This window comes from Petromyzon marinus, chromosome 59 (genome assembly GCF_048934315.1).
Source record: "Petromyzon marinus isolate PM22_M1 ecotype Great Lakes invasive population chromosome 59, UKy_Petmar_22M1.pri1.0, whole genome shotgun sequence".
Classification (NCBI taxonomy): domain Eukaryota; kingdom Metazoa; phylum Chordata; class Hyperoartia; order Petromyzontiformes; family Petromyzontidae; genus Petromyzon; species Petromyzon marinus.
Window position 1 is genome coordinate 18,652,463 of NC_133725.1, and position 71,903 is coordinate 18,724,365.

The 71,903-nt window shown below is 50.0% G+C and overlaps 1 protein-coding gene and 1 long non-coding RNA gene across 5 annotated transcripts; both read right to left on the reverse strand.

Annotated features, from left to right (window-relative positions):
• Positions 1 to 16,990: 16,990 nt before the first annotated feature.
• Positions 16,991 to 26,239, reverse strand: LOC142905920 (U3 small nucleolar ribonucleoprotein IMP4-like). Of its 3 annotated transcripts, XR_012929939.1 has the most exons (7): positions 24,704 to 26,215; positions 23,156 to 23,257; positions 22,772 to 22,852; positions 21,741 to 21,850; positions 20,409 to 20,532; positions 18,871 to 18,941; positions 16,991 to 18,437 (listed from the first exon to the last, which is right to left on the reverse strand). XR_012929939.1 is itself a non-coding variant. In XM_076053157.1 (5 exons), the coding sequence occupies exons 4-5, from the start codon at positions 21,789 to 21,791 to the stop codon at positions 20,359 to 20,361; spliced, it is 225 nt and encodes a 74-aa protein (XP_075909272.1). In that variant the 5' UTR covers positions 21,792 to 21,850; positions 22,591 to 22,713; positions 23,156 to 23,257; positions 24,704 to 26,239; the 3' UTR covers positions 19,649 to 20,358. The 3 variants fall into 3 exon arrangements, 2 of the variants coding, with proteins under 2 accessions (XP_075909272.1, XP_075909271.1); XM_076053157.1 differs by lacking the exons at positions 16,991 to 18,437; positions 18,871 to 18,941; positions 22,772 to 22,852 and adding an exon at positions 22,591 to 22,713 and having other exon boundaries at positions 19,649 to 20,532; positions 24,704 to 26,239; XM_076053156.1 differs by lacking the exons at positions 16,991 to 18,437; positions 18,871 to 18,941 and having other exon boundaries at positions 19,649 to 20,532; positions 24,704 to 26,239.
• A 22,647-nt stretch (positions 26,240 to 48,886) lies between these two features.
• On the reverse strand, positions 48,887 to 58,818 carry LOC142905921 (uncharacterized). 2 transcript variants are annotated; one of them, XR_012929941.1, is made up of 8 exons: positions 58,606 to 58,818; positions 57,294 to 57,480; positions 55,729 to 55,830; positions 55,345 to 55,425; positions 54,330 to 54,439; positions 52,951 to 53,074; positions 51,413 to 51,483; positions 48,887 to 50,979 (listed from the first exon to the last, which is right to left on the reverse strand). It is a non-coding gene; the product is annotated as an uncharacterized LOC142905921 (long non-coding RNA). The 2 variants fall into 2 exon arrangements; XR_012929940.1 differs by having other exon boundaries at positions 57,294 to 58,813.
• Positions 58,819 to 71,903: the final 13,085 nt, after the last annotated feature.

The window sequence follows — 71,903 nt, forward strand, 5'->3', positions numbered from 1 at the left end:
CAAGTTGTCAAGTGGGCAAATGAGCCAACTAATTTGGTTCATCGACAAACCAACGACCTGAACCTACACTGAACTATGACTCTGAATATTGGTCGTGAACATGCACGAACAATATTAAGATTGTTGTTAGCAGAATCAGCACAGCATTTAAGGAGATGACACTGACACTGTGTTGGTGTTGTTTCTGCTTTTGTCTCTCTCACAGGGAGAGCCTTTATGATGTGATGAGAGAATCGGGGTTCCGGTTGGACATGGAAATGGTGAAAAGTTATACCAGGGGAATCCTCATGTTCCTGTCCCACATCTCTTCCAGGAACATAGTTCACGCGGACATCAAGCCAGTGAGTGGACACAGCATTCAGTATGATTTTGTTGCAGAGGCGTATTGTTAGTAGGGAATCGTTCCACGGAGAAAACCGGCCACATTAGTCACAAGGTCTATGCGTTCGCTGTTTCCATCTAACTGGAAGGAGGCAGGGTCATTGTACCCCTGGTGAAGATAATGCGGTATGAATTAAACTGTAGTGTAGAGTCGTGTCGGTATTGGGGACTCACCATAGACAAAACCGGCAACGTTGATCACAGCGTTGCCCCAGTCCTTCGGAGACAGAAACTGGAGCAAATAAAGACTATTTCCTAAGTGTGCCAAACGTGTATTTTGACCTGACAGCTGCCCGTTGTCGGCTTCCACACTGCGAATGGAAAACTTCCGAAGACAAACGCGCGGTGGATAGCGTCATGGAATACGCGAGCTCTCATGTGTAGCTTTTGGTCCGTAACCCGTTAAAGGGCACTCTTGCAGCTGTGAGCTCAATGCACTCTCCTGTCAGAGGAACCATGATCAGTTGTCAATAGAGCTGCCCTCCTTTACTTCGATGGTCCCTTAGAGTGCTTTGAACATGAGCCTCAAATCAAATCTCTTTTCTAGATGCAATTGAAAGGGGCAACCCCCAGTAATAGCTGTCAACAAACATCAAATGTTGCACTTGACTGACGCTCGTTGACGGCACTACGCCTCGTCTAGTTCCCCTGTTTAGCGTAGGTGGTGGTACGTGATCGTTCCACTGCTGGCTGAATGTTATCGGCATAACCTCTGCATTTGAATTCATTCTGCCCCTTCTCCTGCAGGAAAATGTTCTCATCAAGGACACCGTGACCGGCACTGTGAGGGTCACGGACTTTGGCACGAGCTTTTTTGTGGAAAGTCAACGTGAGTGACCTCTCCTGGGTGTGTGAGCGTCTGCGTGTGGGTGTTTGTCTGATTGTGTATATGTGTGAGTATCTGCGTGTCTGTACATGTGACTGTTCATGTGTGTGATGAAGATGCTGTTTAAGAAACAGTGAGTACACAAACACATATATGTGTTGTTCTTGTGATTGGTGTGCAGCTATGAATGTTGGTGGGACTCTGGAATACTCGGCTCCGGAGCTGCACTTGGGCTACAGCTTGACCTGTGGCGTAGACATGTGGGCGCTGGGTTGCACGGTGGCGGAGTTGGCGACGGGCAGGCAATTATTTCAGTCCGACAGTGACAAAGATTACCTCCCGCGCTGCATTGAGGTATTTCCCACTGGGCGTCCATCCGCTCGTGATGCCCCTCTCTTTCCTTGGAGTCGTGGGTTTTGGGGGTGGCAGGAGGGGAGGTGGCCACTTAGTGATCTGGCGAATAGCGGCCGTCGTATGTTGTGTATGAGTGTACACGTGTCCATCTTGTACGTGTGAGGGGAGCAGTAGTGTAGCGGTTAGCATGCTGCGCTCATGGCCCACACTAGTGATGATTATCTGAACCGGTCCTGAGGCTCCCTTAGTTAGACTCAGCCTTAAATGAGTACCTAGTGCAGTGTGTAAAATACCTGGGTCAATGTGGCCCACCACCCCCTGTCTCTGTGTGCCATAATGCTTGCCCTCAACAAGCGCTGCTGCTGTTGTTACGCTATACTAACATCACTTGCCCCTACAGTCAGCCGAGGATACACGGGTGACCTTTGTCTTTGTCTCAACCATGTGCAGATTCTGGGAATGCCTCCGCGATACATGGTGAATTCAGCTCCCGACAGAAGGCAGTTTTTTGGTGAGTTAAAGGGTGGTGCGAGTGACGGACCGGATTCAGTTTTAAGAAGAGGCCTGCGGCTGTTGTTATTTTTTTGGTGGGAGGGGGGGGGGGGGGGAATGGCCTCTTTTTATTTTAAATTCCTTTGGTGAGTGGGTGGGTAAGTCGGTGTGTGGGCAAGTAGGTTGTAGGGTAAGTGGGCGAATTGGTCAGTGGGTAAGCGGGTGGGCGGGTGAGTGGGGGGGGTGGTTCGGTGATTGGGTAGGTGGGTAGGTGAGTGAGTGATTGTGTAGGTGGAAGAGTGGGTGGGTGGGTGAGTAGGTTGATGGATGGGTCGGTAAGTGGGTAAGTAGGTGACGTGGTGGTTGGTGACTGCATCTGTCCCGCTGTGCATGGCTCCCGCAGACCGTCAAGGGAAGATGTTGTGCCCAGGCAAGGAAAGGGTACCGGGGAGCTTCCCACTTGAAAGTGTGCTCAAAAGCCACGACCCGGCGTTTGTGGAATTCGTCAGCTTCTGTCTGCGGTAAGACACACCCACCACCCCCTCCCAATGAGGATCCCCCCCCTCCAATTGATCGGCGATCACTCTCCACCGATCGCCAGGAAAATGTGGAGCTGAGTGGGACTGCCGATGTGCAGTACCACCGGTGTCAAGATCGCCCTCTGTGGAGGATGGGGAGGTCCGTGCAAGATGCTGCTGGCCAATGCGATGCTCGGGGCATTTTTAGTCTACTGGGCATCAGAGGATTGCCACTGTTCCTGCTGCTTCCGCTGCTGCCGTGCATTCCTGACCTTGTAGGAGAAGGGAAGCAACTTCAATGCTCTCACCACGCTTCTCTCACTACGTGTGGCGCGTGTGTCTCCCACGCGTCTCTCAACAGATGGGTTCCGGATTCTCGTATGACGCCAGCACAGGCGCTGGATCACAGCTGGCTCCGGACCGCGGCCACCAGCACCACCAGCAATGCCACCACCACTGCTACTCCTGGCCGTGTCCAGTGCTTTGGAGCTGCTGAACGACGGTAACCCACATTCTGCTGACCAATTTTCAAGGCAGTCCATAGAGAGGTGTGGGGCCCAGGGCAAGTCACAACTCCCACATGGAGAAAGTGGCCCAAGTATGGGCATCAAACCCAGGTCCCTCTTTGGCTGTGAGTTCCAGCCCTGCCGCCCACAAACTAACACACGGAGAGTTCAAATCTCACCTGTACATTCGGTTATATACGGATGTATTTTTATAATTGCTTTCTGGGTGAGGACAAATAATGAAGTGGCCATATCTTTGCCATGTAGGTAACCCTTCATCCACTGTGACATCGCCAGCTCCCCCCCTCCCCCCCGATGGTGGGGGAGGGGATGGCTGCGATCTCTGCTATAGCAGTAAGTTGGAACAATGTCGTGCACATATCTTCACAGAGCGGAGCCGGCGCTGCCCCCATTCTCTTTGCTCGCCTGGGCCTCTGATTGGAGGCTGAAGGTTGTGGAGGAAGAGGAAACCCAGGTGGAGGAGCTGGTGTTGCAGGAGGAAGAGACCCTGGTGGAGGAGCTGGTGGTGCAAGAGGAGGAGACTCTGGTGGAAGAGCTGGTGGTGCAGGAGGAGGAGACCTTGGTTGAGGAGCTGGTTTTGCAGGAGGAGGAGGCCTTGGTGGAGGAGCTGGTGGTGCAGGAGGAGGAGACTCTGGTGGAGGAGCTGGTGGTGCAGGAGGAGGAGACCTTGGTGGAGGAGCTGGTTTTGCAGGAGGAGGAGACCTTGGTGGAGGAGCTGGTTTTGCAGGAGGAGGGGACCTTAGTGGAGGAGCTGGTTTTGCCAGAGGAGGAGACTCTGGTGGAGGAGCTGGTGGTGCAGGAGGAGGACACCCTGGTGGAGGAGATCGTTGTGGAAGAGATGGTGGTGGAGGAGAAGGAGAAAACAAGGAAAGAGGATCAAGTGATGGTGATGCAGGAGAAGAGGAAGCCAGGGGGCCTGGCCCGCATGGGGAGAGTCATCCGCTCACTCCTCCGACGCGTGCTGCTGTGTGGTGGCCGGTCCACCGCACAGTAGAGATGGTGGTGGTCTTTGATCGGTCTGATCCATGACCACTATCACCACACCTACCACACACACCCTGTACCCACCCACCCCGTGACACCCACCACACTCCACACACACCCTGCACCCACCCACCCCGTGACACCCACCATCCACCACACTCCACACACACACCCTGTACCCACCCACCCCATGACACCTGCCACACTCCACACACACCCTGCACCTACCCACACTGTGACACCCACCACCCACCACACTCCACACACACCCTGCACCCACCCACCCCGTGACACCCACCATCCACCACACTCCACACACACACCCTGCACCCACCCACCCCGTGACACCCGCCACCCACCACACTCCACACACACACCCTGCACCCACCCACCCCGTGGCACCAACCACCCATCACACACCACACACACCCTGCACCCATCCACCCCGTGACACCCACCATCCAACACATTCCACACACACCCTGCACCCACCCACCCCGTGACACCCATCACCCACCACACACCCTGCACCCACCCACCCCGTGACACCCACCACACTCCACACACCCTGCACCCACCCACACCGTTACACCCACCACACACCACACTCCACACACCCTGCACCCACCCACCCCGTGACACCCACCACACTCCACACACCACACACCCTGCACCCACCCACCCCGTGACACCCGCCACCCACCACACTCCACACACACACCCTGCACCCACCCACCCCGTGGCACCAACCACCCATCACACACCACTCACACCCTGCACCCATCCACCCCGTGACACCCACCATCCACCACATTCCACACACACCCTGCACCCACCCACCCCGTGACACCCATCACCCACCACACACCCTGCACCCACCCACCCCGTGACACCCACCACACTCCACACACCCTGTACCCACCCACGCCGTGACACCCACCACACACCACACTCCAAACACCCTGCACCCACCCACTCCGTGACACCCACCACACTCCACACACCACACACCCTGCAACCACCCACCCCGTGACACCCACCACACACCACACACCCTGCACCCACCCACCCCCTTGACACCCACCACCCACCACAATCCACTCACACCCTGCACCCACCCACCCTGTGACACCCAACACACTCCACACACCCTGCACTCACCCACCCCATGACACCCACCACTCACCACACACCCTGCATCCACCCACCCCGTGACACCCACCACACTCCACACACCCTGCACCCACCCACACCGTTACACCCACCACACACCACACTCCACACACCCTGCACCCACCCACCCCGTGACACCCACCACACTCCACACACCACACACCCTGCACCCACCCACCCCGTGACACCCGCCACCCACCACACTCCACACACACACCCTGCACCCACCCACCCCGTGGCACCAACCACCCATCACACACCACTCACACCCTGCACCCATCCACCCCGTGACACCCATCACCCACCACACACCCTGCACCCACCCACCCCGTGACACCCACCACACTCCACACACCCTGTACCCACCCACGCCGTGACACCCACCACACACCACACTCCAAACACCCTGCACCCACCCACCCCGTGACACCCACCACACTCCACACACCACACACCCTGCAACCACCCACCCCGTGACACCCACCACACACCACACACCCTGCACCCACCCACCCCCTTGACACCCACCACCCACCACAATCCACTCACACCCTGCACCCACCCACCCTGTGACACCCAACACACTCCACACACCCTGCACTCACCCACCCCATGACACCCACCACTCACCACACACCCTGCAACCACCCACCCCGTGGCACCCATCACCCACCACACACCCTGTACCCACCCACCCCATGACACCCACCACCCACCACACTCCACACACACCCTGCACCCACCCACCCCGTGACACCCATCACCCACCACATACCCTGCACCCACCCACCCCGTGACACGCACCACCCACCACACTCCACACACCCTGAACCCACTCACCCTGTGACACCAACCACACTCCACACACACCCTGCACCCACCCCGTGACACCCACCAGCCACCACACTCCACACACCCCCTGCACCCACCCACTCCGTGACACTCACCACCCACCACACTCCACACACACCCTGCACCCACCTACCCCGTGACAACCACCACACACCACACTCCACACAAAGGGTTAAGGGTTTTGAGGGTTACGTGTTTAAAGGATTAGGGGTGGAGAGATCTAGGGGTTTATAGAATTATGGTTTTAACAGTAAAGGGGTATAGAGTGTTAGGGGGTTTGGGATTTTTTGTTGTATTTGGGTTATGGTTTCAAAAGGTGAGGAGTTTAGATGGATAGGGTTTTATGGGTAAATCGGTTTAAAGGGTTAGGGATTTAGAGGATTATAAGTTAAGGGTTTAGAGGTTTACAGGGTGATGGGTTTAGGGGTTTAGAGGGTTAGGTATTTAGAGGGTGTGTGGTTTAGAGGTTTAGGGGTTTAGAGGCTGAGGGTTTTAAGGGTAAAATGTTTTAGAGGTTTAGCGGTTTAGAAGGTGATTAGCTTAGAGGGTTAGGGCTTTAGAGGGGTACAGTTTAGAAGGTTATGGGTTTATAGGGTTATAATTGTAAGGAGTTTGGTGTCCTGAGGTTTAGACGGTTTATGGGTTTCGATTGTTAAAGGGTTAGTGGTTTAGAGGGCTTGGAGTTTATAAGGTTACGTGTTAAGGGTTTAGAGGTTTTTTTAGGGGATAAGCGTCTTCGATGTTTTGGGGGTTTCTAGGGTTATGGTGTTTAGGGGTTGAGCGTTTTAGGGGTTGAGGATTTTAAGGGTTAGGGGTTTAGAGGGTTGGTGTTTAGAGGGTTAGGGGTGCAGAGATCTAGGGCTTTTGAGAATTCGGATTTTAACGGTAAAGGGGTTTAGAGTGTTAGGGGGTTTGGGGTTTCAGGGTATTTGGGTTCTGGTTTCAAAGGGCGAGGAGTTTAGAAAGGATTTGATTTAATGGGTAAAGGCGTTTAGAGGGTTTGGGATTTAGAGGATTATAAGTTGAGCCGTTTAGAGGTTTACAGGGTTATGGGTTTAGGGGTTTAGAGGTTTAGGGGGTTAGAGGGTGAAGGTTTTAAGGATAAAGGGGTTTAGAGTGTTATGGGTTTCGAGAAGTAGCTGTTTAATGGGTTTATGGGTTTCGATTGTTATAGGTTAAGTGGTTTAGAGGGTTAGGAGCTTAGAAGTTTTGGGGTGTTTCGGGGATAAGGGGTTTCGTGGTTTATAGACTTCGAGGGTTTAGGGGTTGAGAGTGTTAGCGCTTGAGGGGATTCAAGGGTTAGGGGTTTAGAGGGTTAGGGTTTTAAGGTTAAAGGGCTTTATAGTGTTAGGTGTTTAGAGGATTGGGCTATTAGTGGTGTAGGAGTTTAGAGGGTGAGGGGTTTAGCAGGTTAGGTGCCGAGAGGGTTACGGTTTTAGGGGTTGCGGAGTTTAGAGGGTTTGGTGTTTAGACAGTTAGAGTTTTGGGGGTTTATGGGTGGGGTTTTCGAGGGAGAGGTTTTTAGACAGTTAGGGTTTTAAGGGTAAGGTCGTTTAGAGGATTAGGTGTTTAGAATGTTAGAGTTTAGAAGATTTTGGGGTAAAGAGGGTTGGGGGTTTAGAGAGTTAGGTGTTTAGAGATGTATGGGTTTCGATTGTTAGAGGTTGAATGGTTTAGATGGTTAGGAGTTTAGGAGGTTATAATTGTATGTGTTTAGGGGTTTAGAGGTATGGGGGTTTTGAGGGTTAGGGGTTTATAGGGTAATGGGGTTTAGCGGTTTAGAGGGTTATGGGTTTTGGGATTTGGGAGTTTAGAGGGTTTAACACCAAGACTTTGACAACTAATATTATCCATACTAAAGGTGTTTTGGATTTCTCTCCAACACTTAATGGCACTTTTTTATTGTCATGACAAACTTTACTAATTGGCTGTGTCGGGTGGTGTCTGGTTTAACGACACATTTATATTTACACGATCTAACCCGAAAATATATTTATTATGCGTTTAGAGGGTTAGGGGCTTAGAGTGTTATGTGTTTAGAGGGTTAGCGTTTTAGGGGTATAGGTGTTTTAAGGGTTAGGTGTCTTGAGGGTTAGTTCTTTAGAGGGTATGGGTGTTAAATGTAGATTTGAAGTTTTCGTGACTGCAGGGATCCATACTCTTTGGTTCTTTCGGTAAAGTCACATAGGTAGAAATAAAATAAAACAAATCGCGACGTTTTGATCGCAACACAAGCGATCTTCATCAGGTGGGACAACCACAGCAAGAAATGCTGAAGTCGGCGGGAGAGCTGCCATGGCAAGAGGTTATATAGTTAAGAGAGGGGGGAAGAGGCAAGGGGACAGAGAGAAAAGGGGGGGGGTGTGGGGTAGGAAAAGGGGGGGGGGCACGTAAGCGTTAGGGGAAGAGGACGTTAGGCTGGTGGGGGGACATGGGCGGGGCAGCAGTAAAACCGGCAGGTAATGATGGAAACAACAACACAAGTTAAGGCATTACCTGGTTGATAACATCCTTCCAGTGATTGTTTAATTTGTATCCATCTTCTCGGTTGAAGTTTTGTCTATACCCTGGAGTCTACAAACTGAGTTGTAACTTCGGCCGCAGTTACGTTGGAGAAATAAAACGACACGTCTCGGACCGTGTTCGCGAACACAAGGCTGATCTGAAACATGGCAGAACCAATACCTCTGCCGTAGTGGCCATTGTTATAACGCTGTAGGCTCGCATGATATTGTTATTTTCCGAGGCCAAGGACAAAACTTCAATCGAGAAGATGGATACAAATTAAACAATCACTGGAAGGATGTTATCAACCAGGTAATGCCTTAACTTGTGTTGTTGTTTCCATCATTACCTGCCGATTACTGCTAGCCCCGCCCACGTCCCCCCACCCCAGCCTCACGTCCTCTTCTCCTAGCGCTCACGCGGCCCCCCTTCCTCTCCCTACCCCACACCCTCCCCTCTCTCTCTCCCCCCTTGCCTCCTCCCCCATCTCATACCTGTATAACCTCTTGCCATGGCAGCTCTCCCGCCGACTTCAGCATTTTCTTGCTGTGGTTGTCCCACCTAAAAATATCACTTATGTTGCGATCGAAACGTCGTGATTTGTTTAATTTTATTTAATTTATACCTACGTGACTTTACTGAAAGAACCAAAGAGTATGGATTCCTGCAGTCACGAAAGCTTCAAATAAAGATTAAAATAGTTTAGTTTAATTTGTTTATTTTTGAACAGTTTGTCTTTCCTGTCATTTTTTGTATTTTTTTAGTTATGTTCTGACCTGCCCGATTGGACAGCTGTGAAAACAGATCTTTGTAGCTCATCGATTTCATCCAGTGTAAATAAATATTCAGATTTAAATTTTATTGACCTCTGTGCGAGTCTATGGATTTCTGAGTTTGTGGGCCTCTGTGAGTGTATGGGTCTCTGTCTGAGTCTATGGATCCCTGTGTCAGTATATAGGGTCGCCGTATGAGTCTGAGTGTCTGAAGGAATGTATGGGTCCCTGTTGGAGTCTATGGGTTTCTGGTTCTGGGTCTGAGTGGGAATCTATGGTTCTCTGAGTATGGTTGTTTGTGCGAGTCTTAAGTGCACAAACTGAACTTAAAAAGGGCATTGAGGGGTGCGGAATCCAAGTTGACTATTAAGCTCCCCGCAGTGCAAGCCAGCTCTCTAGTCGTGTCATCATACAGCCCCTGTAATTCTTTATAATAATAATTAGACTCACTCCAGGAAAGCCACGCTGAGTCATAGTAAGGTCCTGAATTTGTTTTTTATTGTAAGATCTTTTCAATCAATGAATAACGAATGCTTACACAAGTGGGGGGAAACCGGAGCACCCGGAGAAAACAAACGTATGTGGAAGGGGCAGCAGGCAGCATTTTAAACCGTACAGGTGACGATGATCCCACTTGCTATAATGCCTTCTCCTGGCCAGTCAGATGCTTTCTCCTGGCCAGCCAGGAGAAGGCACCTCAATGTTCACGGGAAGGGGGTTTCACAATATTTACTGTGTGATCCACCAACCCTTGCTGCCTTCTACAGTGCTGGATCGCAGGCTTGCGTCACCACCTTCTGGCGAGTATTTGTAGTTATTATTTAAAGCTATATAGCACTCACAAGAACGACTCAAGAGGCACGAGGAGCCACAGACATGCAGGAAGGAAGCCACGTGGTGAGCCAGCACCAACGATTGTCTAGGCTCTACGGTACTCTATGTATGGAGGCATTATTGGCTAATTAATAACGAGTGTTTGTACAAGTGGGGGAAATCGGAGCACCCAGAGAAAAGCCACGTGTGTGAAGGGCAGCATTTTAAACCGTACAGGTGACGATGGCGATGAGTCCACTTGCTGTACTGCCTTCTCCTGGCGAGGCAGGTTATGCACCTCGACGCCCACGGGAAGAGGATTTCACAACATCATTGTGCGGTGATTTACGAACCCTCGCTGCCTTCCCCAGTGCTGGATTTGAGACGTGCACCACTAACACCAGGCGAATGATAACAACAACAACAATAACTATACTTATTACTTGGTAGCAACAGGCGAAAGAAAACAACAGGCAAATTATAACAGTCCAATTAAAACAGGCGAATGATAACAGGCAAATGAAAACAGGCGAATGATAACAGGCGAATGATAACAACAGGCGTATGTTTAGAACAGGCGAGTAATAACAACAACAATTATTATTTACACTTAGAACTTGATAACAACAATATTTATACTTATAATGTGATCAAGCAGGCCTCAGAGGTGCGAGGAACCACAGACAATCAGGAAGGAAGCCACTTGGTAAGCTGGCACCAACGATTGCCCAAGCTCTGTGACCCTATTGATACGTTTTTATCGACCAGATAGGGAGCGTTACGTGTGGGGGGGAAACCGCCCCCTTCGGTGCCTCCATGGTCCAATAGCTGGTCTTCTTGGCGCCACGGTCCCGAGCCCCCTAAAAGTTCCTCATGGAGCAAATCAACGGGTGGGCCATTGCCTTGTCAGGGCTCATTCATTGCTCCGGATCCCACCTGAAAATGCCAGGCGCAGATCCCCACATCATTAAAGCCACGGGTGCATTTATCCCAGATATAAACAATTGCAAACTATTTGACTATTTTTTTTTACTTTAACCAGGCAAGGCCCACTGAGCTATACAGCTCTCTTTCAGAAGCGGCCACACAATTACAGCTCAACAAATTGGCTTATTACGTGGACATTAGTAGCCAAATACTCTAAACATGTGTTAATAAATGTGGAGGGAAAACCCGGAGGATCCGGAGAAAAATACACGCGACCACGGGGAGATAACATACAAACTCCAAATACAAAGGTGTCAGGGTAAGGATTTAATACACGACCTCCTGTATACCCTACAAAATAGTTAACATCTCGCCACTGTGGCGCCCAATTATGATCACATGACATAGCAAAACGAATGTCGCGGTGCATAGCAATAATTCAATTGGGCAATTACTGAGCGTTCATAAACGTGAGGGGATACAGGAGTACCCAGAGAAAACCCACTCGTGCAAGGGGGCAACCCTCTATCCCATGCAGACAGAGATGGTGCTTATCCCACTTGCTGTACTGCCTTCTCCTGGCCAGCTAGGATATGCCACCTCAACACCCACTACACCATGAACTTTGTGAACCGAGTTCAATGATAGCGATGGTGTCACCATCGCTATCATTGAAGACCTGGTTCATCAAGGACTGCATACTGATGTACCCCCCCTGGTGAGACATTGCTTAACCAACACTTACTTCACCTGGAATGGAACTTTCAACAAACAAACTGAGGGCACCCCAATGGTCTCCCCCCTATCTCCGGTTGTAGCCAACGTATTCATGGAAAAATTTGAAACTGACGCCATCCAGACTGCCACTCTACGCCCGACCTTATGGAAGAGGTACGTTGATGACACCTTTGTCATCTGGCCACATGGCCAGCCTGCTCTAGACCAATTCCGCGACCACATCAATTCCATACACCCAGCCATCAGATTTACCATGGAGGTCGAAAAAGATGGCAAACTACCCTTTTTGGATGTCTTAATTAAAAGAAGACATGATGGTTCAATGAGCCACTCTGTCTACAGGAAAGCTACCCATACAGATGCTTACTTGAAACCGGATTCCCACCACCATCCATCCCAAAAAAACTCCCTCATCAAGACTCTATACCATAGAGCCCAATGCATTTCCGACCAGGAACACATTACCAGTGAACTCAAGCACGTACACCAGGCTCTCAGGGCTAATGACTACTCCGACTACACAATCCGCAAAGCCATCACTCCAGTCATGAAGAAGGATCCTCTTGTGGAGCCACTCAAAACCATCACCTTACCCTACATTGCAGGGGTCACTAAAAAGATCTCCAAAATCCTGGACAAACACAAGATCCAGGTCCGATTCAACACAGTACATAAAATCCGTGATTTAGTTCCATCTGTAAAAGTTGCTGTTCCAGACATACAGTACCCGGGCGTTTACAAACTAAAGTGCCTCTGTGGTAGTAGCTACATTGGAGAAACCAAAAGACATATCTCGGACCGCATCCGCGAACACAAAGCAGACTTGAAACACGGTAGGACGAACTCCTCTGCCGTGGCAGATCACTGTTATAATTCAGTGGGCTCACATGACATTGACTTCTCCAAGACGGAGGTTCTTTGCAAACCAACCGGCTACCATGAGAGATTCGTTCATGAGGCCATTCACATATACAAGCACAGAGACAATTTCAACCAAGAAGATGGATTCAGGCTTAGTAACCACTGGAAAGATGTTTTAAATCATTTCTGTTCTTAATTAATTGTATTTTTACGATGACCTTCAGACCGCAGCTCTTTCGCCAGCATTGCCTCTTAATACCTCTCATACCATGGTTAATGGTATAGTTTTACAATATGGAGCATACTAGGGCCTCGCAGCTGTCTCTCTCCCCCTCCTCTGTTCCGACCATGGACGAACTCGTCCGTCTGAACGGGACCCGTAGCTATCCGTGGGGCTGAAATTTGAGGGTAAGAATCCACCCATTTTTTCGCCATATAGCATTGTGATATATAACGACTTATTGTTGGTAGCTTAGCTGATTGGAGAATATAGAGTTTATTGATAACATGAAGGTAATTTATATTTTAGTTTTTATTGGTTCACTATATAGTACTGTGAATAGCTCAGATGTGTAGTCATTTCTGTGACCAGTCACTAGCTAATCACTCAGTTGTTTCAATGCTGGATTCGCCTAGTTATTTCAATGCTAAATTCTCCTGTTTGATTTGTACTAAGGGCCTCGGTGAATGTGTATGCTCTGACTTTAACGTAGCTATTTCTGCAGCAGGTACAAGCTAACCACTCAGCTATCTCAATGCTAAATTCTATGCTAATTCCATTGTCAAGATGTGTATGCCTTAACTTAGCTATTTCAATGCTAAATTCTATGCTAATCCCTTTAACAATGGGTGCCTCTGCGGGTGTGTATGCTTTAACTTTTAACATAGCTATTTCTGTGACCAGTCACAAGCTAATCATTCAGCCATTTCAATGCTAAAATCTATGCTAATTCATTTGTCAAGGCGCTTTGTTCCTCTCACACAGCTTAAAGGCCGTATCTGAACGTGGCTCTTTCACTCCAGCGCTGTCCTACCAGACAGTCTCGCTCCCTTCACCTGATGAAGGCCGCTTGTGTTGTGGCCAAAACGTCGTGAGAATATTATTGTGTTATTTTATTTTATCAATTTATTATTTTATTATCATTCTACGTGACTTTACCGAAAGAACCAAAGAAGATGAATCATTGCAGTCACGAAAGCTTTAAATCGAAACTCTAAACATGTGTTAATAAATGTGGAGGGAAAACCCGGAGGATCCGGAGAAAAATACACGCGACCACGGGGAGATAACATACAAACTCCAAATACAAAGGTGTCAGGGTAAGGATTTAATACACGACCTCCTGTATACCCTACAAAATAGTTAACATCTCGCCACCGTGGCGCCCAATTCTGATCACATGACATAGCAAAACGAACGTCGCGGTGCATAGCAATAATTCAATTGGGCAATTACTGAGCGTTCATAAACGTGAGGGGATACAGGAGTACCCAGAGAAAACCCACTCGTGCAAGGGGGCAACCCTCTATCCCATGCAGGCAGAGATGGTGCTTATCCCCCTTGCTGTACTGCCTTCTCCTGGCCAGCCAGGATATGCCACCTCAACACCCACTACACCATGAACTTTGTGAACCGAGTTTAAATTTCTGGCCACGGCGAACATCAGTGGCTATCTCCCTCTTCCTCTCTCGTCCCTGCTATTATCTCCCTCTTCTTCCCGCGTCCCTCCCACTATCTACCTCTCCAATCCGTCCCACCATCTTCCTCCCTCGTCCCTCCCACCATCTCCCACTTCCTCCCCAGTACCTTCCACTATCTCCCTCTTCCTCCCACTTGGCTCTACTATCTCCCTCTTCTCCCGTCCCTCGCACCATCTCCATTTTCTTCCCCCATCCTTCCCACTATCTCCCTCTGCATCTCCAATCCCTCGCACTCTCTCCCTCTTCCTTCCCCTTCCTTCCCACTATCACCTTCTTACTCTAACCGATCTGCCTAATCCTCCCAAATCACTCCCACTATCTCCCTCTACTTCCCCAGTCGCTCCAACTATCTCCCTCTTCATTCCCCTTTCCTGCCACTATCTCCCTCTTCCACCCCCTTCCCTCCCACTATCTCCCTCTTCCTCTCCCGTCCCCCCCGCTATCTCCTTCTTTCTCTCCCATCCCTCCCACTTTCTTCCTCCCCCGTCCCTCCCACTATCTTCTCATCCTCCCCCATCCATCCCACGATCTTCCTCATCCTCTCCCGTACCTTCCGCACCTTCCTTATTTAACACCATCAGGTTCACAGACTCGCCCTCGCTTCTCCCAAGTCAAATAGCCTAGCTTAGACACAACCCTCACCATGTTACACTGACGGCATCGACCGAGACAGCCAACAACTATCCGGCCGCCCAATTATCTAGTGAAGACGGCAGCGACCAAGTCGGCAAAGACAGTGCCAACGAGACGACTCCACTTCCCAGAACCTGCAACCACGAGCTCTCGCTCTCCGCTGCTTTTATCCGACTCGGCGCGGCCTGGCTCCGCCCTGGCCGCGCCTCCCTTCTCCAACCCACGAGCGGGTTCCAGGGTCTTCCAGACAGGGTCTCTGTGATCCTTGCCCCAGTGCCTCCGCCCTGCTGACAAACACGCGTGAGGCTCACTGGCGTGTGTACTCCCCGTCCACCGCAGTTGCCGCTGCTGGACAACAACTATTACTCTACAGTTGTACTGCCCTTCTGTACCGTGCCCCCGAGCCATCAACACGGACTCACAGCATCAACACAGACTCACATGATCAACACAGACTCCCACGATCAACACTCACAGCATCAATACGGACTCACACCATCAACACGGAAACACAGGGTCAGTGAGCGAGATGGCGGATGAGTGCATACATGATGTGAGTGGTGGTGAGTTCAAGTTGAGCACCCAGTTTTAAATCTCATTTACTCCCACCACCCTACACACCCTACATACAACAGTCGGAAGTAAATGCCTACACACCCTACATACAATCGTCAGTAGTAGGAGTGGGGAGAAGAGGGCATCAGTGGGGGCGAGGCATGAAGCGTTGAGAAGCCCTCAGATACTCCATAAAACCCCGAGTTTCATGGAGTATAATTTTCAGCATTGCAGTTCCATTTTTTTTACGTTAACAAATGTCTCGCGATATATTACACCGTATAGGTAACTAGATTGGGCGAGGGATGGTCTTTTTTGTTGAACAATCAATAAAGCTACGGTGTCGTACTGTGCCCGTATCCGTGTACGGTACTGTGCACTAAAGGAAGAAAAATCGAGCGGCTGAACCTCACTGCCTCCTTACCGGAGGGTGTAAACATCAAGTGACCTGAAAACTGCGATGGGACGTGAAAGACAACATGGAGAGACGAGGGCGCCACGTGTGTTCTTCCATGCCAGCAGCAGCATCATCGCAGGCAATGAGGTTCAAATGGGCACAGGAACTTTGAGGTGGACCCACGAGTGGTCGAGCCACAGGGGCGCGCAATCGGCGACCTCTATACGCTTGGCGCAATCCGCATCGTCATTTCACGGAGCCCTTGTCCGCTCGACGAGTGCGACGACGCCGTCCCACCGTCATTCGGCGCCTCGTGGTGACATCACAACAGCAAAGCGACAGATGTTGATTATTCATTTCTTGAGGCAATTCGAGGGCCCGGTTACATCACGTTGTGATACACGCACACACCGTCAACATATACTACACCGGTCATAAAAAAAGCAGGGGATAGAAAGGTGGGGGAGCGGACCCGACCACAGGTATTGTTTAAAAGACGTCAAGCGGACCGGTGGTTCTAAATGCAAGTCCATGCAAACACCAACATCCGAACGATTGTACCAATAAATCCTGAACCTTCTGGAAGATTTCAGCTCCTGCTGGTTTGGATCAGGGTGATGTTGGGGCAAATTCCATTAATTGGGAAAGGTGGCAATCTTGTGGGAATGTCCTCGCCAGAGAAGAAACTTGTCGCTTCCATGTTTTATTTTTATCCAACGTCCCATTAGCGAGATCCAGAGCGTGACGGACTCATATGGAGTCGGCCTCCTGTAATTTTTCTGGTCTCATTCTCACCACAGGTGAAAGCAGAGCCACACATCAACGTGCCAATGGGGCCACGGTTGAAGTGGTGGGGCCACGGTTGAAGTGGCGGTGGCCACGGGTCATGTGGCCTCGATGTATTTTCCATGTTGAAGGCCGATTGCCCCAAACATTGCCCGTCATATGCAGTGTCACTGAATAACGTGTGAAACATACTGTAGCATATACAAAATTTTATTTTCTTCATACATTAAATACAATAAACACAATAAACATGAAATGCATATAGGACATTTATAACTCTCTCAATGACCAAACTTGTATTTTATGAACACACTTATACAAGCAAAATATGACAAAAGTGTTCCAGATTACAGTTTCAATTGAGACTGAAATCCGGAATCATTACCCCCTACTGACAGACTAATAATACCCGCTCGCAGGCCAAGTGCTGATTCACCTTGGGGCCTCGACTGGTATAGAGGTCGTGGGTTAAATCCCGACGCCTGTATATCTGGAGTTTGCATGTTCTCCCCGTGACCGCGTGGATTTTTCTCTGGGTCCTTCGGTTTTTCCCTCCACATTTAGAAACATGCGTTTAAAAGTATTTGGCTGCTATATATTTCTGCGTGACAAGCCACTTTATAGCACTTTCATTTGTGGCCCGGTCGTTCCTGAAAGAGAGCTATACAGCTGAGTGGGCCTTACCTGGTAAAATAAAAATAGATTAGTTTTGTTAGTTTATTTTGTGCCACAGGGGGACAGCTACAGGGGGGGGGGGGTGCCCATTAAAATGGTCGAGATGAGATGCAACTTAAGGCGCTTGTGACTTCCCAAAAATATTATTTATGGCAGGTTTTCACATCTAAACATCCCGGGTGGCATTGAAGCCAAGAGCTCCCACCCTAGGTGAGTAGCTACGAGAGCGGTGCTGTGCACGGCGACACGCCACTTTCTCCATCTGCCTGACTTGGTATTTTCTTTTTTGTTACTTAAATAAATGTTAATGTTTCGTTTTGTGTACGCGTGTATGTACACCGTTTGGGGAGCGGTGGTGCAGCAGTTAGCGCACTACGAACTCAGCCATCTGAGTACGTGGTGTGGGGTGTGTATAACATCGCAAAACTGGGGAGGACAAAGGCAGCCAGACGTGGGGCTGGCCACACAACCACTTCTGTGCCATGCCGGCCATCATAGGTGCTACCCGTTAACAGCACTTGCCCCAGCAATCTGTTAACGGCGATACGGAGTACCTTTGTCTTTTTGTGCAATTGTGTGCTTCTGTGTGCGACGCATGCGACGATGTGCATGTTTGTGTTTGATAAATGTACATCCGCAATGTGTGTGTGACGCGTATGATGCGCGTGTGTGACGACGGTTGGAACAGCGATTCACGCACTGCCCTATCCACGCGGCGACCTCTCCTCAACGTCTCGAGCCTCGGCGGAGAGCGCCGCGAGGTTCGACTCCAACTCCGGCTTTCCAGGGACAAACCCCCCCCCCAATGCCCCTCCCCCCAGGCCCATGGGGGGGGGGAAGTCGCTCCCCTCCCTCACTCCACGCTCAGGAACTTCCTCTTCTTCGCCGTGTTCATGTACGGTCGCCAAGGCCACTCCACCTCGGCGGTGGCCGCGTTGTCCAGCGTGCCCAGTTTAATCTCATAGACTGCGCGACACACAAAAGCAAAGATCCCCCCCATGCAGCCTTTAACAGACGGCGTGGGAAAAGCGCTGTTCGTGTGTTAGCATGTAGGAAAGCCAGCACGGCACACCAAGGGGTGGGTGTGGGTGGCCAGCATTACGTCCGATCATCTTTGAATTTACACATCGCATCCGGGGTGGGGGAATGCGAGTCGGGTCACGGTACAGCGAATGCGACCAGAGCAGCGACCCCACCGACTCAAGTTCCGATCCGCTCTACAAGTCACCCGCGGGCCACCTAGCCCGAGGCTAGACTCTTACATTCAGCCCATCATCCTCTCAGGGGTCGATAAAATTTACAACCACTTCGTAGGGAAGTCCACAAGGAATGTGGAATTTCCACCGCCTTTGCAGGGGTGTAAAGTGGAGACGAGTAACAATGTGTCAGGCAGACTTACGCTCCATCTCGAATCACGGTCCCACCTCCTTCAACTCGATGTCCTTGCCGTCGCGCTTGTAGACGTTGTGCCTGTTGGGAGGGGGGAAGGGGGGCACAGAAGTCACGGGAGGGGTCGCGGCAAGTCACACGGACGGCGCTGGACTCTCATTACGTGTCCTCGCAGACGTTTGCCAGTTAGAGGCCAGCGGCCACCCTGTTTAAAACTGCGGATGCATTAACAAATGAACAACATTACGCGCCTTCAGCTTCAGAGATGGCGTTAAATAAAAACTCTGTGCTGTTGCTCGAAAACTAAAGTAAAACGAAACTATTTTTATTTTACCACTGAGCTATGTAGCTCTTTTTCACATAAAAATGTATAGCAGCAAAATACTCGAAATTCAAGTTTCTAAATGTGTAGGGAAAAACCCAGAGGACCCGGAGAAAAATCAAAGTGACCAGGAGGAGAACATGCAAACTCCGAATATACAGGCGGACACACAGCACCTGGCCCAAAAGTCTGCTCACTCTTTCCCATTCCGAGACATCTGCAAGTTGCCGGGTGGTAGGTGTCACGTTCACCGCTGAATCTCGGTACGCGCGAGCGGCTCGGCGTTAATTTTATTTATAGAGGCGTAGCGCTGCTGTTTTTAAAAGGCGTTGCCCTCACCGCAGAGAACCGTAGTGACACGACCGGCACTCTATGGAACAAAACTGTGCCACACGCCCTCCCGCATAGTCTTATGGGAGCAAAAGGTATGTCTTCAGGTCAGAAGACGTACTTGAGTTTTTCTTACGGTTCCGTTTCGACGACGTATATGTACATCATGGAAATGAGAAAGGGTTATAGCCTATACGAGGGACCTTTGTGCTTTGGGGATGGGGGAGGAAGATGTGGGTGAGACTGGCACGGTGCCCGCACGCACCCTCTTTCCGAGTCGCGACGTGAAGTTGTGCATCACGAGGTGTGGGAATGCCTCGGACATCATGTCCACGTCCGGATGTCGTGCCGCATCACCACGCTCGAGAGTGTCAAGTACACCGTGGTATCGTACCACGTGTCACATGAACAGCATGCCGGAAAGTTAGACACACCACAGGTGTCACACAGACTGTACTGGAGAGTTAAACAGACTGCCCTTCCATCTGCGGCATCATACCACATCACACCACATACACAGTTAAAACACCACAATTCCATGTCTGCAGCGTCATACTACACACCGCACATCGTACGCACAGCTAAATACACCTCCATCCCCGTCTGTTGCACCGCATCACACACGTCACACCATGCATCACACCGGGGAGCGGGAGCGGAGTGGCTATCTCATTACACTACAAATCCGGTGACCTGACTTCGATTTCCGGTGTGTCCAAGCATCGACAGTGGGGAGACAAAAGGGGCCAGATGCGGTAATGACCACACCACCCACCCCGCCGTGTGCCCTGCCGGCCTTCGTAGGTCGCTCGACAAACAGCACTTGCCCTGACAGCCTGTTAAAGGCTACACGGGGGAGCTTTGTCGACTGCGGTGCGTGCGCGTGCCTGGCATACCGCGGTGCTCATGCAGGACGATGAAGTCGTTGACGGCGTTGGCGCAGCACGCCCACACCAGCGCCTGCAGCTTGTGGCCTCCGTGGTTCATCGGCTGAGCGTTCGGCAGGATCAGCTTCATCTCCTGCGGTGGTGGTGGGAGGGTGGTGGTGGTGTGGTAACATGACAGCAAGCGGTCACACGCCGAGTCCGCTCTTCCCACCGGCGTCCGTCCCGGCCACGCTGCTTTCGCCCCCCCCACTTCCCCGCCCCCCCACTGTATCCGACTCGGGTTGTGTTGTTTGTTTTTTCCATTGCGGAAGCCGAGCCGAGCCGTGCCGGTATACGGGGTCGCCAAACCCCGTGTTGGCACAACTGGGATGCACCATTGGAAAAACTTTACTATTTTTATTTTACCAGGTAAGGCCCACTGAGCTATGCAGCTCTTTTCCAGAAGCGACCTGGCCACAAATCATAGCTCAACTAAGTGGCTGATTCTAAATGCGGAGGGAAAAACCGGAGGACCTGGAGAGAAATCCACGCGACTCCTCGGAAAGAGGCACGCAACTCCAAATATACAGCAGGCATCAGGGTCAGGATTGAACCTGCGACCTCCTGTATACCAGGTGAGGGAGTTAACATCTCGCCACAGTGGCGCCCCCAATGGTACATCTTTCCGTGACCACCGACCGTGCGTAGTGCTACAGTAGATACATTTTCGATGAATGGAAGGGATCGGTCATCGCGAAAAGGCGGACTGAATCGCGAGGAATGAAGTTGACAAAAGCTGCATGCACCAAACCAAAGTGTCCAACGCTCCACCACTTACGACCCCCCCCCCCACCACACAGCCTCCACCTTTCATCAACAACCAGATTTCTTCTGGTTAACTCAACGGATGCGAGTTGTCTCACACTGCACAAGCCCGATGATTGGTCGACACGACTCGTGTGAGGTGCAAGGAACTGATTCTAAAGCCGATAGAGAACACGTGTGTGTGTGCGGTAATTTAGCAGTTAGCATGCTGCCCCACAAACCTAGTGACCCGAGGTTTATTTCCGTTCATGGCCAACACCAGTGGCGATTATCTGAACTGGTCCTGGGCCTCCCCTAGATCAACTCAGCCTCAAACGAGTACCTAGTGCGGTGTTTAAACATCATTACCAGAGAGATAAAGGTGGCCAGTTGTGGTGCTAGCCACCTACACCCTCGCAAACAGCACCTGTCCCAAAAACCTGTTAAGGCTATATGGGGGACCTCTGTCTTTGCGCGCTTGTACACATGCAATACACGAGGACCCACATTCCTCGTGTGACCCCAAACCCTGTAGCCCCTGCGACCCCGTGCCCGCACCTTGATGAACTGCTTGAGGAGGGAGCTGGGGTCGCGTGAGGTCGTCGCCATGATGTGTGGGTCCTTCACGCCGGCTCAGCGGTACTCGTCATCCATGTGGCTGCTCACTCCTACTGACACGGGGGGGGGGGGGGGGGGTGGATATAAAGAGGTGGTAGATGGGGCAGGGGGGACGGAGAGGGTAGGTTATCATTTGCCATACTTCACCGTGCAGGTGAGTGCAGGTGTGTGTGTGGGTGGATGGAAGGAGCGACCAGGAATGGTTGAGAATATCACTCTGCAATGATCGCGTTGATTTTGTGTAGCGAGCTGAGCAATAATGAGACCTGGATGAGTCCCAATTGCAAGAGTGGGTGGGTGATATGGCAGGTGAGTGGGTAAATTGAGTAAAATGATGAGTGAGTGAATGAGTGCGTCAGTGCATGTTAAACCTCTTTGTTACAGCACGTAGCCAACCGTGGTAATCGGAAGTGTGACAAACTAACCACAAAAAGTAGTTCTCAAGAAATGAGTTTGTCAATCTAGACGATGATTTAAAAGTGCAAAGCTCCAGTGGCTTCCTAATATTGTAAGGAAGACCGCTCCAGAAGGAAGACTGCTCCAGAAGTACACGTGATGTGGTGACCACGGCCTTCATTTGACATTCCACCAAAATTTACGCCAGCCACCACACACACACACACACACGGCCGACTCTTTTTCCACGTTCACGCCACGGGATTTTTCAAAGTCCACTTGGGAAGCAATCGCCGTGCAGTATTTACGGTCAACGCAACTGCGGCATTAAACCCATTAAACCGGTGGGGGGGGGGGGGGGGGGTTGAGGGCCCGCCGTTCTCGAACCGCGAACCTCCGCGGCAAAACACGGTGCCACCGCTTGGCAGGAAGGACCGACGGCGAGCCGGGGATGCGTGCCGACTCGGCGTGTCTAGCGGGCGGAGACGCGCGACGCTTATCCCTCTGCCTCGGGAGTCTCGCGGGAAGGAAGAGAGAGATGCGAGGAGACGTGATGGTGAGGGATGTGAGATCACCCTCCCCTCCCTGGTCGAACTCCACGGCCTTCTGGAGTTCAAGCGCCTCCCACCGCAGGTCCGTAGGCAGCACCAGGTTTTCTTCGGTGACGACGTCAGGGGGACAGGGGGCGGTGGGTGGGGGGCGGGCAGGGGAGAATTAACAAGGAAGAAAAATCATGCGCACGCATGGATTCATTCGGAAACGCTTTCCAACGCGCGGTTGTCTTCTCGCCTGTATTGTCAGACCGTCTTGTCCCATCTTAGTCCGTCTTGCGTGTCTCATTGTCTCTAGATCCGTCTCTAGTCTGTCTTGCGTGTCTCAACGTCTCTAGTCTGTCTCGCTGTCTCTCGTCTGTCTTGTCGTCGCGAGCCCATCTCTAGATCCGTCTCGCCGCCCGTTACCATCGAGCGCCCTCTTGAGCTGCGCCTTCTCCTCTACGAGGACCTTCTTGGCCTCCTGCGCCTTGCGGTAGAGGTACTCGCCGTGCAGTTGCGCCTCCTCAGCTGCACCACCAAACAAAGACAAAGATCCCCCATGTAGCCTTCGACAGGACTGTCGGGTGCAAGTGCTGTTAACGAGCAGCACCTTTGATACACGAAGGGGGGTAGGTGGCCAGCACCACATCCGGCCGCCTTAATTTCCCCAGTGGCGATGTTTACACAACGCACCAGGTACTCATTTGAGGCTGAGTTGACCAAGGGGAGGCCCAGGAACGGAATCGTCACCAGTGTTGGCCGTGAGCGGGAATTGAACTCGGGTCGCTGGGTTAGTAGTGCAGCGTAGTGCTAATCGCGAGACGACCATAAACAACAACCGCCATTCGCCACGAAGTGGTGGAGATGTCACCACGGCGCTCGTGCCAGGCTACGTGCAGGTTAAGGCCACATGAAGCAGCAGGAGGTCACAGACAGACAGACCCAGGTTGCCATTGGTTGCTTGACTGAGATGACTGGCCGATGCACCACCTGTGCCCCCTACTGTGCTACACTACCGCTCCCACCTACACAAACTCTCTTGGGCTATACTCTTTGGTTCTTTCGGTAAAGTCACATAGGCATAACATATAAAATAAATTAAATCACGACGTTTCGGGCACAACACAAGCGTCCATCATCAGGTGGGACAAACCACAGCAAGAAACAATTGCCGACGTGGGCAAAAGAGCTGCTGTAAACAAGAGACTATATAGGTAAGAGAAGGGGGGAGGATCAGGGAGGAGAGATAGAGAGGGGGGGTATGAGGGGAGTGCTGAAGAGAGCGGGGCTGGGAGTGGGAAGCTTAAGAAATTAGAGATGCGGAAAGTTAAGGCAACACCATAAAGCAGTTAAGGTTTTACCTGGTTAATAACATTCTTCCAATGATTACTCAATTTGTATCCATCTTCTCGGTTGAAGTTATGTCTGTGTTTATATATCTGGATGGCTTGATGAACAAACCTTTGATAGTAGCCCGAAGGTTTGCAGAGCGGCACCACGATACTCCTAGCGACGTCGTTGATTAATGTCTGTAATTAATATCGATGGTGAATCTCTGTAATTAATATCGATGATTCGATTCCACGAGAACAGATTCCACAAGAATCGATTCCACAACTATTTTAGTAAAGCGAAGTACGCGATTCGATTCAAACGTGTTCGTTCCGGTCTCATCAGAATCGGTATTGATTCTGTGCTGGAGGAATCCAATGAGCTATAAAGCTCTTTGATCAAAGATGTGCCAGTAGGGGGCACGGGGTCATAACGTCACAACAAACAATACAAAAACGATAGGAGTGCAAAGGGAATGGTAGCAAACCACTAAAAATAGATGAAATAAACCATATAAGTTCATACTCTTTGGTTCTTTCGGTAAGAAGTCTCGCTCTCCGTTCCACCCACTACAACTGGCGTCAGAAGTAGCCAAATAGTAAGATGAATCGCTATAATGGAGACGCGAAGAAAAACTCGTACCAGGGCTCCAGTGGAAGAGGAGGACGACTCAACACCACTGGGGTTGGCAGCCCCGGAAGGGGGAGGAGAAGCGACGCCGGCGAGCTGCTCACTGCCCGGCCGCCCAGCGGCTCACCACCGTCAGAGAGGGCGCTTCAGGTGGCTCACTCCCGCCTCGCCCAACTCCTGCACGCGGCGGCATCCATCCTCGACGAAATACATCGCGGGTTATAACCACAACAAATATAATCACAATCACTGCGACCATAATCGCCGTAACCACAAATATAATCATAACCACCAGCTACATAACCACAAGTATAAACACTACTGCCACAAATATAACCATAACCACCACAACCATAACAACCAACATAACCACCACAACAACCACAATGATGCTGATACACTCTCACACCATGTGGGTCCCCTTGTCTCCTTGTGTCTCCCTGTGGGTGAGTGGATGGGTTGGCGAGAGAGTCGGTGGGTTGGCAAGAGAGTCGGTGGGTTGGTGAGAGAGTGGGTGGGTGGCAGAGTGAGTGACCGGTGGCAGAGTGAGTGACCGGTGGCAGTGGGTGACCGGTGACTAAGTGGGTGGGTGGCAGTGGGTGACCGGTGACCAAGTGGGTGGGTGGCAGTGGGTGACCGGTGACGAAGTGGGTGAGAGAGTGGGTGGCTGAGTGGGTGGCCGAGTGGGTGGCTGAGTGAATTGGTGAGTGGATGAGTGCCAGAGTGGGTGGGTGAATGGCTGAGTGGGTGGGTGAGAATCAGTATGTTTTTGCTGGAGGAATCCGATGAGCTATGAAGCTCTTTTTCATAGATGCCCAGAGAGTGGCTGAGTGGGTGGCTGAGTGAGTGTCGGTGGGTGTGAGTGGGAATGAAATCTAACCTGCACCTCTGCATTGCAAATCCAGCGAGCTAACGCCCTGCGTGTGGTGGGGTAAAGTGTGGGCATTGCCACTTTGCTCCAACACGTCCGGACCAGCGTGGAAGAGTAGACCAAATACCTCTATATAGCGGCCTCTAGTGGATGCCTTTTCCAGCAGCAGGCGATTCGCATCCACAACAAACCCGTCCCTCCAGGGATAAAAACACACGGCAGTCTGGGAGTGCCTCTCATCAGCTATGGCTCAACACGAGGGCCACTCTGGGGCCGGTTTCCACCGTCAGCGCCTCATCATCAGCAGCAGCAGGGCCGGGCTCTGCTTGAAGCAGCGCCGTGAACTCAGCAGGCGTCTAGGACGTGACGGCTGTGGGCCAGGCGCCTCCTCCTCTGTCTCCCCCCACCACCGCCGCCACTGCTGATGTGTGCACACCGCGCGAGGTTCTCACCTTCAGGCTGAGTCGACGTAGAGGAGGCCCAGCGAGCCGCCGCTTCAGAAGCTTTCGCGAGCCACTGACGGTGGCCGTGAGCGGGAATCCAAATCAGCCGCTCGCCACCCACAATCCACAGCGCGCGCCGCCTCCACTCGCCCCCTGCCTGACTGTAAGTAGCAGCGGGGGGAGGGGGGTGGGCAATGGGGGCGTGAGGGGGGGGGGTTTGAGGGGGAGCATGGGCGGGGGTTGCCAGGGGGGGCAAGGGGGGTCGCGAGGGGGGGGATGCTTGGGGGGGGGGGTTGTGAAGGGGGAGGGGCAGGGGGGGAAAGAGGGAGCATGGGGGAGGAGCTTAGGTGAGGGGGAGGAGCTAATGGCTATTACACCACGCCGCGTCTCGCGCCACGTGCTTCCCCTGGCAGTTTGGCCGTTAGGCGTGGAACCGAGCTGTGGGTGTGTGGTGGCGGTGGTGGTGTGAGTCTTTCTATGTGAGTCTCTGTGTGAGTCTCTCTAAGTGAGTCTCTGTGTGAGTCTGTGTACGTGTGTGTGGGTCTGTGTGAGTCTGTGTGTAGCAGTGACGCGGTCTCAAATGAGTACCTGGTGCGATGCGTAAACATCGCCACTGGGGAGACAAAGGCGGTCGGGCGTGGTGCTAACCACCCACCCCTTCGTTTACCGTGCCTGCCTTCATACGTACTGCTGGCTAACAGCACTTGCCCCTACAGCCTGTTAAGGCTCTATGAGGATCGTTGTCTTTGGTGTCCTGTATTAGCAGGAGGAGGAGTGGTGGTGTTAATGTTGGTGGTATTAGTGGTGGTGGTGTTAGTGATGGTGGTGTTAGTGGTGGTGTTTGTGGTCTTAATAATGGTGGTGTTGGTGTTAGTGATGGTGGTGTTAGTGGTGGTGGTTGTTCGAGGTATTGTTGCTGGTGTTAGTGATGGTGGTGTTGGTGGTATTAGTGGTGGTCGTGTTAGTGATGGTGGTATTATTGGTGGTAGTGTTAGTGGTGGTGGTGTTAGTGGTAGTGGTGTTGGTGGTGGTGGAGTTGATGTTGGTGGTGGTGTTTTTAGGGTTCGTAGTGTTAGTGGTGGTGTTAGGAGTGGTGTTAGTGCTGGTGTTAGTTGTGGTGTTAGTTGAGGGGAGCGGTAGTGTAGCGGTTAACGTGCTGCGCTACAAACCTGGCGACCCGGGTTCGATTTCCGCTCACGGCCAACACCAGCAACGATTATCTGAACCGGTCCTGGGCCTCCCCTAGGTAGACTCAGCCTCAAATGAATACCTGGTACGATGTGTAAACATCGCCGCTAGGGAGACAAAGGCGGCCAGGCGTGGTGTTAGCCACCCACCCCCTCGTGTGCCATGCCGACCTTTATAGGTGCTCGCTAGCAGAAATTGCCCCTACAGTATATTCAGGCTATACGGGGGATCTGTCTTTGTTAGTGGTGGTGGTGTTAGCAGTGGTGTTAGTGGTGGTGCTAGTGGTGGTGTTTGTCGCGGTGTTGCTGGTGTCCGAACAAAGGAGCGATGGTCACAACAACGACCTTTGACCTGGGCGGCTGAAATGTAGCACGTTGGCACAGTCATCTCAGTCAGTCAACTCTTGGCACCTGGGTCTGACCTGTGACCTGTCAGTGAGCCTTCAGCATTTCACGTGGTCTCAAAGTGCACCTGGCCTGGCATTTGCCGCTACTTAGTGGCAAATGGCAGTCTTTGTTGTTTTTGTTGTGTTTCGTGTTGTGGGTGAGTGGTGTGATGATGATGTGAGTCCGTGTTGATGATGAGAGTCCGCATTGTGACATGACGCGTGTTTAGACATGAGTATTGTCGCACACCATCGGTTTTGTGTGACCCTCGCCTGCGTCTCCCGCTCTCCACGCAGAGACCCGGACCGTGCGAGAAACGCAGTGAGCTCTGAGCACCCTACTCTGCAGGTTGCTGCCATGGAGGTACGTGTGGCTCTTCAACTCGTGTGGTAAAATATGGGTGGACGTGTGTTTTCCCCTCGACTTGTGCCTACCTGTCACCTACTTGTATACCTGGATGTGCTTCTCCTTGTCCGCCTGAGTATGTGTATGTCTATCAGAGCGTGTCTCCGAGATCCTGTTGGTGTGCCTGCCTGTCTACGCGTGAGCATTTACAGCACTATTATCTATCCACTGATGAATGAGAATGCCTTCCTCCCTGAGACCTTGCTACCCCTCAAATGCTGTGATGGAATAATCCGCCAAGCGCCGATTTTGTCGCACCATCTCTCTGGTGGCTCTCCTCTCCGATGTGTTTCCTTCCTTGGCTGCTGCTCCGTTATTATTCTTCACTATCAGCCATTGTTGTCCCTCCTTGCCATGGCTCGTCATGCCCGATCCCCAATCACTCTTTAACAATTTGAACAATCCCTGCGTGTGACCTCAAAATCCACGCATCTTTCATTGTGAATCCAAGCATGGCATCTGATATTGGCCAAATATCCCAATGCTGAGAAACGACAACATCTCAGCAGGACCCTCCTGAATGTGGAGCCCAGGATCTCAGAGATGCTGGCTCAGTGCTCGCCTTCTGCACTTGCTCCAACATCTTAATCAAGCCTATGTGGTGGACCTTTGTCTTTGTGTGTGTGTAGATGAGCCGAGCTGGAGAGGCTCGGAGTAACGACACGTCTTGCACCACGTGGAGTGCGCTGTCCTCAGAGGGCACCGGCTCCATCTGTAGCAAATCGCCGAAAGGTAAGAACAGTAATGAGGGACGTCACAGTGGCCACGGTAAATAGTGGGACATCACGATGGCCATGTTGCATGGGGGACGTCACAGTGCCTTTGGTGTATGAGAGATTTTATGGTGATTGTATGGGTGATGTCAAGATAGCAATGCTACATGGGGGACTTAATGGTAATCATGTTTTGATTTAAAGCTTTCGTGGCTGCAGGGATTCATATTCTTGGTTCTTTCGGTAAACTCACGTAGAAGGGCAACAATACAATTATAAAAATATAAAACAATAAAATTCTCACGACGTTTCGACTGCAACACAAGTAATCATCATCAGGTGTGAAAACCACAGCAAGAACCACAGCAAGAAAAATTGAAATTTTCTTGCTGTGGTTTTCACACCTGATGATGATTGCTTGTGTTGCAGTCGAAACGTCGTGAGAATTGTATTATTTTATTATTTTATTGTTTCCCTTCTACGTGACTTTACCGAAAGAACCAAGAATATGGTAATCATGTTGCATTAGAGACTGCATAATGGTTGCCATGTTACATGGGGGACTTCATGGTGGCCATGTTGCATGGGGATAATTATCTGTGCTCTGGCCTCAGTACTGAAACAACATCAAACGCTTTCAGAATTGCTTCTGCGGCCATCTTGAATGCTCTTCCAATATTAGGAAACCACTGAAGCTATGCGCGTTTAAATCATCTAGTTTGACAACTAATATCTATACTCATTCGCTCTTTCGGTAATGTCACCTAGGTAGAAATAAAATAAAACAAATCACGACGTTTCTATCGCAACACAATCAATCTTCATCAGGTGGAACAACCACAGCAATAATAAAATGCTGAAGTAGGTGAGAGAGCTGCTGTGGCAAGAGGTTATCGGTAAGAAAGGGGGGAGGAGCAAGGGGGGGAGAGAGAGGGGAGCTGCGTGAGCGCTAGGGGGAGAAGAAGTGAGGCTGGGGGGGACGTAGGCGGAGGTAGAAGTGGTAAGCTGAGTATGGGACATGGTGGGAAAGTAAATCTGAAAAATCTACCAGTACCTGGCGCGTGTGATGGAAACAACCACAACCAGTTAAGGCTTTACCTAGTTAATAACATCCATCGAATGATTGCTCAATTTGTATCCATCTTCTCGGTTGAAGTTATGTCTATGTTAGTATATCTTTATGGCTTCATGAAAAAACCTTTGATAGTTACCTGAAGGTTTGCAGAGTACCTTGGTCTCGGAAAAAAACAATATCACGCGAGCCCACAGCATTATAACAATGGTCAGACACGGCAGAGGTATTGGTTCTGCGATGTTTCAGATCTGCCTTGTGTTCGCTAACACGGTCCGCGACATGTCAATTCGTTTTCCCAATGTAACTGCTACCGCAGGTACAACTCAGTTTGTCGACTCCAGGATATTGCATGTCAGGATGGGATTAGATCACGGATTTTGTGTACTGTATTGAATCGGACTTGGATCTTGTGTTTGTTTAAGATTTTGGAAATATTTTTGGTAACACCTGCTATGTATGGTAAAGTGATGGTTTTGATAGGCGTCTCAGTGGATTGTTTCTACATGGTTGGAGAAACAGCTTTGCGAATAATGCTGTCCCAGTACCCATTCATCTTAAGAGTCTGGTGTACGTGTTCCAGTTCACTGGCTTGATGGTGTTGGTTGCAAATGCAGTGGCCCTATGGTGTAGTGGTTTGATGAGGGAATTCTTCTGCGCCGGATGGTGGTGGGAATTAGGTTTTAGATAGGTCTCTTCTCAAACAAAACATCCAGGAATTAGTAGCTTACCATCCTTCTCCACTTCCATGGTGAATTTGATGGATGGGTGTATGGAATTTATGTTGTTGAGAAATTGATTCAATGTTGGCAGGCCATGTGGCCAAATGACGAAAGTGTGATCTATGTATCTCTTCCCAAGGAAGGACGTTGGGTGCATGTCTGGATGACATCAGTTTCAAATTTCTCCATGAAAACATTCGCTATCACTGGTGATAAGGGGGGACCCATGTGGGTACCTTGATTTTGTTTGTAGAAAGTACCATTCCTGGTGAAGTAAGTGCCGGTTCAGCATTTCTACTGCTGCATGATTTTTTTCCGCCTGAGGACGACCGCTTGTGTTGCGATCGAAACGTCGTCATTTATTTTATTTTATCCATATGTGACTTTATCGAAAAAAACAAAGAGTAAATGTTAGTAAGGCAGTTCCTAACCAAAGTTGGTCCATGTTGGACCAAGTCTTCAATTATTGCTAAGGTGTCAGGTACAGGAACCTTGGTGAACAGAGAGACTACATCAAAGCTGACGAGCAAATCATCTGGGGACAGTGAAATGCCTTTGATTAGAGAGATAAAGTGAGCTGAGTTTCATACTGCTGAGGTAGTCTTGCCCGTGAATGGAAGCAAGGTCTCAGACAGAAATTGGGCCAGTTTGTAGGGAGGTGAGTTGATAGTGGAAACGATGGGTCGAAGTGGAGTATCTTCTTTATGGATTTTTGGAAGACCATATAATCTGGGTGGTCTATTAGCAGAAGGTTTTAGGGAGAACTGCTTGAATGGTTCGATTAGAGAAGTCGAATTGGTAATGATATTGTTTGTTTTTATAGCCAGGCAGTTGGTCGGATCTTTGTTGATTTTGGTGTAATTGCTATCATTAAGAAGGTCCTGGATTATGTTGCTGAATGTGGTTTTATCCATGATGACAGTAGCATTGCCCTTGTCGGCTGAGAGGATGACTTTGTCCTCTCTATTTTTTAATTTGGTGAATTCAGAGCGCTCGTCCTTGCTGATGTTATTAATAGGATTCTTAGCATTTTTAAAGATGGTGGCAATTTTAAATCTTGCCACGTCTGTCGGGATGTGTCCCAAGCCTTTGAGGGCTACATCTACCTGGGTTTTTATATCATCCACTGGGATGTGTTTGAGGGTGACAGCAAAATTCAGCCCTCTAGCTAGTACCGATTTTAGGCTATCGGAGATTGTGCTGTTACTCTGATTAATAGCAGTCTTTTTTATGTGTGGATATGGTTTCTTTTTTGACAAGTTATTGAATTTAGCAATAAGGTTAACCTTGCATTTGGAAGACATTGTTGTGGCAGAAGAAGCAGTCATGTTATCTACAAGGTTCCAATCAGATGCGGACATTTTATCTTTTGATTTAAAGCTTTCGTGACTGCAGTAATTCATATTCTTAGTTTTTTCGGTAAAGTCACGTTGAAGGGAAACAACAAAATAATAATATATATAACAATAAAAAATTCTCACGACGTTTCGACCATAACTCAAACGGTCGTCTTCAGGTGTGTTGGACCAACACCTCGGCCGTGACAGATCATTGTTATAATTCAGTAGGCTCACATGACATTGACTTTTCCAAGACAGAGGTTCTTTGTAAGCCATCTGGCTTCCATGAGAGATTCGTTCATGAGGCTATCCACATATACAAGCACAGAGACAATTTCAACCGAGAAGATGGATTCTATCTTAGCAATCATTGGAAAGATTTGATAAACCATTTCAGGTCTTAATTGATTGTTCACGCTTACAGTGGCTTTCAGACAGCATACATTATAAAAAAATAAAAAAATAAAAAAAATTCGTCTCCCCCCTCCTCTTTTCAGAATATAGATGGACTAGTCCTAAATAAACTGCCAAATCGTTGCGCATGGCGCTAACGTTTTTTTTTATAAATAAATAAATGCGCCGTTTACAAATAAATTTATGCAAACCAACACACCTGAAGACGACCGTTTGAGTTATGGTCGAAACGTCGTGAGAATTTTTTATTGTTTTATATATATATTATTATTTTGTTGTTTCCCTTCAACGTGACTTTACCGAAAAAACTAAGATTATGACTTTTTATCTGTTAATGTTAAGTGTGATTGTAGGAGACATTTGTCTAAATTATCAAGTTCAAGCCGGAGTATTCTTATCCTCTCTGAGATTAGAGAAAGGCTAGCTCTGAATAAGATCCGTTTAGAGTTGGGTTAAGTGACAGAAGCAGATGTGAGTTTAAATGTGGTCGGTATTATCTTGTTGTCGCGGCATCTCTTCAGAAAGGTGAGTGACTCGATCATGTGAGCCTTCTTGTCTCGCAGTCTGTTAGAGGTTCTAACAGATGTGTGGAACCTATTTGCGTGGTTAGTTTATTAACCTTCCCCCACACTGTTGATTAGCACCATTGGCTACATGCGGTGCAAAAGAATTTCAACATACATAGCTGGGATTGGCAAAAACATCCCAATCCTGAAATATTTACCCTATAAATTGTCAAAATTTAGGTTCACACACCTGTTGTTGTTATTCTCCTCGTGCCTACAGAAATCCTGGCTCACTTTGGCCCTCACTTGACCGACCGTGACAAGCTGGAGCTCGCAACCATGCAAGAAGTGTGGTACTTTGCACTCGACAACAAACCCAAGGGATGCAACAGGCATGGATATGATGACGACGAACGTAATTACATTCTGGTGAGGCTCACCACAAAACTACAGCCTTGGGGGCGGTCACAGGGCCCAGAGGTAGCGGGGTTTGTGGCTTCTTATTATTGCACCTGAATTACCAACTAGGGCACACACCAACGCGCTTCAAAATCAGAATGTTTAATCCCGAGTAAAGCCCTTTTAGATAAGAAGCAATTTTTCAAGGGAATCTTCGCCAGCAGACAGTATCAAAGCATTCGACAATTACACCCACTCACACACTTACTCACCCACCCCCAGACGCACTCACTTGCTGACTCACTCACTCATTCACCCACTCAATCACTCACCGACCCACTCGCCCACTCACCAATGCACTCACCCGTACACATCTGAATCAGAAGTTTATTTCCCGAGTAAAGCCCATTGAGCTCAGAAGCTCTTTTTAAGGGTGACTCAGCCAGCAGACATCTGAGCATTCCAAATTATGGTTAAAAATAACTTCATAATTCCAAGCAATTTTTTTTGTTAAAATTACATTCGCACTTCTTAAATGTTGTGATTTTAACAATAGTCAGTTTAAATGATTGTACCTTTTGTTCAGTTCCGACATGATCACCTCCACTACCGCTATGAGGTGCTCAAGATGATTGGGGAAGGAGGTCAAGGCCAGGTGGTCCAGTGCCTTGACCACAAGAGGAACACCCTGGTAGCTGTAAAGATCCTGGTGTCACCGTCGAGGTAAGACTTCAGAGACGTGCCATCACGAGGCCGACGTTGTTAAGTCCATTGCCGTGCAATGCGGTGGTGACACTCATGCTTCACAGCGAGAAGGGGGGCCTTGGTTCGGCTCCTGACTCGGGCACCATCGTGTGTGGAGTGTGTACCTTCTACCCCTGTTCTGCATCGGTTCCTTCTAGGTACTCTGGTTTTTCGTCTCTAAAGCTTAAAATACATACACACACAGTGTGAACTGGTATCGGCCAAAACATCCCATTGCTACAAGATTACCTCCACATTACAGTAAGTCATCATTTAATGCTGTAGATACATTCATGAAAAGTTCCGCGTTAAGCGAAAAAGCATTGAGCGAAAAGAATCTCTCCATAAATAATGTAACAATAAAGTTTGGCGAGATGCAATGTATGCATACACTGTGAGATGATGAGACCAATAACTGAGGCTATGCTATAGTAATAGGTTTTACCCTTTTAACTGGCACAAAAACTGACACCTTCTTTGGTTCTTTCGGTAATGTCACGTAGAATGAGAATAAAATAATAAAATAATACACTAAAATTCTCATGACGTTTCGGCCACAATGCAAGCGGCCGTCTTCAGGTGAAAGTTACAGACCTGTCGGGACGACAGAGCTCAACACACCCGAGACGGCTTTTCTTAGAGCTTAGTCTCCACTGGTGTTGGACCAGAAGAGTGGAGACTAGGCTCTAAGAAAAGCCGTCTCGGGTGTGGACCAATCAAATTCAAGGACAGTGCATATTATTATCAGAGTTGTCTCTTTTGTTTGCATTTTGACTGCTTGTGTTGTGGTTATTGCAAACATGATGCCTTGAATAAAGGTGTCAGTTTTTGTGCCAGTTAAAAGGGTAAAACCTATTACTATATCTTGTTACTGGCAAAGGAGGTCTCATAATGAGGCTATGCTGTCACGTTACTTTTATTATTCCGAGTACTGTATCATACCGCTCAACAGTGCAGCTCAAAAAAGTATTTTGTTGTCGACTACTCACAAACCACGTTATGATGGGCGTATTCCGTGTTATAATGGGTGCGTATCTTGTTAGAATGTGCGTGTTCCATGTTGTAATGGTCGCGTTTCTTGTTACAACGGACACATTCTGCATTGTGTAAAAAGTGTTGAAGAACCACGTTATAACGAAAACGCGTTGTTTTAACGGGCGTTTGCATTTAGTTTTCCCGAATGACCAATCCGATTTGAATGGCTCTTCACCTTCAAATCCTATTGGGTACCCTACGCCAGCTCCTGCGCCCCGTATGGTACCAATGAGAGTCGAGAACGCTACTCTAGCTCACAATGCCGTTAGACCTGGTGAAAGTATATTTAATTATTAATTCTGAATAGCATTTGCCTCTGGGTGTCCCTTAAGCAAGTGTAAGTTATTAATTTGTGGACTTCCTCTGTGCAGCTCCAAGGAAGAAACATTGCAGAGGATGGAGCTCCAGATAGCTCTGGAACTTCAGAGTGAGGACAGCAATGAAGATTACAACGTCATCAAAGTCCTAAACAGCTTTGATTTCAGGGGACACCACTGCCTTGTCCTGGAGCTGTTGAAGTATGTAGCGTGTTCCATCTCCCCCTCCCTCCGCTAATAGCGTGGTTAACTGATTAACTAAACAAACTTTTTTGTTTTCGTGGGAAAGTCCACTGACCTATTAGTTATTTTTTTGTAAGCGACCTGCCCACAAATGATAGCTTAACAAAGTAACTTATCACGTGGAAATGTATAGCAGCCAAATACTATGAATGCATGTCGATTCGAAATGTGGAGGGGAAAACCAGAGGACCTACAGAATAATCCACATGATCACAGGGAGAACATGCAAACTCCAAATGTACATGCGTCAGGTTCGGGATCAAACCCCACGACCTTACCAGGCAGAGTTGTTATCTTCTCCCCATGGATAACCCTCTACCACCTGGCAAAAATGCCAATGAAATCAAGTTGTCAAGTGGGCAAATGAGCCAACTAATTTGGTTCATCGACAAACCAACGACCTGAACCTACACTGAACTATGACTCTGAATATTGGTCGTGAACATGCACGAACAATATTAAGATTGTTGTTAGCAGAATCAGCACAGCATTTAAGGAGATGACACTGACACTGTGTTGGTGTTGTTTCTGCTTTTGTCTTTCTCACAGGGAGAGCCTTTATGATGTGATGAGAGAATCGGGGTTCCGGTTGGACATGGAAATGGTGAAAAGTTATACCAGGGGAATCCTCATGTTCCTGTCCCACATCTCTTCCAGGAACATAGTTCACGCGGACATCAAGCCAGTGAGTGGACACAGCATTCAGTATGATTTTGTTGCAGAGGCGTATTGTTAGTAGGGAATCGTTCCACGGAGAAAACCGGCCACATTAGTCACAAGATCTATGCGTTCGCTGTTTCCATCTAACTGGAAGGAGGCAGGGTCATTGTACCCCTGGTGAAGATAATGCGGTATGAATTAAACTGTAGTGTAGAGTCGTGTCGGTATTGGGGACTCACCATAGACAAAACCGGCAACGTTGATCACAGCGTTGCCCCAGTCCTTCGGAGACAGAAACTGGAGCAAATAAAGACTATTTCCTAAGTGTGCCAAACGTGTATTTTGACCTGACAGCTGCCCGTTGTCGGCTTCCACACTGCGAATGGAAAACTTCCGAAGACAAACGCGCGGTGGATAGTGTCATGGAATACGCGAGCTCTCATGTGTAGCTTTTGGTCCGTAACCCGTTAAAGGGCACTCTTGCAGCTGTGAGCTCAATGCACTCTCCTGTCAGAGGAACCATGATCAGTTGTCAATAGAGCTGCCCTCCTTTACTTCGATGGTCCCTTAGAGTGCTTTGAACATGAGCCTCAAATCAAATCTCTTTTCTAGATGCAATTGAAAGGGGCAACCCCCAGTAATAGCTGTCAACAAACATCAAATGTTGCACTTGACTGACGCTCGTTGACGGCACTACGCCTCGTCTAGTTCCCCTGTTTAGCGTAGGTGGTGGTACGTGATCGTTCCACTGCTGGCTGAATGTTATCGGCATAACCTCTGCATTTGAATTCATTCTGCCCCTTCTCCTGCAGGAAAATGTTCTCATCAAGGACACCGTGACCGGCACTGTGAGGGTCACGGACTTTGGCACGAGCTTTTTTGTGGAAAGTCAACGTGAGTGACCTCTCCTGGGTGTGTGAGCGTCTGCGTGTGGGTGTTTGTCTGATTGTGGATATGTGTGAGTATCTGCATCTCTGTACATGTGACTGTTCATGTGTGTGATGAAGATGCTGTTTAAGAAACAGTGAGTACACAAACACATATATGTGTTGTTCTTGTGATTGGTGTGCAGCTATGAATGTTGGTGGGACTCTGGAATACTCGGCTCCGGAGCTGCACTTGGGCTACAGCTTGACCTGTGGCGTAGACATGTGGGCGCTGGGTTGCACGGTGGCGGAGTTGGCGACGGGCAGACAATTATTTCAGTCCGACAGTGACAAAGATTACCTCCCGCGCTGCATTGAGGTATTTCCCACTGGGCGTCCATCCGCTCGTGATGCCCCTCTCTTTCCTTGGAGTCGTGGGTTTTGGGGGTGGCAGGAGGGGAGGTGGCCACTTAGTGATCTGGCGAATAGCGGCCGTCGTATGTTGTGTATGAGTGTGCACGTGTCCATCTTGTACGTGTGAGGGGAGCAGTAGTGTAGCGGTTAGCATGCTGCGCTCATGGCCCACACTAGTGATGATTATCTGAACCGGTCCTGGGCCTCCCTTAGTTAGACTCAGCCTTAAATGAGTACCTAGTGCAGTGTGTAAAATACCTGGGTCAATGTGGCCCACCACCCCCTGTCTCTGTGTGCCATAATGCTTGCCCTCAACAAGCGCTGCTGCTGTTGTTACGCTATACTAACAGCACTTGCCCCTACAGTCAGCCGAGGATACACGGGTGACCTTTGTCTTTGTCTCAACCATGTGCAGATTCTGGGAATGCCTCCACGATACATGGTGAATTCAGCTCCCGACAGAAGGCAGTTTTTTGGTGAGTTAAAGGGTGGTGCGAGTGACGGACCGGATTCAGTTTTAAGAAGAGGCCTGCGGCTGTTGTTATTTTTTTGGTGGGAGGGGGGGGGGGGGAATGGCCTCTTTTTATTTTAAATTCCTTGGGTGAGTGGGTGGGTAAGTCGGTGTGTGGGCAAGTAGGTTGTAGGGTAAGTGGGCGAATTGGTCAGTGGGTAAGCGGGTGGGCGGGTGAGTGGGAGGTGGTTCGGTGATTGGGTAGGTGAGTGAGTGATTGTGTAGGTGGAAGAGTGGGTGGGTGGGTGAGTAGGTTGATGGATGGGTCGGTAAGTGGGTAAGTAGGTGACGTGGTGGTTGGTGACTGCATCTGTCCCGCTGTGCATGGCTCCCGCAGACCGTCAAGGGAAGATGTTGTGCCCAGGCAAGAAAAGGGTACCGGGGAGCTTCCCACTTGAAAGTGTGCTCAAAAGCCACGACCCGGCGTTTGTGGAATTCGTCAGCTTCTGTCTGCGGTAAGACACACCCACCACCCCCTCCCAATGAGGATCCCCCCCCCTCCAATTGATCGGCGATCACTCTCCACCGATCGCCAGGAAAATGTGGAGCTGAGTGGGACTGCCGATGTGCAGTACCACCGGTGTCAAGATCGCCCTCTGTGGAGGATGGGGAGGTCCGTGCAAGATGCTGCTGGCCAATGCGATGCTCGGGGCATTTTTAGTCTACTGGGCATCAGAGGATTGCCACTGTTCCTGCTGCTTCCGCTGCTGCCGTGCATTCCTGACCTTGTAGGAGAAGGGAAGCAACTTCAATGCTCTCACCACGCTTCTCTCACTACGTGTGGCGCGTGTGTCTCCCACGCGTCTCTCAACAGATGGGTTCCGGATTCTCGTATGACGCCAGCGCAGGCGCTGGATCACAGCTGGCTCCGGACCGCGGCCACCAGCACCACCAGCAATGCCACCACCACTGCTACTCCTGGCCGTGTCCAGTGCTTTGGAGCTGCTGAACGACGGTAACCCACATTCTGCTGACCAATTTTCAAGGCAGTCCATAGAGAGGTGTGGGGCCCAGGGCAAGTCACAACTCCCACATGGAGAAAGTGGCCCAAGTATGGGCATCAAACCCAGGTCCCTCTTTGGCTGTGAGTTCCAGCCCTGCCGCCCACAAACTAACACACGGAGAGTTCAAATCTCACCTGTACATTCGGTTATATACGGATGTATTTTTATAATTGCTTTCTGGGTGAGGACAAATAATGAAGTGGCCATATCTTTGCCATGTAGGTAACCCTTCATCCACTGTGACATCGCCAGCTCCCCCCCTCCACCCCGATGGTGGGGGAGGGGATGGCTGCGATCTCTGCTGTAGCAGTAAGTTGGAACAATGTCGTGCGCATATCTTCACAGAGCGGAGCCGGCGCTGCCCCCATTCTCTTTGCTCGCCTGGGCCTCTGATTGGAGGCTGAAGGTTGTGGAGGAAGAGGAAACCCAGGTGGAGGAGCTGGTGTTGCAGAAGGAAGAGACCCTGGTGGAGGAGCTGGTGGTGCAAGAGGAGGAGACTCTGGTGGAAGAGCTGGTGGTGCAGGAGGAGGAGACCTTGGTTGAGGAGCTGGTTTTGCAGGAGGAGGAGGCCTTGGTGGAGGAGCTGGTGGTGCAGGAGGAGGAGACTCTGGTGGAGGAGCTGGTGGTGCAGGAGACCTTGGTGGAGGAGCTGGTTTTGCAGGAAGAGGAGACCTTGGTGGAGGAGCTGGTTTTGCAGGAGGAGGAGACCTTAGTGGAGGAGCTGGTTTTGCCAGAGGAGGAGACTCTGGTGGAGGAGCTGGTGGTGCAGGAGGAGGACACCCTGGTGGAGGAGATTGTTGTGGAAGAGATGGTGGTGGAGGAGAAGGAGAAAACAAGGAAAGAGGATCAAGTGATGGTGATGCAGGAGAAGAGGAAGCCAGGGGGCCTGGCCCGCATGGGGAGAGTCATCCGCTCACTCCTCCGACGCGTGCTGCTGTGTGGTGGCCGGTCCACCGCACAGTAGAGATGGAGGTGGTCGTTGATCGGTCTGATCCATGACCACTATCACCACACCTACCACACACACCCTGTACCCACCCACCCCGTGACACCCACCACACTCCACACACACCCTGCACCCACCCACCCCGTGACACCCACCATCCACCACACTCCACACACACCCTGCACCCACCCCATGACACCCGCCACACTCCACACACACCCTGCACCTACCCACACTGTGACACCCACCACCCACCACACTCCACACACACCCTGCACCCACCCACCCCGTGACACCCACCATCCACCACACTCCACACACACACTGCACCCACCCACCCCGTGGCACCAACCACCCATCACACACCACACACACCCTGCACCCATCCACCCCGTGACACCCACCATCCACCACATTCCACACACACCCTGCACCCACCCACCCCGTGACACCCATCACCCACCACACACCCTGCACCCACCCACCCCGTGACACCCACCACACTCCACACACCCTGCACCCACCCACACCGTTACACCCACCACACACCACACTCCACACACCCTGCACCCACCCACCCCGTGACACCCACCACACTCCACACACCACACACCCTGCACCCACCCACCCCGTGACACCCGCCACCCACCACACTCGACACACACACCCTGCACCCACCCACCCCGTGGCACCAACCACCCATCACACACCACTCACACCCTGCACCCATCCACCCCGTGACACCCACCATCCACCACATTCCACACACACCCTGCACCCACCCACCCCGTGACACCCATCACCCACCACACACCCTGCACCCACCCACCCCGTGACACCCACCACACTCCACACACTCTGTACCCACCCACGCCGTGACACCCACCACACACCACACTCCAAACACCCTGCACCCACCCACCCCGTGACACCCACCACACTCCACACACCACACACCCTGCAACCATCTACCCCGTGACACCCACCACACACCACACACCCTGCACCCACCCACCCCCTTGACACCCACCACCCACCACAATCCACTCACACCCTGCACCCACCCACCCTGTGACACCCAACACACTCCACACACCCTGCACTCACCCACCCCATGACACCCACCACTCACCACACACCCTGCAACCACCCACCCCGTGGCACCCATCACCCACCACACACCCTGTACCCACCCATCCCATGACACCCACCACCCACCACACTCCACACACACCCTGCACCCACCCACCCCGTGACACCATCACCCACCACATACCCTGCACGCACCCACCCCGTGACACGCACCACCCACCACACTCCACACACCCTGCACCAACTCACCCTGTGACACCAACCACACTCCACACACACCCTGCACCCACCCCGTGACACCCGCCAGCCACCACACTCCACACACCCCCTGCACCCACCCACTCCGTGACACCCACCACCCACCACACTCCACACACACCCTGCACCCACCTACCCCGTGACAACCACCACACACCACACTCCACACAAAGGGTTAAGGGTTTTGAGGGTTACGTGTTTAAAGGATTAGGGGTGGAGAGATCTAGGGGTTTATAGAATTATGGTTTTAACAGTAAAGGGATATAGAGTGTTAGGGGGTTTGGGATTTTTTGTTGTATTTGGGTTATGGTTTCAAAAGGTGAGGAGTTTAGATGGATAGGGTTTTATGGGTAAATCGGTTTAAAGGGTTAGGGATTTAGAGGATTATAAGTTAAGGGTTTAGAGGTTTACAGGGTGATGGGTTTAGGGGTTTAGAGGGTTAGGTATTTAGAGGGTGTGTGGTTTAGAGGTTTAGGGGTTTAGAGGCTGAGGGTTTTAAGGGTAAAATGTTTTAGAGGTTTAGCGGTTTAGAAGGTGATTAGCTTAGAGGGTTAGGGTTTTAGAGGGGTACAGTTTAGAAGGTTATGGGTTTATAGGGTTATAATTGTAAGGAGTTTGGTGTCCTGAGGTTTAGACGGTTTATGGGTTTCGATTGTTAAAGGGTTAGTGGTTTAGAGGGCTTGGAGTTTATAAGGTTACGTGTTAAGGGTTTAGAGGTTTTTTAGGGGATAAGCGTCTTCGATGTTTTGGGGGTTTCTAGGGTTATGGTGTTTAGGGGTTGAGCGTTTTAGGGGTTGAGGATTTTAAGGGTTAGGGGTTTAGAGGGTTGGTGTTTAGAGGGTTAGGGGTGCAGAGATCTAGGGCTTTTGAGAATTCGGATTTTAACGGTAAAGGGGTTTAGAGTGTTAGGGGGTTTGGGGTTTCAGGGTATTTGGGTTCTGGTTTCAAAGGGTGAGGAGTTTAGAAAGGATTTGATTTAATGGGTAAAGGCGTTTAGAGGGTTTGGGATTTAGAGGATTATAAGTTGAGCCGTTTAGAGGTTTACAGGGTTATGGGTTTAGGGGTTTAGAGGTTTAGGGGGTTAGAGGGTGAAGGTTTTAAGGATAAAGGGGTTTAGAGTGTTATGGGTTTCGAGAAGTAGCTGTTTAATGGGTTTATGGGTTTCGATTGTTATAGGTTAAGTGGTTTAGAGGGTTAGGAGCTTAGAAGTTTCGGGGTGTTTCGGGGATAAGGCGTTTCATGGTTTATAGACTTCGAGGGTTTAGGGGTTGAGAGTGTTAGCGCTTGAGGGGATTCAAGGGTTAAGGGTTTAGATGGTTAGGGTTTTAAGGTTAAAGGGCTTTATAGTGTTAGGTGTTTAGAGGATTGGGCTATTAGTGGTGTAGGAGTTTAGAGGGTGAGGGGTTTAGCAGGTTAGGTGCCGAGAGGTTTACGGTTTTAGGGGTTGCGGAGTTTAGAGGGTTTGGTGTTTAGACAGTTAGAGTTTTGGGGGTTTATGGGTGGGGTTTTCGAGGGAGAGGTTTTTAGACAGTTAGGGTTTTAAGGGTAAGGTCGTTTAGAGGATTAGGTGTTTAGAATGTTAGAGTTTAGAAGATTTTGGGGTAAAGAGGGTTGGGGGTTTAGAGAGTTAGGTGTTTAGAGATGTATGGGTTTCGATTGTTAGAGGTTGAATGGTTTAGATGGTTAGGAGTTTAGGAGGTTATAATTGTATGTGTTTAGGGGTTTAGAGGTATGGGGGTTTTGAGGGTTAGGGGTTTATAGGGTAATGGGGTTTAGCGGTTTAGAGGGTTATGGGTTTTGGGATTTGGGAGTTTAGACGGTTTAACACCAAGACTTTGACAACTAATATTATCCATACTAAAGGTGTTTTGGATTTCTCTCCAACACTTAATGGCACTTTTTTATTGTCATGACAAACTTTACTAATTGGCTGTGTCGGGTGGTGTCTGGTTTAACGACACATTTATATTTACACGATCTAACCCGAAAATATATTTATTATGCGTTTAGAGGGTTAGGGGCTTAGAGTGTTATGTGTTTAGAGGGTTAGCGTTTTAGGGGTATAGGTGTTTTAAGGGTTAGGTGTCTTGAGGGTTAGTTCTTTAGAGGGTATGGGTGTTAAATGTAGATTTGAAGTTTTCGTGACTGCAGGGATCCATACTCTTTGGTTCTTTCGGTAAAGTCACATAGGTAGAAATAAAATAAAACAAATCGCGACGTTTTGATCGCAACACAAGCGATCTTCATCAGGTGGGGCAACCACAGCAAGAAATGCTGAAGTCGGCGGGAGAGCTGCCATGGCAAGAGGTTATATAGTTTAGAGAGGGGGGAAGAGGCAAGGGGACAGAGAGAAAAGGGGGGGGGTGTGGGGTAGGAACAGGGGGGGGCACGTAAGCGCTAGGGGAAGAGGACGTTAGGCTGGTGGGGGGACATGGGCGGGGCAGCAGTAAAACCGGCAGGTAATGATGGAAACAACAACACAAGTTAAGGCATTACCTGGTTGATAACATCCTTCCAGTGATTGTTTAATTTGTATCCATCTTCTCGGTTGAAGTTTTGTCTATACCCTGGAGTCTACAAACTGAGTTGTAACTTCGGCCGCAGTTTCGTTGGAGAAATAAAACGACACGTCTCGGACCGTGTTCGCGAACACAAGGCGGATCTGAAACATAGCAAACCAATACCTCTGCCGTAGTGGCCATTGTTATAACGCTGTGGGCTCGCATGATATTGTTATTTTCGGAGGCCAAGGACAAAACTTCAATCGAGAAGATGGATACAAATTAAACAATCACTGGAAGGATGTTATCAACCAGGTAATGCCTTAACTTGTGTTGTTGTTTCCATCATTACCTGCCGATTACTGCTAGCCCCGCCCACGTCCCCCCACCCCAGCCTCACGTCATCTTCTCCTAGCGCTCACGCGGCCCCCCTTCCTCTCCCTACCCCACACCCTCCCCTCTCTCTCTCCCCCCTTGCCTCCTCCCCCATCTCATACCTGTATAACCTCTTGCCACGGCAGCTCTCCCGCCGACTTCAGCATTTTCTTGCTGTGGTTGTCCCACCTGAAAATATCACTTATGTTGCGATCGAAACGTCGTGATTTGTTTAATTTTATTTAATTTATACCTACGTGACTTTACTGAAAGAACCAAAGAGTATGGATTCCTGCAGTCACGAAAGCTTCAAATAAAGATTAAAATAGTTTAGTTTAATTTGTTTATTTTTGAACAGTTTGTCTTTCCTGTCATTTTTTGTATTTTTTTAGTTATGTTCTGACCTGCCCGATTGGACAGCTGTGAAAACAGATTTTTGTAGCTCATCGATTTCATCCAGTGTAAATAAATATTCAGATTTTAATTTTATTGACCTCTGTGCGATTCTATGGATTTCTGAGTTTGTGGGCCTCTGTGAGTGTATGGGTCTCTGTCTGAGTCTATGGATCCCTGTGTCAGTATATAGGGTCGCCGTATGAGTCTGAGTGTCTGAAGGAATGTATGGGTCTCTGTTGGAGTCTATGGGTTTCTGGTTCTGGGTCTGAGTGGGAATCTATGGTTCTCTGAGTATGGTTGTTTGTGCGAGTCTTAAGTGCACAAACTGAACTTAAAAAGGGCATTGAGGGGTGCGGAATCCAAGTTGACTATTAAGCTCCCCGCAGTGCAAGCCAGCTCTCTAGTCGTGTCATCATACAGCTCCTGTAATTCTTTATAATAATAATTAGACTTACTCCAGGAAAGCCACGCTGAGTCATAGTAAGGTCCTGAATTTGGTTTTTATTGTAAGATCTTTTCAATCAATGAATAACGAATGCTTACACAAGTGGGGGGAAACCGGAGCACCCGGAGAAAACAAACGTATGTGAAGGGGCAGCAGGCAGCATTTTAAACCGTACAGGTGACGATGGCGATGATCCCACTTGCTATAATGCCTTCTCCTGGCCAGTCAGATGCTTTCTCCTGGCCAGCCAGGAGAAGGCACCTCAATGTCCACGGGAAGGGGGTTTCACAATATTTACTGTGTGATCCACCAACCCTTGCTGCCTTCTACAGTGCTGGATCGCAGGCTTGCGTCACCACCTTCTGGCGAGTATTTGTAGTTATTATTTAAAGCTATATAGCACTCACAAGAACGACTCAAGAGGCGCGAGGAGCCACAGACATGCAGGAAGGAAGCCACGTGGTGAGCCAGCACCAACGATTGTCCAGGCTCTACGGTACTCTATGTATGGAGGCATTATTGGCTAATTAATAACGAGTGTTTGTACAAGTGGGGGAAATCGGAGCACCCAGAGAAAAGCCACGTGTGTGAAGGGGCAGCATTTTAAACCGTACAGGTGACGATGGCGATGAGTCCACTTGCTGTACTGCCTTCTCCTGGCGAGGCAGGTTATGCACCTCGACTTCCACGGGAAGAGGATTTCACAACATCATTGTGCGGTGATTTACGAACCCTCGCTGCCTTCCCCAGTGCTGGATTTCAGACGTGCACCACTAACATCAGGCGAATGATAACAACAACAATAACTATACTTATTACTTGGTAGCAACAGGCGAAAGAAAACAACAGGCAAATTATAACAGGCCAATTAAAACAGGCGAATGATAACAGGCAAATGAAAACAGGCGAATGATAATAGGCGAATGATAACAACAGGCGTATGTTTAGAACAGGCGAGTAATAACAACAACAATTATTATTTACACTTAGAACTTGATAACAACAATATTTATACTTATAACGTGATCAAGCAGGCCTCAGAGGTGCGAGGAACCACAGACAATCAGGAAGGAAGCCACTTGGTAAGCTGGCACCAACGATTGCCCAAGCTCTGTGACCCTATTGATACGTTTTTATCGACCAGATAGGGAGCGTTACGTGTGGGGGGGAAACCGCCCCCTTCGGTGCCTCCATGGTCCAATAGCTGGTCTTCTTGGCGCCACGGTCCCGAGCCCCCTAAAAGTTCCTCATGGAGCAAATCAACGGGTGGGCCATTGCCTTGTCAGGGCTCATTCATTGCTCCGGATCCCACCTGAAAATGCCAGGCGCAGATCCCCACATCATTAAAGCCACGGGTGCATTTATCCCAGATATAAACAATTGCAAACTATTTGACTATTTTTTTTTACTTTAACCAGGCAAGGCCCACTGAGCTATACAGCTCTCTTTCAGAAGCGGCCACACAATTACAGCTCAACAAATTGGCTTATTACGTGGACATTAGTAGCCAAATACTCTAAACATGTGCTAATAAATGTGGAGGGAAAACCCGGAGGATCCGGAGAAAAATACACGCGACCACGGGGAGATAGCATACAAACTCCAAATACAAAGGTGTCAGGGTAAGGATTTAATACACGACCTCCTGTATACCCTACAAAATAGTTAACATCTCGCCACCGTGGCGCCCAATTCTGATCACATGACATAGCAAAACGAACGTCGCGGTGCATAGCAATAATTCAATTGGGCAATTACTGAGCGTTCATAAACGTGAGGGGATACAGGAGTACCCAGAGAAAACCCACTCGTGCAAGGGGGCAACCCTCTATCCCATGCAGACAGAGATGGTGCTTATCCCACTTGCTGTACTGCCTTCTCCTGGCCAGCCAGGATATGCCACCTCAACACCCACTACACCATGAACTTTGTGAACCGAGTTTAAATTTCTGGCCACGGCGAACATCAGTGGCTATCTCCCTCTTCCTCTCTCGTCCCTGCTATTATCTCCCTCTTCTTCCCGCGTCCCTCCCACTATCTACCTCTCCAATCCGTCCCACCATCTCCCTCTTCCTCCCTCGTCCCTCCCACCATCTCCCACTTCCTCCCCAGTACCTTCCACTATCTCCCTCTTCCTCCCACTTGGCTCTACTAGTAATCTCCCTCTTCTCCCGTCCCTCGCACTATCTCCCTTTTCTTCCCCCATCCTTCCCACTATCTCCCTCTGCATCTCCAATCCCTCGCACTCTCTCCCTCTTCCTTCCTCTTCCTTCCCACTATCACCTTCTTACTCTAACCGATCTGCCTAATCCTCCCAAATAACTCCCAGTATCTCCCTCTACTTCCCCAGTCGCTCCAACTATCTCCCTCTTCATTCCCCTTTCCTGCCACTATCTCCCTCTTCCGCCCCCTTCCCTCCCACCATCTCCCTCTTCCTCTCCCGTCCCCCCCGCTATCTCCTTCTTTCTCTCACATCCCTCCCACCTCCTTACTCCCCCGTCCCTCCCACTATCTTCTCATCCTCCCCCATCCATCCCACGATCTTCCTCATCCTCTCCCGTACCTTCCGCACCTTCCTTATTTAACACCATCAGGTTCACAGACTCGCCCTCGCTTCTCCCAGTCAAATAGCCTAGCTTAGACACCCCCCACCATGTTACACTGACGGCATCGACCGAGACAGCCAACAACTATCCGGCCGCCCAATTATCTAGTGAAGACGGCAGCGACCAAGTCGGCAAAGACGACAGTGCCGACGAGACGACTCCACTTCCCAGAACGTGCAACCACGAGCTCTCGCTCTCCGCTGCTTTTATCCGACTCGGCCGCGCCTCCCTTCTCCAACCCACGAGCGGGTTCCAGTGTCTTCCAGGGAGGGTCTCTGTGATCCTTGCCCCAGTGCCTCCGCCCTGCTGACAAACCCGCATGAGGCTCACTGGCGTGTGTACTCCCCGTCCACCGCAGTTGCCGCTGCTGGACAACAACTATTACTCTACAGTTGTACTGCCCCTCTGTACCGTGCCCCCGAGCCATCAACACGGACTCACAGCATCAACACAGACGCACATGATCAACACAGACTCACAGCATCAACAGACTCACACGATCAACAGACTGACAGCATCAATACGGACTCACCATCAACACGGAAACAGGGTCAGTGAGCAAGATGGCGGATGAGTGCATACATGATGTGAGTGGTGGTGAGTTCAAGTTAAGCACCCAGTTTTAAATCTCATTTACTCCCACCATCACCACCACCACCACCCTACATACAACAGTCGGAAGTAAATGCCTACACACCCTACATACAATCGTCAGTAGTAGTGGGGAGAAGAGGGCATCAGTGGGGGCGAGGCATGAAGCGTTGAGAAGCCCTCAGATACTCCATAAAACCCCGAGTTTCATGGAGTATAATTTTCAGCATTACAGTTCCATTTTTTTTACGTTAACATATGTCTCGCCATATATTACACCGTATAGGTAACTAGATTGGGCGAGGGATGGTCTTTTTTGTTGAACAATCAATAAAGCTACGGTGTTGTACTGTGCCCGTATCCGTGTACGGTACTGTGCACTAAAGGAAGAAAAATGGAGCGGCTGAACCTCACTGCCTCCTTACCGGAGGCTGTAAACATCAAGTGACCTGAAAACTGCGATGGGACGTGAAAGACAACATGGAGAGACAAGAGGGCGCCACGTGTGTTCTTCCATGGCAGCAGCAGCATCATCGCAGGCAATGAGGTTCAAATGGGCACAGGAACTTTGAGGTGGACCCACGAGTGTTTGAGCCACAGCGGCGTGCAATCGGCGACCTCTATACGCTTGGCGCAATCCGCACCGTCATTTCACGGAGCCCTTGTCCACTCGACGAGTGCGACGACGCCGTCCCACCGTCATTCGGCGCCTCGTGGTGACATCACAACAGCAAAGCGACAGGTGTTGTTTATTCATTTCTTGAGGCAATTCGAGGGCCCGGTTACATCGCGTTGTGATACACGCACACACCGTCAACATATACTACACCGGTTATAAAAAAAAAGCAGGGGATAGAAAGGTGGGGGAGCGGACCCGACCACAGGTATTGTTTAAAAGACGTCAAGCGGACCGGGGGTTTTAAATGCAAGTCCATGCGGACACCAACATCCGAACGATTGTACCAATAAATCCTGAACCTTCTGGAAGATTTCAGCTCCCGCTGGTTTGGATCAGGGTGATGTTGGGGCAAATTCCATTAATTGGGAAAGGTGGCAATCTTGTGGGAATGTCCTCGCCAGAGAAGAAACTTGTCGCTTCCATGTTTTATTTTCATCCGACGTCCCATTAGCGAGATCCAGAGCGTGACGGACTCATATGGAGTCGGCCTCCTGTAATTTTTCTGGTCTTTCTCACCACAGGTGAAGGCAGAGCCACACATCAACGTGCCAATGGGGCCACGGTTGAAGTGGTGGGGCCACGGTTGAAGTGGCGGTGGCCACGGGTCATGTGGCCTCTATGTATTTTCCATGTTGAAGGCCGATTGCCCCAAACATTGCCCGTCATATGCAGTGTCACTGAATAATGTGTGAAACATACTGTAGCATATACAAAATTGTATTTTCTTCATACATTAAATACAAAAAACACAATAAACATGAAATGCGTATAGGACATTTATAACTCTCTCAATGACCAAACTTGTATTTTATGAACACACTTATACGAGCAAAATATGACAAAAGTGTTCCAGATTTCAGTTTCAATTGAGACTGAAATCCGGAATCATTACCCCCTACTGACAGACTAATAATACCCGCTCGCAGGCCAAGTGCTGATTCACCTTGGGGCCTCGCCTGGTATAGAGGTCGTGGGTTAAATCCCGACGCCTGTATATCTGGAGTTTGCATGTTCTCCCCGTGACCGCGTGGATTTTTCTCTGGGTCCTTCGGTTTTTCCCTCCACATTTAGAAACATGCGTTTAAAAGTATTTGGCTGCTATATATTTCTGCGTGACAAGCCACTTTATAGCGCTTTCATTTGTGGCCCGGTCGTTCCTGAAAGAGAGCTATACAGCTGAGTGGGCCTTACCTGGTAAAATAAAAAGAGATTAGTTTTGTTAGTTTATTTTGTGCCACAGGGGGACAGCTACAGGGGGGGGGTGCCCATTAAAATGGTCGAGATGAGATGCAACTTAAGGCGCTTGTGACTTCCCAAAAATATTATTTATGGCAGGTTTTCACATCTAAACATCCCGGGTGGCATTGAAGCCAAGAGCTCCCACCCTAGGTGAGTAGCTACGAGAGCGGTGCTGTGCACGGCGACACGCCACTTTCTCCATCTGCCTGACTTGGTATTTTCTTTTTTGTTACTTAAATAAATGTTAATGTTTCGTTTTGTGTACGCGTGTATGTACACCGTTTGGGGAGCGGTGGTGCAGCAGTTAGCGCACTACGAACTCAGCCATCTGAGTACGTGGTGTGGGGTGTGTATAACATCGCAAAACTGGGGAGGACAAAGGCAGCCAGACGTGGGGCTGGCCACACAACCACTTCTGTGCCATGCCGGCCATCATAGGTGCTACCCGTTAACAGCACTTGCCCCAGCAATCTGTTAACGGCGATACGGAGTACCTTTGTCTTTTTGTGCAATTGTGTGCTTCTGTGTGCGACGCATGCGACGATGTGCATGTTTGTGTTTGATAAATGTACATCCGCAATGTGTGTGTGACGCGTATGATGCGCGTGTGTGACGACGGTTGGAACAGCGATTCACGCACTGCCCTATCCACGCGGCGACCTCTCCTCAACGTCTCGAGCCTCGGCGGAGAGCGCCGCGAGGTTCGACTCCAACTCCGGCTTTCCAGGGACAAACCCCCCCCCCCAATGCCCCTCCCCCCAGGCCCATGGGGGGGGGGAAGTCGCTCCCCTCCCTCACTCCACGCTCAGGAACTTCCTCTTCTTCGCCGTGTTCATGTACGGTCGCCAAGGCCACTCCACCTCGGCGGTGGCCGCGTTGTCCAGCGTGCCCAGTTTAATCTCATAGACTGCGCGACACACAAAAGCAAAGATCCCCCCCATGCAGCCTTTAACAGACGGCGTGGGAAAAGCGCTGTTCGTGTGTTAGCATGTAGGAAAGCCAGCACGGCACACCAAGGGGTGGGTGTGGGTGGCCAGCATTACGTCCGATCATCTTTGAATTTACACATCGCATCCGGGGTGGGGGAATGCGAGTCGGGTCACGGTACAGCGAATGCGACCAGAGCAGCGACCCCACCGACTCAAGTTCCGATCCGCTCTACAAGTCACCCGCGGGCCACCTAGCCCGAGGCTAGACTCTTACATTCAGCCCATCATCCTCTCAGGGGTCGATAAAATTTACAACTACTTCGTAGGGAAGTCCACAAGGAATGTGGAATTTCCACCGCCTCTGCAGGGGTGTAAAGTGGAGACGAGTAACAATGTGTCAGGCAGACTTACGCTCCATCTCGAATCACGGTCCCACCTCCTTCAACTCGATGTCCTTGCCGTCGCGCTTGTAGACGTTGTGCCTGTTGGGAGGGGGGAAGGGGGGCACAGAAGTCACGGGAGGGGTCGCGGCAAGTCACACGGACGGCGCTGGACTCTCATTACGTGTCCTCGCAGACGTTTGCCAGTTAGAGGCCAGCGGCCACCCTGTTTAAAACTGCGGATGCATTAGCAAATGAACAACATTACGCGCCTTCAGCTTCAGAGATGGCGTTAAATAAAAACTCTGTGCTGTTGCTCGAAAACTAAAGTAAAACGAAACTATTTTTATTTTACCACTGAGCTATGTAGCTCTTTTTCACATAAAAATGTATAGCAGCAAAATACTCGAAATTCATGTTTCTAAATGTGTAGGGAAAAACCCGGAGGACCCGGAGAAAAATCAAAGTGACCAGGAGGAGAACATGCAAACTCCGAATATACAGGCGGACACACAGCACCTGGCCCAAAAGTCTGCTCACTCTTTCCCATTCCGAGACATCTGCAAGTTGCTGGGTGGTAGGTGTCACGTTCACCGCTGAATCTCGGTACGCGCGAGCGGCTCGGCGTTAATTTTATTTATAGAGGCGTAGCGCTGCTGTTTTTAAAAGGCGTTGCCCTCACCGCAGAGAACCGTAGTGACACGACCGGCACTCTATGGAACATAACTGTGCCACACGCCCTCCCGCATAGTCTTATGGGAGCAAAAGGTATGTCTTCAGGTCAGAAGACGTACTTGAGTTTTTCTTACGGTTCCGTTTCGACGACGTATATGTACATCATGGAAATGAGAAAGGGTTATAGCCTATACGAGGGATCTTTGTGCTTTGGGGATGGGGGAGGAAGATGTGGGTGAGACTGGCATGGTGCCCGCACGCACCCTCTTTCCGAGTCGCGACGTGAAGTTGTGCATCACGAGGTGTGGGAATGCCTCGGACATCATGTCCACGTCCGGATGTCGTGCCGCATCACCACGCTCGAGAGTGTCAAGTACACCGTGGCATCGTACCACGTGTCACATGAACAGCATGCCGGAAAGTTAGACACACCACAGGTGTCACACAGACTGTACTGGAGAGTTAAACAGACTGCCCTTCCATCTGCGGCATCATACCACATCACACCACATACACAGTTAAAACACCACAATTCCATGTCTGCAGCGTCATACTACACACCGCACATCGTACGCACAGCTAAATACACCTCCATCCCCGTCTGTTGCACCGCATCACACACGTCACACCATGCATCACACCGGGGAGCGGGAGCGGAGTGGCTATCTCATTACACTACAAATCCGGTGACCTGACTTCGATTTCCGGTGTGTCCAAGCATCGACAGTGGGGAGACAAAAGGGGCCAGATGCGGTAATGACCACACCACCCACCCCGCCGTGTGCCCTGCCGGCCTTCGTAGGTCGCTCGACAAACAGCATTTGCCCTGACAGCCTGTTAAAGGCTACACGGGGGAGCTTTGTCGACTGCGGTGCGTGCGTGTGCCTGGCATACCGCGGTGCTCATGCAGGACGATGAAGTCGTTGACGGCGTTGGCGCAGCACGCCCACACCAGCGCCTGCAGCTTGTGGCCTCCGTGGTTCATCGGCTGAGCGTTCGGCAGGATCAGCTTCATCTCCTGCGGTGGTGGTGGGAGGGTGGTGGTGGTGTGGTAACATGACAGCAAGCGGTCACACGCCGAATCCGCTCTTCCCACCGGCGTCCGTCCCGGCCACGCTGCTTTCGCCCCCCCCACTTCCCCGCCCCCCCACTGTATCCGACTCGGGTTGTGTTGTTTGTTTTTTCCATTGCGGAAGCCGAGCCGAGCCGTGCCGGTATACGGGGTCGCCAAACCCCGTGTTGGCACAACTGGGATGCACCATTGGAAAAACTTTACTATTTTTATTTTACCAGGTAAGGCCCACTGAGCTATGCAGCTCTTTTCCAGAAGCGACCTGGCCACAAATCATAGCTCAACTAAGTGGCTTATCGCCATGTGGAAATTTATAGCAGCCAAATACTCCTAAACGGACGTTGATTCTAAATGCGGAGGGAAAAACCGGAGGACCTGGAGAGAAATCCACGCGACTCCTCGGAAAGAGGCACGCAACTCCAAATATACAGCAGGCATCAGGGTCAGGATTGAACCTGCGACCTCCTGGATACCAGGTGAGGGAGTTAACATCTCGCCACAGTGGCGCCCCCAATGGTACATCTTTCCGTGACCACCGACCGTGCGTAGTGCTACAGTAGATACATTTTCGATGAATGGAAGGGATCGGTCATCGCGAAAAGGCGGACTGAATCGCGAGGAATGAAGTTGACAAAAGCTGCATGCACCAAACCAAAGTGTCCAACGCTCCACCACTTACGACCCCCCCCCCCCACACAGCCTCCACCTTTCATCAACAACCAGATTTCTTCTGGTTAACTCAACGGATGCGAGTTGTCTCACACTGCACAAGCCCGATGATTGGTCGACACGACTCGTGTGAGGTGCAAGGAACTGATTCTAAAGCCGATAGAGAACACGTGTGTGTGTGCGGTAATTTAGCAGTTAGCATGCTGCCCCACAAACCTAGTGACCCGAGGTTTATTTCCGTTCATGGCCAACACCAGTGGCGATTATCTGAACTGGTCCTGGGCCTCCCCTAGATCAACTCAGCCTCAAACGAGTACCTAGTGCGGTGTTTAAACATCATTACCAGAGAGATAAAGGTGGCCAGTTGTGGTGCTAGCCACCTACACCCTCGCAAACAGCACCTGTCCCAAAAACCTGTTAAGGCTATATGGGGGACCTCTGTCTTTGCGCGCTTGTACACATGCAATACACGAGGACCCACATTCCTCGTGTGACCCCAAACCCTGTAGCCCCTGTGACCCCGTGCCCGCACCTTGATGAACTGCTTGAGGAGGGAGCTGGGGTCGCGTGAGGTCGTCGCCATGATGTGTGGGTCCTTCACGCCGGCTCAGCGGTACTCGTCATCCATGTGGCTGCTCACTCCTACTGACACGGGGAGCGGGGTGGATTGAAAGAGGTGGTAGATGGGGCAGGGGGGACGGAGAGGGTAGGTTATCATTTGCCATACTTCACCGTGCAGGTGAGTGAAGGTGTGTGTGTGGGTGGATGGATGGAAGGAGCGACCAGGAATGGTTGAGAATATCACTCTGCAGTGATCGCGTTGATTTTGTGTAGCGAGCTGAGCAATAATGAGACCTGGATGAGTCCCAATTGCAAGAGTGGGTGGGTGATATGGCAGGTGAGTGGGTAAATTGAGTAAAATGATAAGTGAGTGAATGAGTGCGTCAGTGCATGTTAAACCTCTTTGTTACAGCACGTAGCCAACCGTGGTAATCGGAAGTGTGACAAACTAACCACAAAAAGTAGTTCTCAAGAAATGAGTTTGTCAATCTAGACGATGATTTAAAAGTGCAAAGCTCCAGTGGCTTCCTAATATTGTAAGGAAGACCGCTCCAGAAGGAAGACTGCTCCAGAAGCACACGTTATGTGGTGACCACGGCCTTCATTTGACATTCCACAAAAATTTACGCCAGCCATCACACACACACGGCCGACTCTTTTTCCACGTTCACGCCACGGGATTTTTCAAAGTCCACTTGGGAAGCAATCGCCGTGCAGTATTTACGGTCAACGCAACTGCGGCATTAAACCCATTAAACCGGTGGGGGGGGGGGGGTTGAGGGCCCGCCGTTCTCGAACCGCGAACCTCCGCGGCAAAACACGGTGCCACCGCTTGGCAGGAAGGACCGACGGCGAGCCGGGGATGCGCGCCGACTCGGCGTGTCTAGCGGGCGGAGACGCGCGACGCTTATCCCTCTGCCTCGGGAGTCTCGCGGGAAGGAAGAGAGAGATGCGAGGAGACGTGATGGTGAGGGATGTGAGATCACCCTCCCCTCCCTGGTCGAACTCCACGGCCTTCTGGAGTTCAAGCGCCTCCCACCGCAGGTCCGTAGGCAGCACCAGGTTTTCTTCGGTGACGACGTCAGGGGGACAGGGGGCAGTGGGTGGGGGGCGGGCAGGGGAGAATTAACAAGGAAGAAAAATCATGCGCACGCATGGATTCATTCGGAAACGCTTTCCAACGCGCGGTTGTCTTCTCGCCTGTATTGTCAGACCGTCTTGTCCCATCTTAGTCCGTCTTGCGTGTCTCATTGTCTCTAGATCCGTCTCTAGTCTGTCTTGCGTGTCTCAACGTCTCTAGTCTGTCTCGCTGTCTCTCGTCTGTCTTGTCGTCGCGAGCCCATCTCTAGATCCGTCTCGCCGCCCGTTACCATCGAGCGCCCTCTTGAGCTGCGCCTTCTCCTCTACGAGGACCTTCTTGGCCTCCTGCGCCTTGCGGTAGAGGTACTCGCCGTGCAGTTGCGCCTCCTCAGCTGCACCACCAAACAAAGACAAAGATCCCCCATGTAGCCTTCGACAGGACTGTCGGGTGCAAGTGCTGTTAACGAGCAGCACCTTTGATACACGAAGGGGGGTAGGTGGCCAGCACCACATCCGGCCGCCTTAATTTCCCCAGTGGCGATGTTTACACAACGCACCAGGTACTCATTTGAGGCTGAGTTGACCAAGGGGAGGCCCAGGAACGGAATCGTCAACAGTGTTGGCCGTGAGCGGGAATTGAACTCGGGTCGCTGGGTTAGTAGTGCAGCGTAGTGCTAATCGCGAGACGACCATAAACAACAACCGCCATTCGCCACGAAGTGGTGGAGATGTCACCACGGCGCTTGTGCCAGGCTACGTGCAGGTTAAGGCCACATGAAGCGTCGAACGCCCGCTGGCAGCAGGAGGTCACAGACAGACAGACCCAGGTTGCCATTGGTTGCTTGACTGAGATGACTGGCCGATGCACCACCTGTGCCCCCTACTGTGCTACACTACCGCTCCAACCTACACAAACTCTCTTGGGCTATACTCTTTGGTTCTTTCGGTAAAGTCACATAGGCATAAAATATAAAATAAATTAAATCACGACGTTTCGGGCACAACACAAGCGTCCATCATCAGGTGGGACAAACCACAGCAAGAAACAATTGCCGACGTGGGCAAAAGAGCTGCTGTAAACAAGAGACTATATAGGTAAGAGAAGGGGGGAGGATCAGGGAGGAGAGATAGAGAGGGGGGGTATGAGGGGAGTGCTGAAGAGAGCGGGGCTGGGAGTGGGAAGCTTAAGAAATTAGAGATGCAGAAAGTTAAGGCAACACCATAAAGCAGTTAAGGTTTTACCTGGTTAATAACATTCTTCCAATGATTACTCAATTTGTATCCATCTTCTCGGTTGAAGTTATGTCTGTGTTTATATATCTGGATGGCTTGATGAACAAACCTTTGATAGTAGCCCGAAGGTTTGCAGAGCGGCACCACGATACTCCTAGCGACGTCGTTGATTAATGTCTGTAATTAATATCGATGGTGAATCTCTGTAATTAATATCGATGATTCGATTTCACGAGAACAGATTCCACAAGAATCGATTCCACAACTATTTTAGTAAAGCGAAGTACGCGATTCGATTCAAACGTGTTCGTTCCGGTCTCATCAGAATCGGTATTGATTCTGTGCTGGAGGAATCCAATGAGCTATAAAGCTCTTTGATCAAAGATGTGCCAGTAGGGGGCACGGGGTCATAACGTCACAACAAACAATACAAAAACGATAGGAGTGCAAAGGGAATGGTAGCAAACCACTAAAAATAGATGAAATAAACCATATAAGTTCATACTCTTTGGTTCTTTCGGTAAGAAGTCTCGCTCTCCGTTCCACCCACTACAACTGGCGTCAGAAGTAGCCAAATAGTAAGATGAATCGCTATAATGGAGACGCGAAGAAAAACTCGTACCAGGGCTCCAGTGGAAGAGGAGGACGACTCAACACCACTGGGGTTGGCAGCCCCGGAAGGGGGAGGAGAAGCGACGACGGCCGAGCTGCTCACTGCCCGGCCGCCCGGCGGCTCACCACCGTCGGAGAGGGCGCTTCAGGTGGCTCACTCCCGCCTCGCCCAACTCCTGCACGCGGCGGCATCCATCCTCGACGAAATACATCGCGGGTTATAACCACAACAAATATAATCACAATCACTGCGACCATAATCGCCGTAACCACAAATATAATCATAACCACCAGCTACATAACCACAAGTATAAACACTACTGCCACAAATATAACCATAACCACCACAACCATAACAACCAACATAACCACCACAACAACCACAATGATGCTGATACACTCTCACACCATGTGGGTCCCCTTGTCTCCTTGTGTCTCCCTGTGGGTGAGTGGATGGGTTGGCGAGAGAGTCGGTGGGTTGGCAAGAGAGTCGGTGGGTTGGTGAGAGAGTGGGTGGGTGGCAGAGTGAGTGACCGGTGGCAGAGTGAGTGACCGGTGGCAGTGGGTGACCGGTGACTAAGTGGGTGGATGGCAGTGGGTGACCGGTGACCAAGTGGGTGGGTGGCAGTGGGTGACCGGTGACGAAGTGGGTGAGAGAGTGGGTGGCTGAGTGGGTGGCCGAGTGGGTGGCTGAGTGAATTGGTGAGTGGATGAGTGCCAGAGTGGGTGGGTGAATGGCTGAGTGGGTGGGTGAGAATCAGTATGTTTTTGCTGGAGGAATCCGATGAGCTATGAAGCTCTTTTTAATAGATGCCCAGAGAGTGGCTGAGTGGGTGGCTGAGTGAGTGTCGGTGGGTGTGAGTGGGAATGAAATCTAACCTGCACCTCTGCATTGCAAATCCAGCGAGCTAACGCCCTGCGTGTGGTGGGGTAAAGTGTGGGCATGGCCACTTTGCTCCAACACGTCCGGACCAGCGTGGAAGAGTAGACCAAATACCTCTATATAGCGGCCTCTAGTGGATGCCTTTTCCAGCAGCAGGCGATTCGCATCCACAACAAACCCGTCCCTCCAGGGATAAAAACACACGGCAGTCTGGGAGTGCCTCTCATCAGCTATGGCTCAACACGAGGGCCACTCTGGAGCCGGTTTCCACCGTCAGCGCCTCATCAGCAGCAGCAGCAGGGCCGGGCTCTGCTTGAAGCAGCGCCGTGAACTCAGCAGGCGTCTAGGACGTGACGGCTGTGGCCCAGGCGCCTCCTCCTCTGTCTCCCCCCACCACCGCCGCCACTGCTGATGTGTGCACACCGCGCGAGGTTCTCACCTTCAGGCTGAGTCGACGTAGAGGAGGCCCAGCGAGCCGCCGCTTCAGAAGCTTTCGCGAGCCACTGACGGTGGCCGTGAGCGGGAAACCAAATCAGCCGCTCGCCACCCACAATCCACAGCGCGCGCCGCCTCCACTCGCCCCCTGCCTGACTGTAAGTAGCAGCGGGGGGAGGGGGGTGGGCAATGGGGGCGTGAGGGGGGGGGGTTTGAGGGGGAGCATGGGCGGGGGTTGCCAGGGGGGGCAAGGGGGGTCGCGAGGGGGGGGATGCTTGGGGGGGGGGGTTGTGAAGGGGGAGGGGCAGGGGGGGAAAGAGGGAGCATGGGGGAGGAGCTTAGGTGAGGGGGAGGAGCTAATGGCTATTACACCACGCCGCGTCTCGCGCCACGTGCTTCCCCTGGCAGTTTGGCCGTTAGGCGTGGAACCGAGCTGTGGGTGAGTGGTGGCGGTGGTGGTGTGAGTCTTTCTATGTGAGTCTGTGTGTGAGTCTCTCTAAGTGAGTCTGTGTGTGAGTCTCTCTGTGTGAGTCTGTGTACGTGTGTCTGGGTCAGTGTGAGTCTGTGTGTAGCAGTGACCCGGTCTCAAATGAGTACCTGGTGCGATGCGTAAACATCGCCACTGGGGAGACAAAGGCGGTCGGGCGTGGTGCTAACCACCCACCCCTTCGTTTACCGTGCCGGCCTTCATACGTACTGCTTGCTAACAGCACTTGCCCCTACAGCCTGTTAAGGCTCTATGAGGATCGTTGTCTTTGGTGTCCTGTATTAGCAGGAGGAGGAGTGGTGGTGTTAATGTTGGTGGTATTAGTGGTGGTGGTGTTAGTGATGGTGGTGTTAGTGGTGGTGTTTGTGGTCTTAATAATGGTGGTGTTGGTGTTAGTGATGGTGGTGTTAGTGGTGGTGGTTGTTCGAGGTATTGTTGCTGGTGTTAGTGATGGTGGTGTTGGTGGTATTAGTGGTGGTCGTGTTAGTGATGGTGGTATTATTGGTGGTATTATTGGTGGTAGTGTTAGTGGTGGTGGTGGTAGTGGTGTTGGTGGTGGTGGAGTTGATGTTGGTGGTGGTGTTTTTAGGGTTCGTAGTGTTAGTGGTGGTGTTAGGAGTGGTGTTAGTGCTGGTGTTAGTTGTGGTGTTAGTTGAGGGGAGCGGTAGTGTAGCGGTTAACGTGCTGCGCTACAAACCTGGCGACCCGGGTTCGATTTCCGCTCACGGCCAACACCAGCAACGATTATCTGAACCGGTCCTGGGCCTCCCCTAGGTAGACTCAGCCTCAAATGAATACCTGGTACGATGTGTAAACATCGCCGCTAGGGAGACAAAGGCGGCCAGGCGTGGTGTTAGCCACCCACCCCCTCGTGTGCCATGCCGACCTTTATAGGTGCTCGCTAGCAGAAATTGCCCCTACAGTATATTCAGGCTATACGGGGGATCTGTCTTTGTTAGTGGTGGTGGTGTTAGTAGTGGTGTTAGTGGTGGTGCTAGTGGTGGTGTTTGTCGCGGTGTTGCTGGTGTCCGAACAAAGGAGCGACGCTCACAACAACGACCTTTGACCTGGGCGGCTGAAATGTAGCACGTTGGCACAGTCATCTCAGTCAGTCAACTCTTGGCACCTGGGTCTGACCTGTGACCTGTCAGTGAGCCTTCAGCATTTCACGTGGTCTCAAAGTGCACCTGGCCTGGCATTTGCTGCTGCTTAGTGGCAAATGGTGGTCTTTGTTGTTTTTGTTGTGTTTCGTGTTGTGGGTGAGTGGTGAGGTTGTGAGTCTGTGATGATGATGTGAGTCCGTGTTGATGATGAGAGTCCGCATTGTGACATGACGCGTGTTTAGACATGAGTATTGTCGCACACCATCGGTTTTTTGTGACCCTCACCTGCGTCTCCCGCTCTCCACGCAGAGACCCGGACCGTGCGAGAAACGCAGTGAGCTCTGAGCATCCTACTCTGCAAGTTGCTGCCATGGAGGTACGTGTGGCTCTTCAACTCGTGTGGTAAAATATGGGTGGACGTGTGTTTTCCCCTCGACTTGTGCCTACCTGTCACCTACCTGTATACCTGGATGTGCTTCTCCTTGTCCGCCTGAGTATGTGTATGTCTATCAGAGTGTGTCTCCGAGATCCTGTTGGTGTGCCTGCCTGTCTACGCGTGAGCATTTACAGCACTATTATCTATCCACTGATGAATGAGAATGCCTTCCTCCCTGAGACCTTGCTACCCCTCAAATGCTGTGATGGAATAATCCGCCAAGCGCCGATTTTGTCGCACCATCTCTCTGGTGGCTCTCCTCTCCGATGTGTTTCCTTCCTTGGCTGCCGCTCCGTTATTATTCTTCACTATCAGCCATTGTTGTCCCTCCTTGCCATGGCTCGTCATGCCCGATCCCCAATCACTCTTTAACAATTTGAACAATCCCTGCATGTGACCTCAAAATCCACGCATCTTTCATTGTTAATCCAAGCATGGCATCTGATATTGGCCAAATATTCCAATGCTGAGAAACGACAACATCTCGGCAGGACCCTCCTGATTGTGGAGCCCAGGATCTCAGAGATGCTGGCTCAGTGCTCGCCTTCTGCACTTGCTCCAACATCTTAATCAAGCCTATGTGGTGGACCTTTGTCTTTGTGTGTGTGTAGATGAGCCGAGCTGGAGAGGCTCGGAGTAACGACACGTCTTGCACCACGTGGAGTGCGCTGTCCTCAGACGGCACCGGCTCCATCTGTAGCAAATCGCCGAAAGGTAAGAACAGTAATGAGGGACGTCACAGTGGCCACGGTAAATAGTGGGACATCATGATGGCCATGTTGCATGGGGGACGTCACAGTGCCTTTGGTGTATGAGAGATTTTATGGTGATTGTATGGGTGATATCAAGATAGCAATGCTACATGGGGGACTTAATGGTAATCATGTTTTGATTTAAAGCTTTCGTGGCTGCAGGGATTCATATTCTTGGTTATTTCGGTAAAATCACGTAGAAGGGCAACAATAAAATTATAAAAATATAAAACAATAAAAATCTCACGACGTTTCAACTGCAACACAAGTAATCATCATCAGGTGTGAAAACCACAGCAAGAACCACAGCAAGAAAAATTGAAATTTTCTTGCTGTGGTTTTCACACCTGATGATGATTGCTTGTGTTGCAGTCGAAACGTCGTGAGAATTGTATTATTTTATTATTTTATTGTTTCCCTTCTACGTGACTTTACCGAAAGAACCAAGAATATGGTAATCATGTTGCATTAGAGACTGCATCATGGTTGCCATGTTATATGGGGGACTTCATGGTGGCCATGTTGCATGGGGATAATTATCTGTGCTCTGGCCTCAGTACTGAAACAACATCAAACGCTTTCAGAATTGCTTCTGCGGCCATCTTGAATGCTCTTCCAATATTAGGAAACCACTGAAGCTATCCGCGTTTAAATCATCAAGTTTGACAACTAATATCTATACTCATTCGCTCTTTCGGTAATGTCACCTAGGTAGAAATAAAATAAAACAAATCACGACGTTTCTATCGCAACACAATCAATCTTCATCAGGTGGAACAACCACAGCAATAATAAAATGCTGAAGTAGGTGAGAGAGCTGCTGTGGCAAGAGGTTATCGGTAAGAAAGGGGGGAGGAGCAAGCGGGGGAGAGAGAGGGGAGCTGCGAGAGCGCTAGGGGGAGAAGAAGTGAGGCTGGGGGGGGACGTAGGCGGAGGTAGAAGTGGTAAGCTGAGTATGGGACATGGTGGGAAAGTAAATCTGAAAAATCTACTAGTACCTGGCGCGTGTGATGGAAACAACCACAACCAGTTAAGGCTTTACCTAGTTAAAAACATCCATCGAATGATTGCTCAATTTGTATCCATCTTCTCGGTTGAAGTTATGTCTATGTTTGTATATCTGGATGGCTTCATGAAAAAACCTTTGATAGTTACCTGAAGGTTTGCAGAGTACCTTGGTCTCGGAAAAAAACAATATCACGCGAGCCCACAGCGTTATAACAATGGTCAGACACGGCAGAGGTATTGGTTCTGCGATGTTTCAGATCTGCCTTGTGTTCGCTAACACGGTCCGCGACATGTCAATTCGTTTTCCCAATGTAACTGCTACCGCAGGTACAACTCAGTTTGTCGACTCCAGGATATTGCATGTCAGGATGGGATTAGATCACGGATTTTGTGTACTGTATTGAATCGGACTTGGATCTTGTGTTTGTTTAAGATTTTGGAAATATTTTTGGTAACACCTGCTATGTATGGTAAAGTGATGGTCTTGATAGGCGTCTCAGTGGATTGTTTCTACATGGTTGGAGAAACAGCTTTGCGAATAATGCTGTCCCAGTACCCATTCATCTTAAGAGTCTGGTGTACGTGTTCCAGTTCACTGGCTTGGTGGTGTTGGTTGCAAATGCAGTGGCCCTATGGTGTAGTGGTTTGATGAGGGAATTCTTCTGCGCTGGATGGTGGTGGGAATTAGGTTTTAGATAGGTCTCTTCTCAAACAAAACATCCAGGAATTAGTAGCTTACCATCATTCTCCACTTCCATGGTGAATTTGATGGATGGGTGTATGGAATTTATGTTGTTGAGAAATTGATTCAATGTTGGCAGGCCATGTGGCCAAATGACGAAAGTGTGATCTACGTATCTCTTCCACAAGGAAGGACGTTGGGTGCATGTCTGGATGACATCAGTTTCAAATTTCTCCATGAAAACATTTGCTATCACTGGTGATAAGGGGGGACCCATGTGGGTACCTTCATTTTGTTTGTAGAAAGTACCATTCCTGGTGAAGTAAGTGCTGGTTCAGCGTTTCTACTGCTGCATGCATTTTTTTTCCGCCTGAGGACGACCGCTTGTGTTGCGATCGAAACGTCGTCATTTATTTTATTTTATCCATATGTGACTTTACCGAAAAAAACAAAGAGGAAGTGTTAGTAAGGCAGTTCCTAACCAAAGTTGGTACATCAGCATTCAGTCCATGTTGGACCAAGTCTTCAATTATTGCTAAGGTGTCAGGTACAGGAACCTTGGTGAACAGAAAGACTACATCAAAGCTGACGAGCAAATCATCTGGGGACAGTGAAATGCCTTTGATTAGAGAGATAAAGTGAGCTGAGTTTCATACTGCTGAGGTAGTCTTGCCCGTGAATGGAAGCAAGGTCTCAGACAGAAATTGGGCCAGTTTGTAGGGAGGTGAGTTGATAGTGGAAACGATGGGTCGAAGTGGAGTATCTTCTTTATGGATTTTTGGAAGACCATATAATCTGGGTGGTCTATTAGCAGAAGGTTTTAGGGAGAACTGCTTGAATGGTTCGATTAGAGAAGTCGAATTGGTAATGATATTGTTTGTTTTTAAAGCCAGGCAGTTGGTCGGATCTTTGTTGATTTTGGTGTAATTGCTATCATTAAGAAGGTCCTGGATTATGTTGCTGAATGTGGTTTTATCCATGACGACAGTAGCATTGCCCTTGTTGGCTGAGAGGATGACTTTGTCCTCTCTATTTTTTAATTTGGTGAGTTCAGAGCGCTCGTCCTTGCTGATGTTATTAATAGGATTCTTAGCATTTTTAAAGATGGTGGCAATTTTAAATCTTGCCACGTCTGTCGGGATGTGTCCCAAGCCTTTGAGGGCTACATCTACCTGGGTTTTTATATCATCCACTGGGATGTGTTTGAGGGTGACAGCAAAATTCAGCCCTCTAGCTAGTACCGATTTTAGGCTATCGGAGATTGTGCTGTTACTCTGATTAATAGCAGTCTTTTTTATGTGTGGATCTGGTTTCTTTTTTGACAAGTTATTGAATTTAGCAATAAGGTTAACCTTGCATTTGGAAGACATTGTTGTGGCAGAAGAAGCAGTCATGTTATCTACAAGGTTCCAATCAGATGCGGACATTTTATCTGTTAATGTTAAGTGTGATTGTAGGAGACATTTGTCTAAATTATTAAGTTCAAGCCGGAGTAGTCTTATCCTCTCTGAGATTAGAGAAAGGCTAGCTCTGAATAAGATCCGTTTAGAGTTGGGTTAAGTGACAGAAGCAGATGTGAGTTTAAATGTGGTCGGTATTATCTTGTTGTTGCGGCATCTCTTCAGAAAGGTGAGTGACTCGATCATGTGAGCCTTCTTGTCTCGCAGTCTGTTAATGGTTCTAACAGATGTGTGGAACCTATTTGCGTGGTTAGTTTATTAACCTTCCCCCACACTGTTGATTAGCACCATTGGCTACATGCGGTGCAAAAGAGTTTCAACATACATAGCTGGGATTGGCAAAAACATCCCAATCCTGAAATATTTACTCTATAAATTGCTCAAAAGTTTGGTTCACACACCTGTTGTTGTTATTCTCCTCGTGCCTACAGAAATCCTGGCTCACTTTGGCCCTCACTTGACCGACCGCGAAAAGCTGGAGCTCGCAGCCATGCAAGAAGTGTGGTACTTTGCCCTCGACAACAAACCCAAGGGATGCAACAGGCATGGATATGATGACGACGAACGTAATTACATTCTGGTGAGGCTCACCACAAAACTACAGCCTTGGGGGCGGTCACAGGGCCCAGAGATAGCGGGGTTTGTGGCTTCTTATTATTGCACCTGAATTACCAACCAGGGCACACACCAACGCGCTTCAAAATCAGAATGTTTAATCCCGAGTAAAGCCCTTTTAGATAAGAAGCAATTTTTCAAGGGAATCTTCGCCAGCAGACAGTATCAAAGCATTCGACAATTACACCCACTCACACACTTACTCACCCACCCCCAGGCGCACTCACTTGCTGACTCACTCACTCATTCACCCACTCAATCACTCACCGACCCACTCGCCCACTCACCAATGCACTCACCCGCACACATCTGAATCAGAAGTTTATTTCCCGAGTAAAGCCCATTGAGCTCAGAAGCTCTTTTTAAGGGTGACTCAGCCAGCAGACATCTGAGCATTCCAAATTATGGTTAAAATAACTTCATAATTCCAAGCAAATGTTTTTGTTAAAATTACATTCTCACTTCTTAAACGTTGTGATTTTAACAATAGTCAGTTTAAATGATTTTACCTTTTGTTCAGTTCCGACATGATCACCTCCACTACCGCTATGAGGTGCTCAAGATGATTGGGGAAGGAGGTCAAGGCCAGGTGATCCAGTGCCTTGACCACAAGAGGAACACCCTGGTAGCTGTAAAGATCCTGGTGTCACCGTCGAGGTAAGACTTCAGAGACGTGCCATCACGAGGCCGACGTTGTTAAGTCCATTGCCGTGCAATGCGGTGGTGACACTCATGCTTCACAGCGAGAAGGGGGGCCTTGGTTCGGCTCCTGACTCGGGCACCATCGTGTGTGGAGTGTGTACCTTCTACCCCTGTTCTGCATCGGTTCCTTCTAGGTACTCTGGTTTTTCGTCTCTAAAGCTTAAAATACATACACACACAGTGTGAACTGGTATCGGCCAAAACATCCCATTGCTACAAGATTACCTCCACATTACAGTAAGTCATCATTTAATGCTGTAGATACATTCATGAAAAGTTCCGCGTTAAGCGAAAAAGCATTGAGCGAAAAGAATCTCTCCATAAATAATGTAACAATAAAGTTTGGCGAGATGCAATGTATGCATACACTGTGAGATGATGAGACCAATAACTGAGGCTATGCTATAGTAATAGGTTTTACCATTTTAACTGGCACAAAAACTGACACCTTCTTTGGTTCTTTCGGTAATGTCACGTAGAATGAGAATAAAATAATAAAATAATACAATAAAATTCTCACGACGTTTCGGCCACAATGCAAGCGGCCGTCTTCAGGTGAAAGTTACAGACCTGTCGGGACGACAGAGCTCAACACACCCGAGACGGCTTTTCTTAGAGCTTAGTCTCCACTGGTGTTGGACCAGAAGAGTGGAGACTAGGCTCTAAGAAAAGCCGTCTCGGGTGTGGACCAATCAAATTCAAGGACAGTGCATATTATTATCAGAGTTGTCTCTTTTGTTTGCATTTTGACTGCTTGTGTTGTGGTTATTGCAAACATGATGCCTTGAATAAAGGTGTCAGTTTTTGTGCCAGTTAAAAGGGTAAAACCTATTACTATATCTTGTTACTGGCAAAGGAGGTCTCATAATGAGGCTATGCTGTCACGTTACTTTTATCATTCCGAGTACTGTATCATACCGCTCAACAGTGCAGCTCAAAAAAGTATTTTGTTGTCGACTACTCACAAACCACGTCATGATGGGCTTATTCCGTGTTATAATGGGTGCGTATCTTGTTAGAATGTGCGTGTTCCATGTTGTAATGGTCGCGTTTCTTGTTACAACGGACACATTCTGCATTGTGTAAAAAGTGTTGAAGAACCACGTTATAACGAAAACGCGTTGTTTTAACGGGCGTTTGCATTTAGTTTTCCCGAATGACCAATCCGATTTGAATGGCTCTTCACCTTCAAATCCTATTGGGTACCCTACGCCAGCTCCTGCGCCCCGTATGGTACCAATGAGAGTCGAGAACGCTACTCTAGCTCACAATGCCGTTAGACCTGGTGAAAGTATATTTAATTATTAATTCTGAATAGCATTTGCCTCTGGGTGTCCCTTAAGCAAGTGTAAGTTATTAATTTGTGGACTTCCTCTGCGCAGCTCCAAGGAAGAAACATTGCAGAGGATGGAGCTCCAGATAGCTCTGGAACTTCAGAGTGAGGACAGCAATGAAGATTACAACGTCATCAAAGTCCTAAACAGCTTTGATTTCAGGGGACACCACTGCCTTGTCCTGGAGCTGTTGAAGTATGTACCGCGTGTTCCATCTCCCCCTCCCTCCGCTAATAGCGTGGTTAACTGATTAACTAAACAAACTTTTTTTGTTTTCGTGGGAAAGTCCACTGACCTATTAGTTATTTTTTGGTTTAAGCGACCTGCCCACAAATGATAGCTTAACAAAGTAACTTATCACGTGGAAATGTATAGCAGCCAAATACTACGAATGCATGTCGATTCGAAATGTGGAGGGGAAAACCAGAGGACCTACAGAATAATCCACATGATCACAGGGAGAACATGCAAACTCCAAATGTACATGCGTCAGGTTTGGGATCAAACCCCACGACCTTACCAGGCGGAGTTGTTATCTTCTCCCCATGGATAACCCTCTACCACCTGGCAAAAATTCCAATGAAATCAAGTTGTCAAGTGGGCAAATGAGCCAACTAATTTGGTTTATCGACAAACCAACGACCTGAACCTACACTGAACTATGACTCTGAATATTGGTCGTGAACATGCACGAACAATATTAAGATTGTTGTTAGCAGAATCAGCACAGCATTTAAGGAGATGACACTGACACTGTGTTGGTGTTGTTTCTGCTTTTGTCTCTCTCACAGGGAGAGCCTTTATGATGTGATGAGAGAATCGGGGTTCCGGTTGGACATGGAAATGGTGAAAAGTTATACCAGGGGAATCCTCATGTTCCTGTCCCACATCTCTTCCAGGAACATAGTTCACGCGGACATCAAGCCAGTGAGTGGACACAGCATTCAGTATGATTTTGTTGCAGAGGCGTATTGTTAGTAGGGAATCGTTCCACGGAGAAAACCGGCCACATTAGTCACAAGGTCTATGCGTTCGCTGTTTCCATCTAACTGGAAGGAGGCAGGGTCATTGTACCCCTGGTGAAGATAATGCGGTATGAATTAAACTGTAGTGTAGAGTCGTGTCGGTATTGAGGACTCACCATAGACAAAACCGGCAACGTTGATCACAGCGTTGCCCCAGTCCTTCGGAGACAGAAGCTGGAGCAAATAGAGACTTTTTCCTAAGTGTGCCAAACGTGTATTTTGACCTGACAGCTGCCCGTTGTCGGCTTCCACACTGCGAATGGAAAACTTCCGAAGACAAACGCGCGGTGGATAGCGTCATGGAATACGCGAGCTCTCATGTGTAGCTTTTGGTCCGTAACCCGTTAAAGGGCACTCTTGCAGCTGTGAGCTCAATGCACTCTCCTGTCAGAGGAACCATGATCAGTTGTCAATAGAGCTGCCCTCCTTTACTTCGATGGTCCCTTAGAGTGCTTTGAACATGAGCCTCAAATCAAATCTCTTTTCTAGATGCAATTGAAAGGGGCAACCCCCAGTAATAGCTGTCAACAAACATCAAATGTTGCACTTGACTGACGCTCGTTGACGGCACTACGCCTCGTCTAGTTCCCCTGTTTAGCGTAGGTGGTGGTACGTGATCGTTCCACTGCTGGCTGAATGTTATCGGCATAACCTCTGCATTTGAATTCATTCTGCCCCTTCTCCTGCAGGAAAATGTTCTCATCAAGGATACCGTGACCGGCACTGTGAGGGTCACGGACTTTGGCACGAGCTTTTTTGTGGAAAGTCAACGTGAGTGACCTCTCCTGGGTGTGTGAGCGTCTGCGTGTGGGTGTTTGTCTGATTGTGTATATGTGTGAGTATCTGCGTGTCTGTACATCTGACTGTTCATGTGTGTGATGAAGATGCTGTTTAAGAAACAGTGAGTACACAAACACATATATGTGTTGTTCTTGTGATTGGTGTGCAGCTATGAATGTTGGTGGGACTCTGGAATACTCGGCTCCGGAGCTGCACTTGGGCTACAGCTTGACCTGTGGCGTAGACATGTGGGCGCTGGGTTGCACGGTGGCGGAGTTGGCGACGGGCAGGCAATTATTTCAGTCCGACAGTGACAAAGATTACCTCCCGCGCTGCATTGAGGTATTTCCCACTGGGCGTCCATCCACTCGTGATGCCCCTCTCTTTCCTTGGAGTCGTGGGTTTTGGGGGTGGCAGGAGGAGAGGTGGCCACTTAGTGATCTGGCGAATAGCGGCCGTCGTATGTTGTGTATGACTGTAGACGTGTCCATCTTGTACGTGTGAGGGGAGCAGTAGTGTAGCGGTTAGCATGCTGCGCTCATGGCCCACACTAGTGATGATTATCTGAACCGGTCCTGGGCCTCCCTTAGTTAGAATCAGCCTTAAATGAGTACCTAGTGCAGTGTGTAAAATACCTGGGTCAATGTGGCCCACCACCCCCTGTCTCTGTGTGCCATAATGCTTGCCCTCAACAAGCGCTGCTGCTGTTGTTACGCTATACTAACAGCACTTGCCCCTACAGTCAGCCGAGGATACACGGGTGACCTTTGTCTTTGTCTCAACCATGTGCAGATTCTGGGAATGCCTCCACGATACATGGTGAATTCAGCTCCCGACAGAAGGCAGTTTTTTGGTGAGTTAAAGGGTGGTGCGAGTGACGGACCGGATTCAGTTTTAAGAAGAGGCCTGCGGCTGTTGTTATTTTTTTGGTGGGAGGGGGGGGGAATGGCCTCTTTTTATTTTAAATTCCTTGGGTGAGTGGGTGGGTAAGTCGGTGTGTGGGCAAGTAGGTTGTAGGGTAAGTGGGCGAATTGGTCAGTGGGTAAGCGGGTGGGCGGGTGAGTGGGGGGTGGTTCGGTGATTGGGTAGGTGGGTAGGTGAGTGAGTGATTGTGTAGGTGGAAGAGTGGGTGGGTGGGTGAGTAGGTTGATGGATGGGTCGGTAAGTGGGTAAGTAGGTGACGTGGTGGTTGGTGACTGCATCTGTCCCGCTGTGCATGGCTCCCGCAGACCGTCAAGGGAAGATGTTGTGCCCAGGCAAGAAAAGGGTACCGGGGAGCTTCCCACTTGAAAGGGTGCTCAAAAGCCACGACCCGGCGTTTGTGGAATTCGTCAGCTTCTGTCTGCGGTAAGACACACCCACCACCCCCTCCCAATGAGGATCCCCCCCCCCCTCCAATTGATCGGCGATCACTCTCCACCGATCGCCAGGAAAATGTGGAGCTGAGTGGGACTGCCGATGTGCAGTACCACCGGTGTCAAGATCGACCTCTGTGGAGGATGGGGAGGTCCGTGCAAGATGCTGCTGGCCAATGCGATGCTCGGGGCATTTTTAGTCTACTGGGCATCAGAGGATTGCCACTGTTCCTGCTGCTTCCGCTGCTGCCGTGCATTCCTGACCTTGTAGGAGAAGGGAAGCAACTTCAATGCTCTCACCACGCTTCTCTCACTACGTTTGGCGCGTGTGTCTCCCACACGTCTCTCAACAGATGGGTTCCGGATTCTCGTATGACGCCAGCGCAGGCGCTGGATCACAGCTGGCTCCGGACCGCGGCCACCAGCACCACCAGCAATGCCACCACCACTGCTACTCCTGGCCGTGTCCAGTGCTTTGGAGCTGCTGAACGACGGTAACCCACATTCTGCTGACCAATTTTCAAGGCAGTCCATAGAGAGGTGTGGGGCCCAGGGCAAGTCACAACTCCCACATGGAGAAAGTGGCCCAAGTATGGGCATCAAACCCAGGTCCCTCTTTGGCTGTGAGTTCCAGCCCTGCCGCCCACAAACTAACACACGGAGAGTTCAAATCTCACCTGTACATTCGGTTATATACGGATGTATTTTTATAATTGCTTTCTGGGTGAGGACAAATAATGAAGTGGCCATATCTTTGCCATGTAGGTAACCCTTCATCTACTGTGACATCGCCAGCTCCCCCCCGATGGTGGGGGAGGGGATGCCTGCGATCTCTGCTGTAGCAGTAAGTTGGAACAATGTCGTGCGCATCTCTTCACAGAGCGGAGCCGGCGCTGCCCCCATTCTCTTTGCTCGCCTGGGCCTCTGAATGGAGGCTGAAGGTTGTGGAGGAAGAGGAAACCCTGGTGGAGGAGCTGGTGTTGCAGGAGGAAGAGACCCTGGTGGAGGAGCTGGTGGTGCAAGAGGAGGAGACTCTGGTGGAAGAGCTGGTGGTGCAGGAGGAGGAGACCTTGGTTGAGGAGCTGGTTTTGCAGGAGGAGGAGGCCTTGGTGGAGGAGCTGGTGGTGCAGGAGGAGGAGACTCTGGTGGAGGAGCTGGTGGTGCAGGAGACCTTGGTGGAGGAGCTGGTTTTGCAGGAAGAGGAGACCTTGGTGGAGGAGCTGGTTTTGCAGGAGGAGGAGACCTTAGTGGAGGAGCTGGTTTTGCCAGAGGAGGAGACTCTGGTGGAGGAGCTGGTGGTGCAGGAGGAGGACACCCTGGTGGAGGAGATCGTTGTGGAAGAGATGGTGGTGGAGGAGAAGGAGAAAACAAGGAAAGAGGATCAAGTGATGGTGATGCAGGAGAAGAGGAAGCCAGGGGGCCTGGCCCGCATGGGGAGAGTCATCCGCTCACTCCTCCGACGCGTGCTGCTGTGTGGTGGCCGGTCCACCGCACAGTAGAGATGGTGGTGGTCGTTGATCGGTCTGATCCATGACCACTATCACCACACCTACCACACACACC

Coding starts and splice junctions, on each gene's coding strand:
- LOC142905920 (XM_076053157.1), bottom strand. CDS start 21,791: ATGGCGACGACCTCACGCGACCCCAGCTCCCTCCTCAAGCAGTTCATC. Junction 20,533..21,740: donor TCCTCAAGCAGTTCATCAAG/GTGCGGGCACGG, acceptor CCACCACCGCAG/GAGATGAAGCTGATCCTGCC.